Here is a 70,714-nt window from a genome sequence, read left to right as displayed (position 1 = left end):
AACTCTCGCGATGTTTTCCTTAACCGTTGAAGCAACTGGTATTTTAATTACTTAAAACGCACATAACTTAGAAAAGTAAGAGGTGCGTGATGGGATTCCTCGGCTCCCCGAAAGTGGAGTTGAGCTTTTACCAATGCACTATCAACGTTTCCACTAAAAATTGTCGCTTAAAATTATTTACATTCACTGAATTAAAACTAAATACCATATTCATATATATACACCCGCATGTTGAATTTATTAGAAATAAATATGGCGCGTAAAGTAAAATGTGACTCAGAAATGAAGATGGCGCGAAACAGAAAAAGATGGCGCTTGACAGAAAAAGATGGCGCTTAGCGGCAAAATGAGACGCGTAACCGAAAAAAGTGACGTAAATTTTTTCCAACGCCGATAACGAAGTTTCACTTAAAAAACTTTAAATTTATATGAAAGAATTCTCATTCTAGATGAATATAAATTTATATTCTTTATTAGCGTTCTTTATTGATATGAGTGCGGAACCCTAACTTATTATATTCAACACGTTCTTGACCTGCTTTTATTTTTATCAAACAGTTCTCATGATATTTTATTTATTTTAATAGGTACTTTTCATATCAACAATTCATGTGACAGTATGAGAGTGACCAAAGATTTTAAGCTTCATTAAGGTTCATACGAATAAAGAGACTAACGCGAGTAAACCCACGCGGCCCACTACAGGAAACGGGTCAAAAATGTGGATCTGTGGACTTCGCATGCCTTTTACCCAGTCAGTACTGTAAGCCGGGTCCCGGGCTCGCCTATAAGTATTTGTAGAAAAAACGCAAAGTCAAAGTCAAAAATATATATATCAAGTAAGCCCATAGGCCCACTTTTGATGCGTACATAAGAATTACACGGTAGTGAGATGATGGCGATAACCACATTCGTAAACTTAAAACTAAAGCTACGAGGGTTCCAAAGGGGGTGCTTTTTTGTTATCACCATCTCACAATGACATTTAAAATTATTAGAAGAGCAATCTGGTTAAAGCAATAATTTACACCCAAGCTTTTTTATCGATTACGTAGTCCTTTATACGTAGACTTTTCTATAAGCTTACGTTTAATACAAACTTTAAACTTTTTAAGAAACATCTCCAAGATTTCAATTGGAATTTTATTGTAGAATTGTATGCAATTTCCTTTAAACGAATTATGAATTTTATGGAACCTAGTATATTGCACTGTAAGTTTATTCTTACTTCTAATGTTTAAATTATAGGAGTAACATTTTTTCTTGAATTTAGAAATGTTTTTATGAACGTACATTAAATTTTCAAATATGTACTGACTATACACTGTCATTATTTTAAAATCTTTAAATTTATCTCTCAATGTGAGGTCGTCTTTGTCAACTTATAATCATAGACAAATAAATTAAAATCATTCATTTATTATATTTAATCACAAACTATTCTATTCATACCAACTTTCAAATGTCGAGTGCCAGAACAAAAAGAAATATGGGCAGTTGAATCTGTGGCACCGCCATTCACAGCGAAAAGTGACTTAAATATAAAAAAAGACGCTTTAGTCTTAACCACCAAGCTAACACCGCTTCATCTATATATATATAAAAGAAAGTTGTGTTAGTTACACCATTTATAACTCAAGAACATTTAATTTTTTGGATTTCTCTTAGACCAGAATAGGATAATAAGTATTAAAATATAACATTCATCAAAAAAAAAGATCCGCCGAACGAAGTTCGCCGGGACAGCGAAGCGGGAATATATTTATAACAAAGTTGCTTAAAAGCGGTCAGCTCCGCTTTCATCTCACACAAGATACAATTGTTGAATCGCAATTCGGATGGGCAACGTTCGGGAAATTTCGCAACATCTTTTTCTCATAAACATTTAAAGACTAAAACCTTCAAACCGTGCCTGTTGCCAGTGACGACTGAAGGCCCCGAGACGCTAACTATGGGCCACTAAGAAGGTCGGAACAAACAGTAGGCGATGTAGAGAGCTATGCTCGGAGTATCTCTACATGATCAACTCAATAATAAGGATATCCATAGATAAACGTAACAGAAAACGGATTAAAGTCTTCAATTCGCCGATACCGATATGCCTAAATACGAAGGTATTTAATGAGTGTGTCCTGCCCGTAAAGACTTATGGAGCGAAGTCGTGGACACTGACAGTTGACCTGATCCACAAATTCAAAGTCGTGCTATCGAGCGAGCTAGTCGCCCTGCGGTTCAAAATTTGTAGCATGGAAACTATGAGTATACAAACATGAGACACGAATTGCTGTTCCATTTTCTGTACCGTTCTTATCTTATAATTTATTTTCGTATAGGAAGTCCTTTTTAGGGCATTTGACATGATATAAATAGCTATACCTAATTGTAGTGACATGACTAAAGTATCGTACGTTTATCTCTGAATCCAGATTTATTTCCCATTTTTTTTTATAAACATTTAGAAATGATACAACGTGCATCGGGTCCTTGAAATTTTGATTGAACATTTCAATCAAAGTATTATCAAGTCGGTTTAAAACTATCTGGAGTTTAAGAAATTCAACAAACATACATTTTGATCTTTCTACCCCTACGTTTTGATTTGACGACCTCCCTGGCACAATGGATTAATAAGTAGAGGTCCCAGCTTCGATACCTTGCAGCGGCAAATGGGAATTTTGTCTTATCTGGTGTGGTGGGAGGCATCGGCCGTGTTGGGCAAAGACGTGCCGCCAAGCGATCTAGCGTTACGGTACGATGTCGCGTAGGAACGATTAGGGGTATAGCTTTAATACGACTGCCATACAGGTGCATCCTAGGCTGCGTCATCACTTACTATCAGGTAGATTTGCAATCGAGTGCTAACTTGTTGAGGAAAAAAAAAAATATAGACAAATTTTATTGTGGATACCTACATCATTTTATGTATCCGCAGATTATATTATGTACGATTTCCTTTTTCATAACGTGGCATAGATAACACGCAACATTGTAATTCTAGATTCGTTAGGTATAAACACCATACAGAAAGTTTTGCCACGACCTTTTAACTCTTTTAACTAATACTCATGTTATATAAATAAAATAAAATGTACCACGACAATGCACACATAGCCCCAAAGTAAGCGTAGCTTGTGTTATGGGTGGATACTAAGATGACTGTTGAATATTTTTATAATTAATATACATAAATACTTATAATATACAGAAACTGAAACACTGAAAAACATTAATGTTAATCACACAATCATTTTCCAGTTGTGGGAATCGAACCTACGGCCTTGGACTCATAAACCAGGGTCGCTGCCCACTGCGCCACTCGGCCGTCGAATAATATAGAGGAAAAACATGTTTTTATTTGTTTGTACCCAATAGTCTCCGAAACTAATTGACCGGTTTTTTTAACAATCGATATTAAGTTAAATTATCACCAAGTAACATAGGTCATTTTTCTCAAAATTATTAGAGAACATTAAGAAAATTGTGGTTTTAACTTGGAGGTCCCGGATTCGATTTCCAGCATATTTATAATTTCTGAAATTTCTCTTGTCTGCTAAGCGATTTAGCGTTACGGTACGATGACGGGCAGAAACCGATTAGGGTTTAAATAGAACTGCCATATTCCTTAACACCATACTCACTACCATCAGGTGAGATTGCAGACCAAGGCTAACTTGTAGTGGAACAAAAAAATGCGCTTACTTTTTTGCAAAACTTTCCTAACACCACCACGTTATTAGTCATTATTGATGATAAGGCAAAAATGAATGACACTATTTATGGTTCAAATATTGGTTTCGGGGAAGTACCGTTTTATCATTACAATGCTGCCATTGTTAACAAAAGTATTTCGTTATAATATTAACATTTGAGAATATATAGACAGTTTAACCATACTAACAATCATTAACAAAATAAACTAAAACATAAATAATTAAATACAAATAAGCTGAAACACAAATTAAAACAATATCTTATTGAAAAATGTTATTATTCCGTAGATGAGTACTTTGCTGGTACTTAAGGCCTAAATTAAATTAATTGTAATTATATATAGCCTTAATGAAATTAATTGTAATTAATCTAATTCTGTATGTTATTAATTATTATTAGCTTTTTATTAGCTTCACCTGTATGTTTGTATGTTTGTAACCGACTTCTTTGGGCGCGATTTTGACCCACTTTGAACGATCAGATTTGATTCAAACTTTGTAGACATATCGAGGATCGATGACAATACACTAATCTGAGAAGATTATTCCAATTTTCAATATAAAAAATAAGATTTTGTAGTTTTTTCGAACTATTAATTATAATTACTACAGCGCCATCTACACCCAAAATGTCTAAAACCCTAGAACTAAATGTAAAAAACCTATGGCGTTTCCAACAGATGGCGTTCGCGTACCTAACAAATACCACAGAAAACATTAAGCTACTAGATGGTAGAGGGCGTTAGCTGTTACTTTTTAATGGGCTGTTTTAAATAAGTTATCACGGAATTGATAGTAGATTAGATCAAATAACAGTTTAAAATAAACCAAACTAAAAAGTAGAAAATCAATAATAGTTTAAAAAAAACTAAAATACACGCTTTTTATAGAAAACCGAACTAAAAAATAGAAATTAATACAGAACAATGTTGAGCCCATTTAAAGGCATGCAAATCTTAAATTAAAAAAAAAAAATAATAGTTTAAAAAAAACTAAAAAACACGCTTTTTATAGAAAACCGAACTAAAAAATAGAAAATAAATTTTAATAAATTTAAATTAAGAACAGTGTTAAAAATTTCAATAAATATAAATTAATAATAGTGTGAATAAAAAATATATTTTATTAAAAAAAAAGCGTGGGGTGCTTTTTAAGATATTATCAAAATAATAATCACTCTACTCATATCTGTCAATAAAATATTTATAACTATTGACACCACGCTTTTTTTACAATAAAATATATTTTTGATTCACACTATTATTAATTAATATTTATTGAAATTTTTAACACTATTCTTAATTTAAATTTATTAAAATTTATTTTCTATTTTTTAGTTCGGTTTTCTATAAAAAGCGTGTTTTTTAGTTTTTTTTAAACTATTATTTTTTTTTTTAATTTAAGATTTGCATGCCTTTAAATGGGCTCAACATTGTTCTGTATAATTTTTTGTAACATTTATAACTTGACATGTTTTTTGCAAATAAATGATTATTATTATTATTATTATTAAAAATTATATTTTATAAATAAATAATTTGTTTATTTGTTTATTTATTCTTTAAAATAATCCCTACTATAAATGTCAATGTAAGTTTGTTTGTTACGCTTTCACACAAAAACATCTTTACCGATCCTCATGAAACTCCTCATTTTTTTTAGATTTGCAACTAAATTTAATGCCACATCAAAAAACAAAATCAAACGCATACGAAGTCGCGGGCAACAGCTAGTTGTTTTATAAATATAACCTAAAATAAACTATTTAAAACTAAATAAAATCTAAAACGTCTTCGAAACCACCGCAGTGAGGCACAGTTTCTAAGATGCTGGCAGCATTGCCCCTTTGGATGACCAAACTAATTCGTTGGCCAAGGTAGCTCTTGGATCACCGGTAGACTCGATAACCCTTTTCGATAATTCTTTAATAGAGCTCGTGCCTCCGGACCCCACAGTCCCAAAGTCTCTACTCCAAATAGCTCTCATTAAAGAGGTTGCTTAAAATAAGCATCAAAGCATATAATTTTATTGTCACAGTCCACAGCTGGACTTAGGTAGTCCAAGTCACTGGCGATATTTAAAAAAAACCGTTAAGCGTTGTATTTGTCCAACTGAAGGCGATGTTTATTTTCCAAATACATAGATAAAAGTAAACAAATATTTACTTTTATCTAAGTATTTATTATATGGCAAATATTATATTATTAGTTTTTTTTTAATATTTTTATATGTTAGATGCATTTGTGTATTAGATTATGTATTAGTATTTAAATAAATAAATAAATAAAATAAATATACTACGACAATACACACATCGCCATCTAACCCCAAAGTAAGCATAGCTTGTGTTATGGGTACTAAGATTACTGATGATTATTTTTTTGAATAACACACATAAATACTTAGAATATACATATATAAACACCCAGGCACTGAAAAACATTCATGCTCATCACACAAACATTTTCCAGTAGTGGGAATCGAATCCACGGCCTTGGGCAAAGAAAGAAGGGTCGCTCGAAACTGCGCCAATCGGCCGTCAATTTGGTTATTCGTATGTATTTATTTTATATTTTATACCACATGCAGTTTGTTCTCCTCTTCTCTTGCAGAGATCGCTACGAAGCGATAAGGCCGCCTTTGGTATTCTGCTTCTATTTTTATGTTTCTGTAGTAGTAGCATAGAGGAGGCTGCTTTGCTACTGCTCCTTGAGTCGCCTCGTGCGACACCTTTCCAACGACCTTACAACTAACCATATGCAAAAAAACCAGGTTGCTCACTTAGGGCGCGAACGAAGGACAGACAAACAAACAAACAATTATGAATGATTGTTCGTTCACCGATTTTTATTCAATTTAGCATATAGACTGCCCGCGTCCTCCTGGGCACTTTTTATTGAGGAAACCAAAAACGGTTATCGCGAGATTTCTAACAACTAGTTAATGATAAGACCAAAAAGAATGACTTTATATGACAGACTGCGTTATTCTCGGCCTTTTTTATTCAGGAAACAAAAACGATTTGACAAATGATTTGTTACATATTAACAAAAATGAATGACAGTATTCATCATCATAGTTAGTGTTGCTTTCGGGGCAGTACCATTTTATTATTACAATGTTGCAATTGCGTATCCTACAAAAATACCACTAGCTTCAGTACGAGACGTTGCTCTTACGCAAACGAGTTGTTTTTGAGAACGAAAATATTTTAACATCGGAGTAAAATTGATCTTATTCGTAAAGAGTTAAAGCTCACATTTACCTACAGTTCTGTAGCTCGGGATTTGACAGAACGTTGGTACAACAAAAAAATACTATTGATTTATTTGCGACTCTAAAACAAATGAAATTAGGTCCATTTTACTATGATGATACAGAGTTTTTTTATGCGAAAACGACTACTCGACTTCGTGATTAGTCAGTGAGTCAGTGGGTTTCTCTTATGTATATTTAGATAATAATTGAGTTAGTAAGGTGATATCTTAGAGTTTACTTGTCCATCTGTCCATCCGTCTGTTTGTCCTTCTATTCATTTGTTTACCGGTCTGCACCCCTTTGTGTCCCTCTGTATGCCCTTAATCCCGTCCTAATGCCCATTTGGAATTTTGTCCATCCATCCGGCTGTCTGTCTGCTTGCCAATCCATCAGTCTGTCCATCTATTTTTATTTCCGTAATCCGTCTGTCTCTCTGTCCATAGGACCATCCATCTATCCTCCTATCAGAGCCCTATATCTTCGAAATTATAAAGTAACTCGTACAAAGTAATTCTCAAAAAAAAAATGTTTGATTTTTATTTTTGCAGTGCTTATTAGAAGCTAACTCAGTCCGCCACAAATCTGTGATTTATGGACGGACAAACAGTAGAGGAAACCCTGAAGACCAAGCTAAGCTCCGAATCATCGAATATAATCTGTATTAATACACATTGTGTTTGAAAGGTAACCTTATTTGTAAGAGGGGAGGTGGGGGAGAGGAATTTTATAAACACATTGCAATTCTTCGAAACGATCCGTTATAAGAGCTAGTATAAAATGCATAGATCAAAGAAAGGTATCAAGACTTTGCTATATAAACATGCGATATGATCCATCACATCAAAGAATATTCGGGATGATAAGATGTTCCGAATTAAATTTTAGCCCCTGAAAACGGGGTGTTATAAGTTTGACGATTGTGTGTGTGCGTGTCTGAGGCACCGTAGCTCCCAATCGGATGAACAGATTAAAAAAATATATATATAGTTTATCATCATCATCATCATATCAACCGATAGACGTCCACTGCTGGACAGAGGTCTTTTGCAGGGAGTTCCAAATTCCACGGTTTTGTCTTGAATCGCTTGAATCCAGCGGCTACCTGCGACGCGCCTAATGTCATCCGTCCACCTCGTCAGTGGTAGAACAACGCTGCGTTTACCAGTGCGGGGCTGCCATTCCAGCACCTTGGGACCCCAACGTCCATCCCTCCCCCGAACTATGTGCCCCGCCCATTGCCACTTCAGCTTCGAGACTCTTGAGCTATGTTGGTAACTCTGGTTCTTCTGCGATGAATAGTTAATTTAGGTAAATAAAAAAAAAGATTTTTTATTACAAAGAAGAAGAAGAAGAAACACTTTATTGCACGTATGACATACAGGAAAAGAAACAGTAAGGAGTGCAGTAAACAATGTAGACATGCAAAGGCGGCCTTATTGCTGAAAGCAATATCTTACAGGCAACCTTTGTAGATAGGACAGCAAAAGAACGGGATAGTGCCAAGAGTGTTGATACATAAATACCAAAATGTAAAGATACAAATACATATATAATTTAAATAAATATACGTAATACATAAATATAAAATATACATAATATATAAATATAAAATATACAGTTAATTGTGTCAGACTCTGGAATTCCCTACCTACCTTTTAAAAGTCGTTTGAAAAACTTTTTTTTTTGTATGTAGCGTTAGAGTATGTAGTTTATTATAATTATATATATGAACAATATATATTATATATAATAATTATATGTGTAGTATTAGAATTTGTACCATGTATTTTATCGATGTAGTAAACTTGTTAAAGTTTAGTTTGCAATATTTTTATGTAGGTAGAAATTTTTATTGCCGCACCAACCCGTTCCTTACATAAACTACTATCGCCAAAGGTTGTCTGGGAGAGATCGCATAGGACCGCCTTTGCACACCTAAACAAGTTTTTTTATTATTTTTTATTTGTAAATGTGTTTCTTTGTATTTTGTTTTTGTGTGTGCAATAAAGAATTTAATAATAATAATATATATATATATAAGTAGATTTTACAACACACAATTACACAATTTAAAAGAAAGAAAAGGTTAACCAGTAGGGAGTGTTCTTAGCTGGTGTCATATGGTGACGGCAGATTAGAAGATTACAGTTGTCACCTTCCCTCTTCTCGCGGGTGTTGTACGAGGCGACTAACGGGAACGGGAAGCAGCGACCTCTGTGCTTTTGTGCTGTGAATACAAATTCAAAAATATTTTTGTGGTATGTACCTAAAATGAAAGGGCTTGGCTAGTAGAATATGATAATTTACGCTATGATAAATTTCAAATCCAAAATTTGTCTGGTGGGAGTTTTTGACCGTGGCTAGTTACCACCGACGTGCCGCTCAACGATTTAGCGTTCCGGTGCGTTGTCGCGCAGAAACCGATTAGGGATACCCCTAATCGGGAAATCGGTACTACCATATTGCTTATCAGGTGAGCCTATCCTATCATTTACCACTATAGCTATGCCCCTTTGTCACATGAATTAGCAAATTGAAGTTTACAAACTTGATTACAGTATCAGAGAAAAACGTGCATAGAGATTTCATTTGTATTGCACAAGCACGTCTTCCAATCCATACTTGACCATCGCGGTGGACTACAGCCTAAACCCTTCTAATATGATATAGTGTATGCATGTTCTTTTGTATGTTATATATATATATGTATGTATATATTATAAGTATATGTATTTAACTTATTGAAAATAAAAAACAAATAATTAAACCCTGGATTACTCCTGGTCTTCTGAGATGCATACGTCATAGAGATAATTTATATAGAAAATCCAAAAAACAACACGATAATTTAATTCTCAAAGCTGTCTTCATTCGTTACCGCAATTATTGCAATAACCTTCTTAAAAAATTAAAACGCGAATATGAACAGGGTGAGTTTCAGAAGGTCAGAAATGATCCAGGAAAAACCTGGAACTTAATCAAAAAGGTGGCCAACCTCAAACAAAAAGAATCAAGAAGAAAATCAATTTGGATTCGGAAATGGCAAATCAACCGAGGATGCAGTTTTAAGGGTATCGGAAAATATTGTTAAGAACATTGATAATAAGTTAAAATCCATTGCCATTTTCTTAGATATTTCAAAAGCCTATGAAATATCTAAGAAAATGATCTGTCGCCAAATTGTTGACAAAGCTTGAGCAAATTGGTGTTAGAGGTTTCGCTCTTAATATATTTAAAAGCTATTTGACTGAACGTACTCAGTATGTTCAGATCGATAACTTTCAGAGTGATGAGACTTCCATTAATTATGGTGTTCCTCAGGGTAGTGTTCTCGGCCCTACCCTTTTCCTTATTTATATAAACGAGCTATGTATGCTTCCACTTCCAAATTGTAAAATAATTACTTATGCAGACCATACAGTACTTCACTCACGGTAAAAACTGGAAAGAACTCCAATATTTCTCCGAATCTTCATTAAAATCGATCCAGAGATGGCTTCAGCTGAATCTACTTAATTTAAATGTATCTAAACAAAATTCGTTTCATTTGCTTCTTCTTCACCATCCCAAGCACCGCCAACCTTCACCATTCGGGCCCACTCCTGTTTTAATGACAATTATTATATTTGCAAGTGTGAACCAATTGAACGCTGTATGAGCACCAAGTACTGTAACAGTAGGTGTAACAATTGATGGTTCTTTGACCTGAAGGCAACATATTGACTCTATTGTTCCTCGGCTCAGGAAACTTATCTTTGTGTTTCGGCGACTGAGGAATGTGGTTGATTTCAACTGCTTAAAAACAATTTACGACTCTCTTACAAAATCGATCCTTACATACTGCATTACCTGTTGGGGCGGTTCTTGGATATCTCTAATGCTGAGACTGGAAAGAGCTCAAAGGTCGGTACTTAAGGTTATGTGCATAAAACCTTTATATTTTCCTACCACTGAGCTGTATGTACTCAATCACTGGAGTGTTGACGGTCGGCAGCTATTTGTCCTATCTGCGATTCTTCGTAAACATGCCGAGATGCGCTATGACCCTAACTTAGCAAACACGAAGCGTAGATCATATATGGTATGTAGGATGGAGGCAACCCGCACCGCAGTCGCTAGACGCCATTACCCATTTTTGAGTTGCTTACTGCACAACAGACTAAACAAAGAAATTAATATCTACCCTTTACCAAGACACTCATGTAAGTAAAAATGTTTAAAGTGGCTTCAATCAATATCTTATGAAGAGACGGAAAAACTTTTAATTATTTTGAAAGAGGTTCAATTGAAAGATTCTCTCACACACACGCACGCACGCACACACGCACACACACATACACACACACACACACACACACACACACACACACACACAGACAGACACTTACATACTTACACACAAAAAACACACTCGAAATCAAGATTAACATGTTGCATGTATCCCTTTTTTTGTATCTCATTTTATTTTAATTAATATTTTTGAATGTATTTAGATTTTTTGATAAATATCAAGTGAACAGTGGTAAATTTTAAGTTTTGGAGGTGGGCGTGATCACTGTTACGCAGTTTCATACTTTTACAGTGATCATCGTTTCATTCATTAGTGGTTAAGATATGTTATTGTTCACAAATAAATAAATAAAATAAATAAATAAATTGTATCACTGGTTGCACTATCCCGTTTTCCCTAACCTAATTCTCTACCATAAAGAGTTGTCTGGAGGAGATCGCTTAAAGCGATAAGACCGCCTTTGTGCATCTTATATATATATATTTTTATTGTTTTGTTATTTCTTGTTTTCGCTTTTAATTTGTGCAATAAAGACTCTATCCATCCATCTATCCCTTCTTATTCAGAAAGGAGCCCTGTAGTGATCCGGTGTTGGGCTGATAATGATGATTAAAAAATCAACGTAACAATGAAGGTGTAAAATTTCCAAAGGTATATTTGCCCATTATGTCGCTTCTGTTGGAAATCCCACTCTTTGGCAAAATACCGGTGTTAGCATTTCGTAGAGTCAGCAAATGATGCGGGCGTCAAATTCAATTATTATATCCACGCCTCTGGACTTTGAAATTAGGCGTCACGACACTGCACGTAGACGCGGGGTTCGCATACATAAACAAGTAAGTTACCAATTAAAATTTAATTTGATACCATAATTATCTTTTCCCTACAATGCATTCCCTATAAAGCAGGATGATGGCATAACATGAAATCATCGTCCTATACCAGTTTATATTTTTAGGGTAGGCTTCAAAGGAAAACATCGTGAGGAAACCAGCATACCAGAATTCTCCATAATGTTCTCAAAGATGAGTGAAGTCCACCAATCCACACGGGGCCATCGAGGTGGACTACGGCCTGAACCCCTTCTCATTTTGGGAGGAGACCCGTGCCCTGTAATGGGTTGATGTGGTGATGATGATGAGGCTTTTGTGCGTAAACGATCCGATAAAGCACGCCACTGCCTACTCTTTTGCCCTCTTTACGATCCGTGCAATGACTAGTTTCTATTTCTTTAGTAAAAATTCAAATTTCAAAATTCAAAATTCATTTATTTCAAGTAGGCCTAATATAAGCACTTTTGAAACGTCAAGTCTGTCTGTTTGTAGTGACTCTACCACCGGTTCGGAAGGCAGATTCTACCGAGAAGAAGCCGGCAAGAAACTCAGCAGTTGCTCTTTTCCAACATCAATAATTTACATTTTACCATTCATTTTTCTATCTTGTGAGAGCTGAAAGCGGAGCCGGATGCTTCCAAGCAACCTTGTCATAAATAATAGTATGACTACCTTGTAACCGTTCTAAAACATCAGGTATGCTGGTTTCCTCACGATGTTTTCCTTCATCATTGAAGCAAGTGATATTTGAATTACTTATAACGCACATAACTAAGAAAAGTTTGAGGTGCATGCTGGGATTCGAACTTCCCAATCAAAAAAAAAAAATATCATCACTTCTTCATTTTTACTACACTAACTAACAAATAAGTTCTTACCATATCTCCTTACCCCTACTTCCCTTGCACAGAGATTAATTTTGTCTTTTTATTTCACACGATGCAATCTAAAATGGTAGCCCGCTACCATCTTTGTAATATTAAACACTAGCTGTTGCCCGCGACTTCTTCTGCGTTTGATTTTGTTTTTTCATGTGGCATAAGATTTAGTTGCAGTTCTAAAAAAAAAAGTATTCAGTATCGCTAAGCCTTAAATGAGGGGTTTGCTGCTGTCCGCTGAGGAGTTCTGTTCTCTATCTCCAACCACAGTTTGGGCAAAATTAATTAAATTCTAACCTCTATAGTACAAAAATAATAATTTAAATCGGTTATAATTTGTCGTAGTTATGGTGTAAAATCGCAAGCACTTTCATCCCCTTTCACAAAGGAACCGAGCTTAATGTCGGGATAAAATGTATCCTTTATTACTTCTAACACTTCCAAGAATATGTGTACAAAGTTTCATGAGGATCAGTTACGTAGTTTTTGCGTGAAAGCTTAACAAAAAAACTTACATTGACATTTATAATATTAGTAGGGATAGGGATAGGAATAGGGATAGGGATAGAGATAGGGATAGGGATAGTTTCTAATAGGCAGCATTGGAACGCAAAATTGCTTGGCGGCATTTTCTTGTCGGTGGGGTGGTTATTATTAGCCACAGCCAAAGTCTCCCACGAGGCCCGACCAGAGATAGCGCAGAAATTATAAATTCCCAAATTTCAATATACAAAAATTTTAAATTCCAAAGGACGTAGGTACATGTGTATACACGCGGGCATATCTAGTTAGTATTTTTTTTTTCATTTTCAGAATTCCCGCTGAAATTCCTATGCCGACAAAATGAGGGAAGGTAAGTTAATTAGAATTTTAAATTACCTGTAAATTTATTGGTTGATTTAAAATAAAGAAATGTAAAAATAATTCAGAGAACACTACGATACCTCATAGTCACTGTTCAGGCATTTCACTGTTCAGAAATTATAGTGGAGTAAATTCACATAAATACATCTATAAATTCATACATGCACACATTTAGCCCGTGTCACATAAAATTGCTTTATAGACGATGCGCAATGATCTCTCGTGCGCGAGCAAGTTCATGAATCTACTCTTTAGAGTGCGTACGTTTTACAAAGAAATATACGAGGTATAGATGTTATCGAAGCAAGCTCCTTATCGCTCCCTTCTATGACAAAGGTTTCCCTAGTATAAATAGGTTGTCGATGATGATAACGATTAATAATCCTCGCAACCAATATTAGAACAGTGTGAAGGGTCGAAGCTCTTGATCCCTCTCTCCTAAGACATAGTAGATAGAGCGGAAGTAGTAGTAGCAGAGTTTTTGTGACAGAACTCGTCCGGGGAAATACTACCGCCACGTTTATTTCGACCACTAAGCATCGTTGTAATACTGTATTCCGATCTGATTGCGTGGTTGCCGGTGTGATTACAGCGACGTGGGAACACCTGTGCCTCAAGAGACAGGGTGACACTTTGCAGGGAGTATTATTTGAATGGCATTCGAAGTATTGCTCTGTTTATAGGCGTTGGTTTTGTTTTCATAATGAGGGTCATCTGTCGGACTACTTGATAGACCAAGTCAATTATTTCTAAAAAAAAGCGTTACAACTTTGGGACGCCACTAGGCTAACTGATTGTGATGATAATTCTTTTCTCCATTTCAGTCACAATTATATTGGTGCTTCTGTTCTCTTCGAGTTTAGTCGCCGCTTTTTGTCCTCTGGATAAAATCCACAGAGTCGGCCACTGTTCGTATAGAATCGTTTGTATTAATACTATAAGCGACATCAACTTGGACTCCGAATGCCAAGGCTCCAGCAACTACAACGTCCAGGTTAGTGTACCATCTATATAGTAATAAATCTTTGCAATCTAAACTGCGCCATAGAGAATAGAAATAGAAAAAAGTGCATTTTGTTTTTTCTGCTCTCATCGATATAAGTTTTATATCAATCCGTATTCCTAGCACATTTCTTTTCTTTTTATAATTCAATTTAACGTCATACCTCGGAGCCAGCTATGTTTCAAAAATAATGTAGTTAGCACGATCATCTCATCATGTACTTTTGTATGTACGCATCAAAAGTGAATTCTATGAGCCAGCTATGTTCCAAAACTAATGTAGTTAGCACGATCATCTCATCATGTACTTTTGTATGTACGCATCAAAAGTGAATTCTATGAGCCAGCTATGTTCCAAAACTAATGTAGTTAGCACGATCATCTCATCATGTACTTTTGTATGTACGCATCAAAAGTGAATTCTATGAGCCAGCTATGTTCCAAAACTAATGTAGTTAGCACGATCATCTCATCATGTACTTTTGTATGTACGCATCTAAAGTGAATTCTATGAGCCAGCTATGTTCCAAAACTAATGTAGTTAGCACGATCATCTCATCATGTACTTTTGTATGTACGCATCAAAAGTGAATTCTATGAGCCAGCTATGTTCCAAAACTAATGTAGTTAGCACGATCATCTCATCATGTACTTTTGTATGTACGCATCAAAAGTGAATTCTATGAGCCAGCTATGTTCCAAAACTAATGTAGTTAGCACGATCATCTCATCATGTACTTTTGTATGTACGCATCTAAAGTGAATTCTATGAGCCAGCTATGTTCCAAAACTAATGTAGTTAGCACGATCATCTCATCATGTACTTTTGTATGTACGCATCAAAAGTGAATTCTATGAGCCAGCTATGTTCCAAAACGAATGTAGTTTGCACGATCATCTCATCATGTACTTTTGTATGTACGCATCAAAAGTGAATTCTATGAGCCTCCTTAAATTAAGAAACGTTTGACTTGACTTCATTAATAGGTGTTTTCATCCTAGCACTTTTTAATTTGAGTTTTCTGATTTTTTTGTTATCTCGTATTGTCTAGTGCCTACCGTTTACCGATCTGCTTTATCCTATTATAGTGCTAGCACTATTTATAATTTTTATTTGGTTGTTTTGACTGATAAAAATCGTTTCATTAGTTAAGACCTTCTCTCTTATCAGAGAGAAAAACTTTATATCAGATAGGTGTCGAAACCTCTCTTTAAGCATTTGGCGGTCCAAAAACATACACGTTTTCCACTAAAATGCACAGTAAAGATCTTAAATGTCCTTCCTTGAATCCGGCTTTAGTTTACTCCATCGCCTAATATTTACTAGTACCTTAGAAGAGAATAGGTATTCTGCACTTTCGGCTGCATGAATACTTATCAGGTGTGATTGCAGTCAACCACAAGTTAAGTGACTTAAGACTTTTGGTGACATTTGTTTTTTTATTTGTAGGTCGACGTCATTCTTCAGAATGCCTCTGATACTTTCCATGTCGGAGCAGATCCAGAGCTGTTCACAATGATCACGACGCTATCGATCCACGGGAACTGGCCAAGAACTGAACTATCTTTTTTGGATAACATGTATCGACTCAGGAACCTCCATATTATTAACAACAACATCCAACAAATATTTAACAGTCCATTTCAAAATCTCGTCTCTGTTGAAAATATAGATTTGTCTTACAACAGGATATCTAATATTGAAGACCTTTTCCAATTTGAAACTCGACCATTCAAAATGCATTCAATATCGTTGGCACACAATTCTATCGTAGAAATACCCGGTTATGCATTTGAAGAGTTGTCTAGCCTTGTGGAGCTCGATCTTTCCTACAACTATATACGTGAGTTAAGGGAGGAACCTTTTAGCAACTTAACCAATTTACAGGTCTTGAGACTAAACAACAATAAAATAAAGGATCTTAACGGTGCGTTACATAACTTGCTAAATTTAAGGCATTTGTATTTGAGATCGAATGAAATACAAAAATTCGATATGGGGACGATTAATACGATAAATCATTTGGAAACCTTTGACTTATCTAAAAATCTAATTGAAACGATAGATCCGACGTTGTTTCCAAGACACTGGAAACATCTGAGCAATAATTCAATTTGTAGGATCATGCTCTCAGACAACCATATTGCACACATACCAAATGCATCGATTGAAGTTTTTGAAAGATTTAGAAGAAATTCTAATAAACCGATATACGTGTTTACTAAACTTGATTTGTCTAATAACTCCATAACTAATATTGAATACAATGCATTTAGTCTTATGCAAATCATATCGATTGATTTGTCTAATAACCGATTGACCGATTTTATTGTAAACGCAGATGATCTGATTTACGTGAGATATCTAAATCTAAGCAGCAACTATTTGAACAGGCTATATTATGAAAGTTTTTCTTCGATGCACAATCTACAAAACTTTGATTTATCGCATAACTACATGGAATATTTTCCCGATCAATCATTATCGAACACTCATAGTTTGAAATACGTGAACATTACATATAACGATATCCTTGAATTGCACAGCTTGCGAATAACATTTCATCCTGAAGGCGGCTACTTAGACCTTTCGAACAATGGTCTATCATCTCTCATTATCCCTGAAAATGAAGCCATTGGCTTAAAAGAGCTTGCCCTCAATTCTAATAATATCTCAGATGCCTATCTGATAAGGTTAACTGATCAACACAATCTGACGAGACTAGACATGAGCAATAATTTCATTGTAGAGTTAGACGAGTCATCCTTGCAGTTACCTGAAAAGTTGGACTACTTGGACATAAGTTTCAATGACATTTACAGAATTGCACCCTCAGCATTCATCCGCTTAAATAATTTGCAAACTTTGAGATTATCCCATAATCAACTAAAAGTAATTGACCATGGTGTTTTCCGTGGGTTATCGATATTGATGAACCTTGACCTGTCGTTCAATGAAATTGGTCAGTTAGACTCGAAAGTGTTTATGGATTTAAAGATGTTGAGTTTGCTCTCTCTGCGTAATAATGGTCTGAACATACTAGATAATGATGGTTGGCTTTCTCGTAAGCAGGATTTGACTTTGTATTTGGATGATAATAATTTGTCATGCACGTGGCTAGCTAAGGCTTTGACAGATTTCAACAGGGGGTACTCAAGAATGCATCCTTCGGTTTTGAAGCCTGTTTTAACTGGAAACTCTATACAGGGTATCCCATGTAAGCAGGAAGTACAGAATTTAGAATATCCAAGTGCAAAATACATGACTGATGAGCGGCTTTTGATAATAAATCAGAATATTTTGGAAGCTGTGCAGGAACAGACGTCGTTGTTGCGGAAGTTTATGTGGCATTCAATCCTACAAGATGCAGAAAGGAAAACTGCATTGAATGTCGTGTAGTTCGCATAAAGTGGAAACATGTGATTAGTTATTAGATATCTAATAATATTTGTAGTTTTTTCTAATTTTTGTATTTTGATACTGTATTATTTTTTATTATCAATTTAATTGTATAATTAATAATAAACAACGCTATTTTATATTCTTAACTATAACAATTTGTTTTATTTAACAATTCCTATCTTGTGGCCTAGTTTTAGCGAACGAGCTTAATATACTACTTTTACTTTTGATGACTGAATGAACATTAAATACTAATTGATGACTGTCTTTATAGGTTTTTTTTGGAAACACAAAGCTCAACTTTCATATCTCGAAAGATAGAATAATCTACCATTTATAGTTTTTTCTCGGTAGAATCTGCCTTCCAAACCAGTGGTAAAGTCACTACAAACAGACAGACTGCACTTTTTAAAAGTTTTCAAAGAAGGCCTACTTGAAATAAATAAAATTTAAATTTTAAAATTTCTCGAATTTTTGTTTTTAAATGCACCCCGGAAATTTGTTATAAAAAGGTTCCTATCTATATATATCTATCCATAGAACATTTCATCAAAATCAGTGCAGACACTTTCACATTTATAATATTAGTACGGATGGTTCCAAAAGTTCTGTGAATTTTGTTAGGTAATGAAAATTTCAATTTTCCTCAACGTTAAACCACTTTAACAAAATTAAACAATGGGCACGATGCTGGGCACTCATGCACTCACTCGCGTCGTCTCCCATCAGTTGGTTGCATGGGGAATAGTAATTTTACCATATATCCAAAACGTTAGGAATCTCGCCGCTTTGGGTGGTATCTAGTCAAGGCTGCCTTCAAGACCAGACCAAACAAAATTCAAAAAATTTATATTCCCAAATTTTCCCGGACGAAAAAAGACCATACACGCTCGATACTGCGCCAGAGATATCGAACCGCGTGTTCCATCCCACAGTTAAGATTTATCTCGCACGAACAGTTAACCCTCCTTTTTACTCAAGCGTTGAGGTAGTTACACAGTATTTTTTCACGCTCTATCATTTAAAAGGTGCTGTCAGTTGATGCGTTTATTCTAACGTTACGCCAAGTTTATAAATAAGCGGCCAAGCGTAAGACTCATGGCCCTACGCAAGATTTAAAGGGTTAGGTTTTAGAAGTAATGCCTAAGACATTTGAATGAATTAATTAATATACTTCTACTGTACACCACAGAAAGTAAGAATACATAGATAGAGAGAGAGGTTACAATTTGGCGGCCATATAGCTTAGCTATCTCTTTCAGGCAACCATAATATACAATGATGTGTAGATGCACTTTATATTTAGGGTTTTACAACGAACTTTAAGCTTAAATTGCTTTCAACTGCTAAAGAAGGAGAATCCGAGCACCGTGAAGATGTCATTTAAAATTTCTTTACACTTTATACTCCACACCAAACTGATATTAATTTTGTGAGGCATAAAGATTATTATTTTTTTAATGTTAAAATAAAACTTATAAATAAGCCAATTACTGTAAAGGGAATGCCCGTGTGGAGGTTGGCAGCACTTCTACGATAAACAGCCAGGCTAATTCTTTGCGCAAAAAATGGGCCAGCCCTTCTGTCGCCAGATAAGGCAATCAACCGCGGTCCGACAAAATTCGATCTGTATAAAGATTGAAGAAATTGTAAATTACACCGTACAGATTCGAAAGCTCATCGCGGATTATAGCAAGTTAAGTCTAACATTCATTATAGATCGCGGAATTCCGCAAAGTAACGTTCTATCCAACAACTATGGTTTTTCAAAGTCTTCGTATTCCGGGTAGTTATCGGCGTAGTCAACACTGAACAAGGCCGCACACTCGTCTTCTCCTGTGGTCGAGTCGCGACTGACATACACTGGTCCGATGCCAACTAGCTCCAGCAAAGCCAGATCAGACTTCACGGAGACCATGAACGCCAATCTTAATTTGTCCCTAAAACACAAACATTGGTGTCAATTTGCGCAGAGGACATTGACCCTGCTTTCTGAGTCAAAAGCCCAGGGTTCCATTTTTCATTTCCAGGGTGAAATCGTAACAAACAAACTTACATTGACATTTATAATTGACATATTAATAGGGATAGGGATAATCCCAAAACATAAAAAGCACTAGTCTTGACCTGCCGAAGTTGTGATACTTTATGTTTAACCAGCCGAAGTAAGCGAATGACACTGATGAAAGCTCTACAGCTTTTAATGAGTTGTGACAGAGCTCGTCTAGCGAACTACTACAACTTATTCGTGTCCGAATGGCGTGATTGCCCGTGTAATTACAGGCATATGCGGCTTAAAACCCACGCCTCAGTGGACACAGGGCGGCACTTTGTAGGCAGTGGCGTGCAATTCATACAAGCACAAAAGCACTGCTTACCCTTGTCATTTATGCAATTTTCTTGATGTATGCATAACCTGGTAAGAAGTGCACGCCACTGTTTGTAGGATGTGTTCCTTGCATGCCTTGCTCTATTTATAAGCGTTGGTTTCCTCTTACCATCAGGCGGGCCATTTGCTTCGGCCGTCAATATTTACCTTAAAAAATCCATTTTACATACATACCTAAGCATTATACCGGAGAGTAAGGTTACGATTATCATCATACGGGCTAGCCCCTCCTTTTGCGATAAAGAAGACTTGTACTAAGCCATTATCATCATGTCAATACCGTACCGTACCCTCAATGTGATAGCCGAGAAGACGGATTTATTTTGTTGCACTCTGAGTGAACTCACAAATATAGCGATTTGGATTTTATCATATGCTTACTACTATACTACTATATGATAGTTATATATATTATTAAAATTTACATAACATGCTGCATTGTCGTATTAGGATAACTTTTTCCTGTAATGGCAAAAATATAAGATGGGGAATAAATAAATAAATAAATAAACGTCCACTGCTGGACGTAGGTTTTCGGGACATTTTGTAGGGAGTTCCAAATACCACGGTCTTGTGCTGCTTGGATCCAGCGTCCGTCCACCTCCTGGGGAGACTACCAAAGCTGCTTTACCGGACCAAGGTCGCCATTCCAGCACCTTGAGACTCCAACTAGCACCGGTTTTCTGAGCTATGTAGCCAGCCCATGCCACTTTAGCGTCCCAACTCTTTGAGCTCTGTCGGGAACTTTGTTTGTTCTACGTATCTCCTCATTCATAGCTGAGTGATTCTTTTGAAACCTATATTAACCGACCAGGTTTCAGAGCCGTAAGTCATCACGGGCAACAAACATTTTTGGGAGACTTTGGTCTGCAGGAACTGAGGTATTTTAGGTAGGCTTTAAACCGGTGACCAATTTTCATTTTCAGTCGAGTTGACATAACTTGAAACTTGGTCATTGGTTTCCTTATTTAAACTTAACAAGCTTACTCATAAGAATAAGTTAAGAACATACAATTTGTAGGATTTGCTTCCCTGCATGACATCAAACTGTTTGACGCTGTATGCGATATGATAAGAGGCGTTGATTGGGCTGGTTGTTTTAAAAATACCCATCTAAAAAAATACATTTATTACGATTATAGCCTATTGGTTAGGGTTTTAGCATCATTTTAGGGGGGACCGAGTTCAATCCAGGACGTGTTGGGAACCCTCGCTAGTTTTAGCTTTAAATTTAGGAATGTAGTTATCGTCATCATCTCACTACTATGTTCACATTTTATATGTAATGAACGCATCAGGAGTGCCACCTACGTCTCACTACGTACAAATAGGCATTTGAGTAAAGAAATATTTGACTTTGACTTTAATCCCAGGCAAGCACTTCTCAGTTTCCGGAGTTCTAGATTCTAAGCATTTAACTCACTTATCACTTGCTTTAACGTTTAAGGAATACATTGTATGGAGGATCTGAAGAACGTGAAGAGTTCTCCATAACTTTCTCAAAGCGTGTGAAGTCTACCAATAGGAGTTTGTCGAGCGCGGTGAACTACATTGAAGATTTTGACTCTGGGAGGTGACCCCTTTTTTTGGCGCGGTGGAAAAGCTTTTTTGTTACCTCCAGCCCTAGGGCAGGACGGAGGTTATGTGGGAGATGAGATCCCTGCCTTACCTAGTGGAATAATTCGTTCTAAGATGACCTAACCTTGTCGGGTATAGCAGTTGTACTAAGCCCATATGTTTATGTTGTGAATATTAATCAATTAAATTATCATTTGCTTCAACGATGAAGGAAAACATCGTGAGGAAACCTGCATACCTGAAAGTTGTTCATAATGTTCTCCAAGGTGTGTGGAGTCCACCAATCTGCACTGGGCCAACGTGGTGGAGTACGGTCTAAGCCCTTCTTATTGTGGGAGCAGACCCGTGCCCCGGTATTGGGCCGGTAATGGGTTGATATGGCGGTGAACCAGTTTCTACGCGGTATCGTACCGGGGTAAATCTTTATCTTTGGGGTGTTAAATAAAAACGGCCGAAGCCACCCACCATACAGTTCTCTACCTTAAGACCTCGCTTTGTTCTGTCAACAAACATGAAGTGTGTGAAGTTTAACCGAAAACTCATGCTTCAGCGTTAAACCTCCACCTTAGGTCTAAACAAAATAATAAATAAATATACTACAACAATACACAACAGTTTCAAAAGTATAGCAAACACTAAAAAATAAGAATAAACATAAAGTACACTTGTATGTTACTCAAATATATGTATATATGTCTAGTAACCAAAAAAAAAATATTTTAATGGTCTTACCTACACTTGGGGCAAATTTGAATTCTATAACTTTTTTTAATGCAACCGACAGAATTTGAACCTGCCACTCACTGGCAACCTTGACCTTAGCGCTTTTCCAATCATCTACGGCTCCATACCAAATAAATAAATACAAATAGATATATACATTTATTAACAATTTGATATAGATTACCAACTGGGTGTCCGTTCTAATAAGAAGTCACTTTCTATCTATTGATATAAAGTCTATTAAAATTGCTGAGTTAATATTTGTATTCTAACATCCGCAAGGCACTCAGAATGAATGCTATGCATAAACTTACCACACTATCCAATTAACTAAACATAGACCGCCGATTGGCACAGTGGGCAGCGACCCTGCTTTCTGAGTCCAAGGCCGTGGGTTCGATTCCCACAAGTGGAAAATTTTTGTGTGATGAACATGAATGTTTTTCATGTTCATCTGGTGGTGGAGTCTGGGTGTTTGTATGTATATATTACAAGTATTTATGTAAGTTATTCATAAAATTATTCATCAGGCACCTTAGTACCCATAACACAAGCTACGCTTATTTTGGGGCTAGATGGCGATGTTTGTATTGTCGTAGTATCTCGATTTATTTATTATTTATTTACCAAGGGATCAGAAACTCCGTGCGGACGGCATCCAGTACTAAATCTAATTCTTCTAAATCTTTTAAATGTTATGTTACTCACATGTATAATTTCCCTCCTGTGATTATATATGGCTTTGATAGCTTTATAACGTTTTTCCATTTCAAACATGACGAGGACGTGTGGTGGTAGAAACTCGGGTTCCGGAGTAACCTTCTCCAAAACAATCTAAAATAATTACTTTGGAAGGTAAGTTTGAAATAGTAATATACGATAGATTTATATGGAAACTATGATAGCCTAGTGGTTCGGAATTTGGCTTCACTTTTGCAAGACCGATTTCGAATTCCAGTACGTACCTCTTCATTTTCTAAGCTATTAAAATATAACTGGTTTCAACGGTGACCAAAAATATCGTAAGCAAACTAGCGAATTGTCGATAATGTTCGCAAAGACGTCTGAAGTACACCGATCAGCACTGGGCCAGCATGGTGGACTACGACCTAATTATTGTTGGAAGGCTCACGTGGAAAAAGTCAACTGCTGAATTGCAACAAGATTCCTAAGGTATAATTTTACCTACCAATCTGCCAGTTTTAACCAGAAATGTTAAATCAATGAAAGTATCCTATTTTTATGATAAGTCGTTCAGTTACTTTAGGAAATAAAATGGCTAGGCCGTTGGTTTTCGCCACATCATTGGGAGGAGCATAGAACCCTGGTATCAGGAGGTTGGCGGGTGGAAAGTACTCGTTTTCGTCTTCTGACTCACTGTCTATTTCCTCTTCTAAGTCAGACAATGCCTATAAATGAATGCAGCGTTAGCTAATGTTATTTTTTAACTTAAATATGTACGCGGTAACAACCACATTAGCTATTTTGCCATTATTGCATGTAGTCCTAAAACCGCGTAATATTGCTAGCTCACAAACATTTCCCATTTTCCCCAGATTATAGTAAAAGTTTACAACATTAGAGCGAATATAATTATAATCAAATATAGTATACCTGATAGTAATATTTCCTCGAAGTTTGCGTAAAAACTACTGTTTTTACTTACACTATTAATTAAAATATAAAATACCATAAATTATAGAAACTACGCAGATTAAGTGACCTCTGGTACTACGATGTCCACTCCATCGTCATCAAGTTCTTGTTTCAAGTTTTCCAAGGCCGATAAATTCTGGAAAAGTTAATCACCTATAACCCGGCCGCTTAGATATGCCTAACGACCTTTTTTATCTTTTTTTTTGACGTTTGGTAAGTGGAAAACCAGTTCAACACAGAACTTCGCAAGACAATAAGCATGTCTGTGGTCAGTCCCCGGGAGGGCTCTTTCACAAAAAGCGCTACTGCGACAAAACTTTAATACGGAAATTTAGATAAGGGTGATTTTTTACGTATGTAGCCAAATACATATATGCGGTCAAAATAAATATTAGAAGAATATTGTTGTGCTATCGAGAATTTTTATCACATTTTTGTGGAATGTGTCCGAAGCAAATTAGAAAGACTCTTGTTCAGGATTAACTTTAATCTTGATTTGCGGGAACGGGGTCTATGTAACACTGTTTGCGCTGTTTGTCTGTTAGCGCATCCATTATCTACGGAGGCCTATTAATTACATATATCATAAAGTCTTCTACTTTATGATATAGGTAATTAATATCCTTTAAGTAGCTCCGGTGAGGGTGGCATGTTTAAAATTGAACAAACCCTCTATAAAAATTAAGAAAAAAAAATGTTAGACTATTTAATTGGTAAGAATTTTATTTCTGCAATGCTGGACCGTGTTTTAAATACACATATTCCGTTCCAGTTTCCATAATTAGCCTAAAGCTCTACACAAAGTAAACCAAAAATATAATTGTAACTGGGTGAGTAATGGGCGCAACTATAAATAAATAAATAAATATACTACGACAATACACACATCGCCACCTAGCCCCAAAGTAAGCGTAGCTTGTGTTATGGGTACTAAGATGACTGATTAATATTTTTTATGAATTATATATACATAAATACTTAGAAAATACATATAAACACCCAGACACTGAAAAACACTTAATGCTCATCACACAAACATTTTCCAGTTGTGGGAATCGAACCCACGGCCTTGGACTCAGAAAGCAGGGTCGCTGCTGACTGCGCCAGTCGGCCGTCACTATGGAATTACTTTTGCAATATTATTCGCGTTGATTGGTTTTGAAAAAATGTATCTACATCGTCATCATCATCAGACTAAAACATGAAAAATACACCACCTAATATCAATAATAATAGTTCCAAGCTAAAAAATCATATTAACCAAAACCTTGTTCCTACATTCGTAGATACAATAATTTTGTAATATGTACAAAGTTATTGTTTTATTTCCTAATAAACTTTTATATAAATTTATTTTCTAGGAACGTAGATGTAATCTTATTATATACAAATATGTTAGCAATTAGTCACTTTAACTCACGACAAACAGGGTTGATGTTTGTCGTGTGGTGACGGCATATCAAAATACAATTATCACCATCCCTCCTCTTCCCAAGGGTGTCGTACGAGGTGACTAAGGGAATATAATGGAGCACAGGCAAGAGGTCTTCTATGCCTTCTATACTACCATCCACTGCGATCACCAACCCGTCTGCCCAGCGTGGTGATTATAAGCAAATCCTAACATTGGGAGAGTCCTTTAGTCCAGCAGTAGACTGGTTAAGGCTATTGATGCTGTCCTGTACTTGACAGTGGGAAAGCCTTTAAAAAAAATCTAGCTGTTGCCCGCGACTTCTTCTGCGTCTGATTATTTTTTTGATGTGGCATTAAATTTAGTTGTAGTTCTAAAAAAAATTAAAGTATTCAGTATCGCTAAGCCCTAAATGTGGGGTTTGCTGCTGTCCGCTGAGGAGTTCTGTCCTCTATCTCCAACCACATTCATCAGATCTACATAAAGATTGGGGAAAATTAAACACATATTACAACCTCTATAGTACAAAAAATTTTTTAAATCGGTTATAATTTGTCGGAGTTATGGTGTAAAATAGTCAAACATTTTCATCCCCTCTCCCAAAGGAACCGAGCTTAATGTCGGAATAAAAAGTATACTATATTACTTCTTACACTTCCAAGAATATGTGTACAAAGTTTCATGAGGATCGATTAAGTAGTTTTTGTGTGAAAGCGTAACAAACAAACTTACATTGACATTTATAATATTAAGTAAAGTAATAAAGTAATAATTATAGCACTTAAAAATTACACTCGTTACATTAAACTTACACCACTCTTAAGCAGCTGAATCTTTTGTAGTTCCTTTGCGGCTCTTTTAGCTTGTATAGCTTCATCAATAGCTTGTCTCGCTAACCTTTGCATCTCGGACAACCTTCTTGTTCTTTTTTCTACAACTTCTTCCTACAATATTATTATTTCTTGAAAAAGTCTTGGAATTAATGATTATGGGAAAAAGACTCCCAACCCTCTCCACTCCTAACTATATCCAGCTTTATCGACTCTCATAGAGCCGATAAAGCCGGATATAGTTGGGCTATTTGATTACGTGTCGGGCCTAAATAAACGGTGTCCGGCTTGTCCGGCTTTTGTTAGGCTTATTATAGTTTTCGTACGAGCGAGCGCTGAGCGTGGACGAACAGGTGACTGGTCATAATCAAAAAAATGTTTAATTTTACAAAATATTTTTTTGTCGTACCTATAAATAGTGAGACACAAAATCCTCAATAATGTAAGGTCCGGCCTTTTCTTTTCAAAATTTGAATTTTTTGATATTTACCAGGTGAGAGGGATATTTAATGCAATCTGTACAAAGTCCTCTGGTTTATGAAAGAGGAAGTTAGTGCAAAATAGTAGGACGCTACTAGATTGGGACTTATGAAATAACGAACACCTTTTTCCTCAGACGAGCATCTCTACGATTCTTTAAAATTTCCTCTCTTGTACAGCTATACGACTTATATGTATCAAAAGCAGTCTTCAGGGCATTTACATCTTCTAAAGATTTGGTTTCGTCTATTGGTGCCACTTCTTCATATAGAATTCTGCGCACTAGTGCTTGAAACAAATTTCACACATATTAATAAAGTAGTAAATAAACAGACAGCCCAGTGGGAAGGACTTCGACTTCAATATCGGGGGACCGAGTTCGAATCCCAGCACGTACCTCTAACTTTCCTAAGTTATGTGCGTTTTAAGCAATTAAAATATCACTTGCTTCAACGGTGAAGGAAAACATCGTGAGGCAACCTGCATGCCTGAGTGTTCTACATAATATTATCAAAGGTGTGTGGAGTCCACCAATCCGCACTGGGCCAGCGTGGTAGACTACCGCCTTAACCTCTTTCCATGGTGAGAGTTTTGTTTAACCGCTTACGGCTACTCACTTACTCCGCTTCGGCTTAGATAACTTATGAAACAAAAAAAATATATGATATATATACAACAATATAATATATAGTCAATACATATAATACAAAGAAATACAAAATATAAAAGAAAGGAGAATAAAATATAATTAAAAAAATCCCATGCAATTTATTCACTCACGGCAGAAGTGTAACTTCTGGAAAGTAGCCTACGAGAGATTGAGGTGGATGTAGAGTATCAGAACTATTAGGCCCAATGTAAGGTTTATTATTTAGTTTCCATGGTAACTAGAATAGTTAAAAAATGTATAATGTTTTCTATCTCACTCTGTCCTATACATTTATGTGTTTGTTCCTTTATCTAGATATTATTCGGTTTCCTTGGTTAAGTTACCAATGGGAAACAAAATGTGTAATGCATTCTATCTAATTCCCTCGCCAGCTGAATATTAAACATGTATGTGTTTTGCACGACATATGATGCGAAGCATCAGAGAGTGCTTTACGATCGAAAAATTTTATTCGCCTCATTTCGGCGGCTATTTTTATTATTATAGCCTTGTTAGTTCACGGAATCAAGATATTTTGCATACTATTGTCGAGATAATTTAATGGAGATTAATTCCATACTTTTAAAAAAATGATTTACTGCAATAGAATTGGAAAAAAACACCAAAATAGGTCAAAAAATTTTCCTTTCCGTCATGTGTGAAACCCGAAAACACTATAACTTGTGAAAAAATCCATTATTTGAGTTAAATTTTTTTTTTTTTTATTTCTAATCGACGTTTGGTGGTCACTGAATGCGAATGATTAATTAATTCAGTGTAGTTTATTTGCAATTAATAAAAAACGAAAACTGCAAGACTGTATATCTATATTTATCCATGTAAGATGGTGATATATCTATATCTATAGATATTATGTACATTTTATTCCACCAGGGGCGCCTGTGCATCACTTTCCTAGTACAGCTGTTTTAAATTTTTTTTTTATTTCAATATTTGATAATTAAATGAGCATTATGAGTCGTGCACTTTTGGATGTTCCAAATTTTTTATTTTTCTCTATGGACTTATTTTTTCGTTTCATCGAGTTTGAAATCACAACGATTCCAAAGAAGTTTCACTTCAAAAAATAATATAGTTAAAAATAGGTTCTACTTAATATGAACTAGCATACTACTAACAAACGAAATGTTTATCCGTATCGAGCAATCGGAAACATATGGCTAACGCTGGTGCAGAGAGTAGCATATGCAAGGAAGCCTCGTTCAGCGCTGCGTCACCAGCATACAGCACATCATAAGCCATTTCCTTTGTTAGTTGAATCTCTTCGCGACCCACCATGATGATATCTACAATAACCTTCACTTTTAAAACTCTTTAAACCTTGACTCAGGTTATTTTAATTTATTTATACTCTTTATTAGCACACAAAAAAATACAGAGGAAGAATTTAAAAAAAAAAGTATATGAATTTTAATGCAAAAGACAGCCTTATCTCTTCCCGGCAACCTTAAGATAAGTAAAACAAAAGGATAACAGACTGCAGGTTGTGCATATTAAAAAAAATACGTACTAATAACTACATAATAATACTTGAACTAGATTACACAAATAAAATAATACATAATATAATAAATATTTAAAAAAATAATAATAAACTAAAATATACATAAATACATTAATAAACAGTAAATATTATTACAAGTCCTTTATAATGCAAACGATAGTGATTTAGACTGCCTTATGTCGATTTAATATTAAGATTGCGTGAGCATTATTGTGGTGTAAAATATCTAAACTATAATTAACAACGACGACGTGAAACTTTACACTCCTCGCATCTTGTATACTTTTCACCTTATCACATCACTGGAATTATACAACGTGTAACGGAATTACGAAATACTATTCAAGGGTGCATAAGCATATTTCATAAGGAATCACCCTGTAAAAATATTAAATCACAGAAGCAAATTTATTTATCCATACAAACTAATTTAAAACGTTCAAAGTGTTTACTTGTGACAACCCTATTGAAGATAAAAGACCGAGACGTCCTGTGTACACAGTACCTAATAAAGTGACTGGAGTCACTTGATTTTACTTTTACATGTGATGTAAGGGCTGTATCTGATTTATTTCAGTAAATGGCAACGGTTTCAGTTCAGAGTCAGAGACAGTAAATAATATACCTCTAGGTAGTAGCTCTAGTATTATTTCGGTTTTCATTTACATGTTGTATATAACTAGCTGTTGCCCGCGACATCTTCCGCGTTCACTCTAATATTTCACAAATCCCGCGGGAATGTCAGTTTTCCCGGGATTTGTTTTTTGGTTAATAATGAGTTTAATCATGAACAACAATAACTTTTAGTTACCATCTATATTATTCTCAGCGCACGCCAAAAAATGAATTTCATAGGCAAATTTTTGCTATTTTAGGTTGGATTATTGCAATTTTCTTAAGTATGTACATCTTTCGATTGTACCAGTGTTCTGATTGATAAATGGAAACAGATGCGGTTATTGTGACACGCGGACCACTTTGTTCTGTATTGTATCAATCGATGAATTAGTACATTTGATGTGCTTTATAGCTAATTTGACGCTGGTATTCTATTGCAGATACTCTTATGTCAGACCGTAGTCAATTAAGGAATTACTTATAACACCCAGAATTAGATATAACACCCAGAACTTAAATTCTACAACCCCATCTTCACTTAATCCCTATCCCTATCCCTACTAATATTATAAATGTGAATGTAAGTTTGTTTGTTACGTTTTCACGCAAAAACTACTTAACCGATCCTCATGAAACCTTGTACACATATTCTTGGAAGTGTTAGAAGTAATATAGAATACTTTTTATCCTGACATAAAGCTCGGTTCCTCTGGGAGAGGGGATGAGTGTTTGACGATTTTACACCATAGCTCCGACAAATAATAACCGATTAATATTTATTTAAAAAATTTAAATAATTATTTTTGTACTATATGTGTTTAATTTTGCCCAAACTGTGGTTGGAGATAGAGGACAGAACTCCTCAGCGGACAGCAGCAAACCCCTCATTTAAGGTTTAGCGATACTGAATACACTAAATACAACTAAATTTAATGCCACATGAAAAAACAAAATCAAATGCAGACGAAGTCGCGGGCAACAGCTATTAAATCATAAATCACTTAACTGTTAACGTCCCATCTTTCATATAGTTCAGGATGTGCGTGGATCATATGTGGCCAGTACAAAACGAAGTTTAGATGCTGCAAGTATGGTATCATCACTTCAGCCCTGTGACGCTTGCGAGCCGCTTGTCTTTCCGTTCTACGAGCCTGTGATCTGGCATCTTCTTCTTGTTTCTCAAACATAAGTCCTTCGTGCCATTCCTATGATTTCAAACCACAAAATTCTGCATAAAATCAAAGTCATATGTTGACTGATTGTAGATTAAGCCAAAAAAACAATTGAATCAAGACAATGTTAGCTTCATCGATTGTTCAACCTGTAGCCAGGTTACCTATGATTTGAGAAATAGACCCTCTGCTCTGAGTAGATAGTAATTTATTTGGAACTTACTAATTCTTCTGGAGATGCCTCATCTAAATCATATGTCACTCTATCAACTGGATTACCATCTTGAAATTGTTTAAAATAATCTATTTCTAACTTCGCAGCCTGCGCAAATCTCATGTTGTCAACTCCACGGAAGATTCGAGTTATTTTTCGATTCTGTAAATAAATCCTTAAATTTTTGTTTTCAGGTTGGTATTACAATTCTTCTGGGTTCACCAAACCAAGGTCATCAGCCTAAGATTTACCCACTGCTGGACACAGGCTACGCTTACATAATCTGCAAGAAAGTCATCTTATTAAGATTTAAAAACTTTTTTAGTGTTAAAACGTTTAAAGAAAAGTTTTCATCAAGAAATCCTACTTTTCATCAGCCCTGACCTATATAGGTACACTTATGTCTTGCTCTTTCGGATGGCTGAAGATACTTCACTTTCCCATGAAGGTTATATGCGATTTAATACGTGAAGAGTATTAACCTACCATAATAAATAGAAAAACGGGTTCGCTTTGACTGTGGAAACGATTCAATAACCGAATTGCATCAATTAACACCTGAAATGAAAATATTATATTCACTAATTCATACCGATGAAACAAGACTTGGTGTATTGTGGATAATTCGGGAACTGTTATCTTGTGCCCTGTAAATTTACTTCCCAGGAGCCTTAAAAAGATTTATATGTCGCAGTATAAAAGGAAAACACTGATTTTTTATGAAAACCTAAGGAACCCATAATATGTAACTTAAACAGCCGAGCTACGCATACCTAGGTATTAATTATCTTATAAAACATATGTTCTTCCACTTTTGAATATTTTTGCTCTAACTTAACCTAACTAAAGATTTTGGTAAGTAACAAACCTAGGAAAGGAATGCGAAATCTTTCTAATTCCATTATTCGCTCCTTTACAATCGTCCTAGATTTTCGCAAATTTAATCTGTCATTTCTTCTAATTCAAATTCCTTACAGAAATAGAATTCCAGAAGCCGGATTTTAAGCCGAAATGAGAACTTAAATCGATGAAATTGAACCTGATTCCCTTGCATACATTAAGTAAATGTGTTTTAATGTTGCAGCCTATATTGCCTATAAACCTATGCATTTGCAACAGCCTAAGTTTTGCATTCCGGACATTGTTAGAAAAGTATAGGTATACTTCAACCCACACAGTAGGTACCTATTTTGCAGAACCCTAAAACGATGTCACTAATATAGGAAATTAAGCAGATAATAGTTAAGTTAAAGTAACCCTTAATAGCACAATGTTCCCATCGCTCCAGTCAAGTTTTATTTTCACAAAAAGGTGGTCAAGAACTGTGCAGGGCCCTGCGAAGGAGTTGTACACATCAGCACCTGCAAAAGCAATGACATGTAGCCTGTCCTTTTTTAATATCTATTGTACCTACATGCCCACCGGCATGTAGGTACAATAGATGTCGGTGACAAAATATTATATGTCGGTAAAATAATACTCATAGTGTTTGCTACTCTGTAAATTCAACATTGCATTACAGCTAAATTTATTGTGAATTCAATAGTACTAGTGATAAAAGACAATAATAAGTTATTATTAATAAAACATTATTAAAACCTACTTTATTCGTAGCATGGCTGACTTGCGCAGTATGCGCATGTCTCTACACACAAACATAGAACACCAACATAGAACGCGATTGGTTTTAAGAATACCAGGGTCTCAGAACAATGTGTCTTTTCATGTTATGAGACTAGAATCCCCGCTTTTTTTTTTAATATTTTTTTTTTACCTTTGTAATGGTTTTCCAGTAGCTAGAATAGCTAGTTCGCGCTTTGAAAGAGAAAAACGGGCTGACGAAAATCGGGCTGCAGCTACTTCAAAGACTCGGCAGGTAGGCCTACTGAAGCGTACCTTGGTGTCCGCAATTCAAAAGATTCAGATCAATTATACTAATACTCAATCATCGTCATACCAACCCATTAACGGCCCACTACAGCGCACGGATCTCCTCCTACAATGAGAATGGGTTAATGCCGTAGTCCACCACGCTTGCCCTTTAAGGATTAGTAGACTATATGAATAATACTCAATAGTTATTTGAATTTACGTTGTTTAATTGATGAATGTAAATTGTATTTAATTCAAATTGATGTAGGTCTAAACGGCTGAAGATGTTTATGGTTTTTCTTCTTCTCTACTCTTTAGTATAAATTACCAAGATATATTTATATCTAAATACAATTTTACATACTTAAAGTAGTTTAGTTAAGTTTTGTAAGCTAGATTATAAGAAATAGAGTAAGTAACTACATGTTAATATAAATATGGTACTTAGAATATAGTATTCCTGCCCTGATTTCTCGCTAAGTCAACACAACATGCCTTTTTCTTCTACACAATTCTACTTTCAAGCCTTATCCACCGAATTAAGAACGTACAGAACCGTCATTCAGGCATTATTGCATGCAGTGCATTGTGTCCGAAAACAGTGAGTGCGCAGTAACAATTGTTAGCTCCCAAACTTTTTCCATTTTTCCCATTTTATGGTAAACGTTCTAAACGTTTACCATAAAATGGGAACATTAAAGGTAAATAGTAATATCAACTCCTAAGTTGTATTAAGTGACTAGCCGCCTGTTCGACAAACACTACTAAAGAGGAGTGGTTTTGATGCAATTTGACCATGTGGAAAAATTATTTATTTTGTACAAACTACAAATTAGTTTTACTACTCAGTTTGGCCAACTTGAGGTACCGCTTCGATTCGACATTAGTCTTGTGCACGGTTTGTGTCAACTTTTTCACTTCTACCACACAATCCACACATATCTTCTTTTGGCCGTTTCTACAAAATACTTACTTACTCATTTATTGTATGTTATAGTATTTAAATATGTAAGTGTTGTTATTATATATATATTAGTTTATTTTTATTTATTAATTATATTATTTAATTTTTATCTTTTTGTGTACACTAGTTTATGTATTAGCATGTAGTTATTCGCATGTATGTATTTTAATATTTGTACCACCAGCAGTCTATTCTCCTCTTCTTTTTTTTTTTTTCTAATTCTAAGGTTGCCTGGCAGAGATCGCTATTAAGCGATAAGGCCACCTTTTGTATTACTACTTCTTTCGATATGTTTCTGTTTTTGTTATATTTTAAATATGTTAATGTTGTGGTATACAAATAAAGAGTTTAATAAATGAATACTTTGAAAATAAACCTTACAGATCAGCCGATTTTGATTTTGATTCAGGACGTACTCTAATTGCTGTTCTGTTTCAATATTTACGAAGACCTCTATTTTCTTAGCCATTTTATTGGTTTTCAAAGATACCTACTTAAAATGTTTTAATTTAAAATCACTATGGCCTAGCCGAAAACCGCTCGATCAGTCAAATGACAAATTTGCGATTCTGGCGTTCCTTCATATCTCAGGCAAAATATCTGAGCCTATTTCGACGAGTCTTTCTTTTATAATTTTAAAAGCTGTATCGTATCTTTCTCTCTCTTATCAAAAGATGAAGAACTTAAATCTTCAGAGTGATGACGATGATGATATCGCCATCACCATCTCAACCACATGACGTTCATGGCAAAGGGCTTTTGTAGAAATTTGGATAGAAGCAGGCGTTACTTTGCGGAAATCCATAATATATTATGAAAATTTAGCTTAAATTGCTATACTCCGCGAACAGCAGCAGAATCTGTATGGTGTTATTTATAATTAGGTTCTTCAATCTGTATATTTCACACCAAACAGGTCCGAAATCTTTATACAATAACTTTGCAATGAATAATTGTTAAGTCAACATCTCCTGAGGATGCTCCGGTTTCGGAGCGAAACGTGCGTAGAGGGTACATTGCCGAGGATCTGTTTGGTGTGGAGTATACTAGACTATTTTCTAGCTGCAGAGGCATTACTATGCCCTTGATAAGTAGGTACCTATAGGTAGGAGCAAAAACCATGAAAAGGTTTAGAATCTATTGAATCCATTTGCAAAAACACTGTCAATCTTCCATAAATGGCGAATTCAGAGAAAATACAAACTCGACTGCTGTGCTGTTAATTGCAATATAGTAAGCCTTTGTAACATTCATGGATTGTATAGTGAAATATGTATATGTATTCTTTGATTTTATAATGAAAAAATACTATTTCAAGTTTCTCTAACAATTCAAATTATAATTTAATAATTTAAATGTTGGTGAAAGAACTGCTTAATATAGGCTAGATAGTCGCTTATAACATAAATAAGAAACTAATTAACTAATAAATAGAACAATAGTTGATATAAATTTTTATTTTTACTTATGGCAACATATTCGGTTACTGTCATAAGTCCGCCATGTTGAAATACTTAGTGATTCGGAAATTATCGTTTGCGATGGAGTCATATTTTTGCGTAACAAATTCCGATTGTAGCTCCGTTAAAAACTCATTGAAATTATGTCATTTGTGTACCTTTTTCCAATACGGTCGTGTTCAATGCAGAAAAGTCTCTATCGTTTGACAAAATTTGCCTGAGAATTGTTATTGTTAGGAAAAGTTGTCGATTTGGGAGACATCTTGTGTTGAAAAACCTGCAAGTTGGCGGTCTTGTCTGATTTTGTCTTTCGTGTGAAAAGTAAGCAAAATTAGTTCGGTGCTATAGAAGTCCGCAATCATGGACGTGTCGTGGGGTGCGTATTGCTTTTATGTGATTGATAAAGTGAATTAGTATTGTGACTAGATTACGTGTGTATATTTTCCCAGATGCGGATAACTTCGAACCAAAACTTGCAACCACGTTGACGACGACTCTCAGATGGGAGGGCGAGGACGAGGAAACTGACGTCAAGGTAACCGAAACAGCTGCCAAATTATTGAAATTGCTTTAGAACATAAAAGTTGTAACGACATATTGATTTAAAGTGTAATTGAATGACATAACCTCAATCGGCCTACGTGTTGACGTCAGCTTCTCTTACAGGACAGCTGGGAGGACGAGGAGGAGGAAAAGAAAGATGAGGAGAAAAAAGAGTCCGCCCCGGCACCTCCACCAACAAAACCGAAAAAGAAAATACATGAAAAAATTGCTGAAAAAGAGGTTGGTAAAATAAATGTTATACATGTCAATGTCATAATATCTACTATCACATGTTGAAACTACTTTTGCCCTGCTGGTTCATGTGCATTGAATTTTTAATAGTACCTACCAATTTCAGCAATAGCTATTTAAAAAAATTGGATTAGACAATTTCCTCAGATCAACATACAATCATATCAACTTCTTAACATCAGTGTATATATGATATACATACAGTATATTATGCATCAATAAAATTTTTATGTTGTATATGTTGAAACTTATGTAGTGCAATCTTATGTAAAGCTTCTTGTGTAATATTTTTTATCATATTTACATATTGAATTTCAACATACTAAAGAAACTCACATGTTGTAATTTTTCTTCAATATTTTAATCTAAAACATTAATAGTAAATTAATGCAATGATAAATTGCTAGCAAATAGATTGTGATATGGAATTCAATAATGGCCAGTTTTCTCCCTTGATCTTCAACTGGTGAATAAATTTTACTGTTTGACAGGTTTTTCATCACTAAAGATTGCAAATAAGCATTAGATTCATATTATTTCAGCAATGTTTCAGTCCCTGGATCCTTACTAATTATACTTATATTATAACCTGTCCAGTTTAAAAAGATTTATTTAAATCAGTAATTTGATAGATGGTATTAATCATTCATCACTATCAATATGTCTTGTGTTGTTTTTCCCATCGTGCACATCAAAACCACTCTGTAGAGTCCGTACGGGTTCATTTTTATAACCGATCAATCTCACCATAATATACTGTGCTATTTTCAGGAGTCATTGGCAGTAATGGTCGCTATCTTAAAAGTGACCCGGTTGCCATAAACAAAAGTTGAAGTTGAAGTTGAAGTATCCCAATCCCAAATGAACTGCTTAATAAGTATAGATTAATACTCAAATGTTATCTCACGTTATAGCGTCTAGAGCAAGTGAAAGCAGAACAATTGATTGAAAAGGAAGAGGAGCTGACACCTGAACAGAAAATCGCGGAGAAACTGCGCCGACAGAAACTGCAGGAGGAGTCAGACCTGCGGCTTGCCTTGGAAACATTTGGTAAGTTGCAATTACATTCTAATCAGAACAAATTGGAAGATTTGTTGTTTTTGGTGTATTTAACTTTTGAATAAATAAAGCTTTAGTTCTGATTGGACCAGCTTTTATAGAGGCCTTTTGGATATGTAAAAAGAGGAAGGCTACCGTGAAGATGAGAAAATGATATCCAACAAACATTGGGAGCTCTTTGCATTATTGTTGCAACAGAGTCCAATGGACTCAGTTGGAGTTGGAGAATACTCTTTGCCAAAAGGCACACAAAGACAAGAGTCATTTTATGACTTGTTTTCTGCAACTGTATTTTATTTTTACATAATATGCTTGCTAGACGGGCTGTTAGATAGTTCATGGGAATCTTTTGCTCTCACGGCTAAAAGCTAAGTAGCTCTGAATACTCTAGGAGCTACTACTCTAGGTAGAAGCTTCATTGATAGCTTTTAGGTTGGAGACACTGATAATCCTCTGATTGTGGATAAGTCTTTAAACTTTCATCCACATTGTCATTTAATCATAACACACCATACAGGCCGACGGGGTCATAAGTAATGCCAATTTTAAATAAAACCTGTCTCCTAAAAATAATACTTAAGGCTGATTGAATAATTTGCCCACAACAACTTGTTTTTACCTAAGGATCCGCTTTGTTACATACCCCAAGGACTAGGAAGGGATAATTTCTAATTCATAACTTCAAAGATCTGATGCTTGTATTGAAATAAATTCTGTTATTATTTTTAACTTAAAATGAAGTTGAGCACAAAAGATACTGGAGGGTCGAAGTACATCCGCTGAAGCGGGCCTCACTACAAGATAGATAGAACTTAAAATGAATACCTACAACATGAATAAACGTGTGCCCCAGTCGCTAAATTTACGAATATTGTATGGGGGCAGTAGGTGGCAACCTCTGAGCAACTGTGCAGCCAAATTCACTAACTTATACAACAAGTTGACAACTTTGTCTTGATACAAAACGCATAATGTGCAAAGGCTACCTCTGCGAGAAACTGCAAAAAGTAAGTGAATCTTTGCTAGTCTATATTCAAAATTGGTATCTTGTTTAAATTCACAGGCATAGATGGTGGTGGCTCCGGTAAACTGGACAGCTTCAACCCCACAACAAAGGAGGAGTTTACAGAGTTTGCAGACCTGCTCTGCAATAAGATCAACTTTTACAAGGCCAGGGAGGAGTTCCCCGCCTTTGTTGATGATCTGGTCAAAAATATTATTTTACAAAGTGAGTTATTGAATTAAACTTATACAGTGAAACTAAAAGAAAGGTCTCAGATGTTTTTTGTATTTAAAAAGTTTTAAGGACACAAGATTGAATTATTATGTACCTAAATTTTGTAAAGCATAGAAAATGTAATTTGGTATATTGGTCCTCAACATAAATTACTGTTCCTTTTCATAGTGCCATCAGCTGACATAAAGAGGATAAAGTTGACAGTGGACAACCTTTACATTGAGAAGCAGAAGGTGGAAAAGAATGAGAAGTCAAAGAAACCCAATAAGGGCAAAGGGAAGGCCAAATTAAAAGTTGAAGGCGATAATGTAAGTAGCTTATTACACCCATCAGGTGCTAATTTCTATAAATTTATTATAACAAGCCAACTACAAGAAAAATAAAGATAAAAATATCTTTATTTTTCTTTGGTCTGCTTCAAATTAACAACGATAATCTTAAAATGGATGATAAAGTGAAATAAATATTTATTATAGTTGTAATAATTTGAATCTCGCAACATGAAGTTTCAGTTATAGAGCTTTTTGTGACAAACCTCGTCTTGGGAAGTATACCGCTATGTTCATTTCTGCCGCTAATCAGCATTGATGTGTTCCTGTCTGAAGTAACCAGGAATTAAAGGCACATGAGGCATAACAGTGGCACTTTTATGGATGGGTTTCTCGCACGCCCTTCAAAATATTCCTATGTTCACAGCTGGTGGTTTTCCATCATGTGGTCTATCAACTTGGTCCATCAAGGAAAAAGAAGTAAACCTCATTCTTTTGAAAGCAAAATTAATTATTTATCCTATCCTAATGATATCAGTTCTCTGTGATATTGGAAAAGATAAACTTTAGTTTCTCGCAAGCTTTGCAGTAGATTCTACCTTCAAACAGGTGGTAGAATCACTACAAACAGAAAGACCGGACGTTTTAAAAAGATTCAGGCATTATATATATTCAAGGCATACTTGAAATTTATTTTAAATTAGATTATTTCAATACGCCTCATAGTTTCAGATAAAGCAAACCAACTCAAAAGCCTTCTTATAAGTATCATATTATACAGTTATTGTATATAGTTATAGTACTATTGTGTCTAACTTTCCACTTTCTTAATTCCAGGCACATCTTAACCAATACGATGCGTATGGTAATTATGATGCAGACTTTGACGACTTTATGTAAACGCACACCATGACCCAATACAACGATACCTGGCCTCTGATTCATCAAGATTACGTCGCTTTTAATGCAAAGTCCTTTATATATATAATCTACATATTGGAAACAGATCACAGCCTAGCTAAAACAGTAAGTTGCTGTTGTTCTTAAGTAGAGTTAAATCTCATAATTGCGGATTGTGGCCTAGAATCATAAAATTTATGTCTCCGAACTTATACCACGGTACTTGTCTATGTTATTGAAAAGCAGCTGGCGGTTTGCTTACAATGATTACTAAACAACAGTTCTGTACATTAGATACATAAGACGTAAGCAATAATTATACTACAAATGCATCTTGCGTGTCTCTTGGTTCTAAATCTTTAAAATATATCACCAGTAAAAAATTTTGAAGACTGCTAAATCGTAGGCTGGTAAAGTATATTTTGCCTGCCATTTTCCAAATATAAAAGTGGACTATTACAACAGATTATGCAATTTAAATGTGTTTGTCAGAAGACATTTTGTTCGATAAACAATTTTTTATATAAACTTCTGAGCGTAGCCCAGATAGTTGAAATTCATGTATGGAAATTTTACATTAAAAGTGACTAGCAGTAAAATATATTTTTTTATAATCACAATTGTATAAACTGCCTCGAATTTCTTCTATTTCGAAACGAAATTAAAATATGTTGTAAATATATCCATCTGGTATGGATTTTTATTTATTTATATTATTATGGGAGTTATAATATTGTAGTTTTATAGAAGAGTTTGTTATATGCAATCTATAAGATCTATATTATCCCACTCTGTATGCAATCCTTGATAATGGTATAAACGTCATTGAGAAACAATTAAACACCCAAGACTTGTCTTAACAGCATAATATGAATAAGGTAATTAATAATTAAATTTCAACCCACCCGTAATAACCCCACCGAAACCCCTAGTGGGTTTTGGTGCTTGGAATGAGATTTTATTTATTTGTTGAAAATGCAAAGCGTACTGATCTTCAAATCAAACTGAACTGTAAACTCGAAGCTTGAGTTTGGCATGCCTTTTGAATGTTGTAAACAAAAGTTGAAGTATAAAATTTGTATATTATGATTTTAAACTTATATTGTTACATTGTAATTTCGAGTAATAACTAAGTAAATTTAGCTTTTGTATGTAAATACCCTTTACTCTGTATCATTAATAAAAAAAAAATCTCGTTTTGATCGCAATAATACGTCGTCCATTGAGTTTTTCGGAGGTTGGTCTTTCATTTTACTGTGGCTCTGGGCAGTTCCCATTTTGTTTTATAAAAATTACTAAACAACACTACACAATTTTTATATTTATCTGTTCTGTAGATCTCTGTAAACTAAAATTACACCCGAACTCACTACTTGTCATGGAATTCGTGTTATTCGTATATTGATCATTCCAGTTGGTTCTTAGTTACTCTTTTCATAATGATATTGAATATGTGTCGATATCTTTGCTCTATAGGAACTTAGTTTGAGATAATGTAATTTAATAAGATGTTATATAGTGTTCTGTATCCCACAAAAAATAGGCATACACGTTGCGACCAGCCAGGTAGCTATCCACTGAAAAATCTAAAACAAATGAACGGGAAACGATAAGCCATGCACGACAATTAGACTGAAATCTATAAAGCGTATTTTGTCTTTCCTTAGTCTTTATTATTGCTAAAATAAGACAGACTTATGTCAGGCGTATAACTGTCTTGTTTTAACTGCTTCCTAAGTCTGAGCGAAGACAAAGTATTCCCCTTTAGCTCTGCCTAAGTTCTTATAATACTCCACTAAATTAGAACCAACACCTTAAGCTATGCTGTAGATATGATTTTGAGGGCCCAGAGCTAAACAATTTCATTGGACTATCTATATGAATATAGATATCATATTGTGTTTAATCACATTATTGTCAGACCCATTGATTTCAGAGGACAGGTATCATGCTGCTGTGGTTAGGCTATAATATCATTATCCAATTTTAATAATATTTACAGATCAATATTCAAGTGTTGTATATTTTTATTTTTTTACTCCTAAAGTAACAAAACATTTTTTCAAATTTAAAGCAAGCTTCTTGGCAGCTTAATTCCGTAATTTAAAGTACCTAGTATTATTTTTTAATAAAAGTTTATTTGACATACATTGACGTACTAAGGAGTAGAGCTATGAAACTTGATGTCACAAATATTAAAAATAATACTGCTTTAAGCGTTGATAGTAAACCCCTGGTTCGTGTCGTGAAATGATTTTGTCTATCAAAATGGCATTATATCTTAATAACAGCAGCAGCAAGGTCTACACACAATTTATTATTTGTGTCTTAAATTGTTTTATTATATTGTTTTGCATTATCAGTACTGTTTCTTAATGATGACAGTTTGAAGTGTAAATCTAGTCTTATGATTTGTGTCAATTATTCAACTTTAAGCAACTTAGCCTGGATGTTTTCTTGTTCATATGATATATGTCGTAGCATAATTGTAAAATGATCCTTAATTTTCCAATTATCCTACGACGCCTTGGATAGATTTTGCATTTCTTTCTAAAATCAAACGTTGGGGCACTTAAGTTTTATTGAGTAATTATTACCTTTTTAATTACGTATCATAATTGAGGCCACCAGAACCAGAGTGACCCAAACACAAGCTACTATTATGTGGATATGTGCCAAAATAGTTAAGGTGAAATTTTAAGTAGATGTAATTAAAAAAAAAATCATAGACACTGTATTCAAAATTTGTAAAATATGATATTAGTTATTGATAAAATTTAGATGAACTGTAAAAATAATCAGTATTTTTGTTATTTGTAATTTTTTTTGCAGATAGGCCACTATGGCACTTAGCATTGACAATATATTTATAAACAGTGTATAAATAATAGGCCAATATGTATGAACCTTATCACCTTTTTTATTAATTTAAATGCAAATTGTCATTTTTCAACTTAAATACTACAAATTAAACTCAGAACTAGCTCCTTTATTACTGTGTAATTTTTATTAAACTTTAGATTTATCTTAAACTCATATATTATTAATTTATTATAGTTTTTATTTCAACTTAAGACTATCTTAGGCATAACATGACAAAGTATTAAATTAGCCAGTCAGTTAATCAGTCGAAGAATCACTAATTGCACCATCTAGTTCATTCCCCGCATTGGAGGAGACTTTGAGTTGTTCATAGAAAGGGTGATAGATAGGTGGAACATATTCCAAAAGGCATAGAAGGTCTTTTTTTTTCTCATGGCTGATTTTTCTTCCCTCTGGAAATAAAATCTCGAGTTCAAAGTTTGACGTATCTTTGGATGACCTCTTGCTGAAATTAACCTCTGCGAAAAGAACTTCTGGCTCGTTGGAATATTTGAAGAACATCGAGAATGGATGGCTTTTATTGTACAAAAGCCACTGTATTTTAAGCCATTCAACTTTACTTCGATCAACGCCGATCTTCCTGTTTGTGATATTAGTTTCCAAGGCTTTGGTGGATATAAAGTCATCTCCTTTCATTTCCACAATTTTGAAAGGTTTCTTTTTTCTTGCTGCTAATATCACATTGTTCCAATGTTCGGGAACGTATATGTCTGGGAAATACTTCTTTTGTTTTTCCACCAAGCCAAAAGCCCGGTCGCAAGATGAAAAAGAATGTCCGCTGACCGTAAATTTGTGGTCTATATTTTCCACTGTAAATTGAGGACTAGAAACAATATGCATACATAACGCTGCAACTTTTATGTTGCGGTTTTGCCCGCCACACTGGTCAGAGTACATGATTAGCCTCTTTGTGTGTACATGTTCTCTGATAAATTTTAGGAGGCATGAACCTATTTCTTGTGGTCCCCTGGATGCTGTCGATTCATCCCAGACATACATAAACATTTCGTCTGTACCAGCATTATGAATGCCTAAACAGTAGGTCCACAACTGACGCTTGTAGTAGCAAATACCAGTTGAAATTACTGGTGTTGGGAGAGTCTTCATTAAGTCAAAGATTATAACGGTAGTATCGTTATCCTGCTTCGCATTTTGCATGTCAAGTTTTAAATTTTTCATCGCAGATTCTGCTTTTCGCAAATGAAGTTCTTTGGCGATAGTAAGCTCATTTTTTTTAGAAAGCTCGTTGTTATCGCAAGCGTCAATTTTTACTTTGAAATTGTCACATCGCTTACATGAGTCAGTTACTGGAGCATGAAATGTGAGGTTGAAATTTTCATTAAATATTTTTTCGAATATGTATTTTGAAACTGGTCCTGCAACCTTACTTTTGTATTCAGAGTACATTATTGACAAATTTAAGTGAGGAGGCAAGTACTGTCTCGATTCACTTTTGTGTCTTGTGTAGTGAGAATCATATTTCGGAAAAGTATTGATGAAATCCTTTACTTCGTTTACTTTTGTTTCTGGAGTTTTATTCGACGGAATGTGCCGGCCTCTTTTATCAATGGGAGCGGGATCGCCAAGAGGCTTATTTTTCAGAACCCTTGTAAGGCGTCCGTCCGATACTTTAAAAACTTGCTTAAAAAATGACTTACACACACGAATATGTTTTCCATTCGCCTCTGGTAAGTGATACAATCGAGAAAATTCCTTGGGCTTCGATGTGACGTTTCCAGCTACCCGATCCGATGTGGTATCTCTAACTCTCACATAAGACCTTGCTTTTATCACGACATGTATGAGTGAATATAGGTATGCACTTTGCAAATCAAAATTTGCTAGGGCATAAAACTTTGAAAAAAGTTGTTTTTGTCTGTCATGTACAATTTTGTCATGGCATTTTTGATTACAGGTGCATTGAAGACCTGTATCTATTTGTTTAGCAGGAATGAGAACGCCTTTTGTATTTACGTATGCCTCACCTCTAGCTCGTTTATTTTTTCTCACATTCTTTTTCCATAAACTTTCTTTGCGCATACGCTTCCTTGTATCTTTGTTTGTTGAAAAAGATGGCTGACCCTCTTCATTGTTTTCAGTAGACGAGTCCCCAAGAATGTCTTGTAAACTCCTCGATGAGCTCCTGCTACGTTGTTCTGGGACATACTCAGAACCCGAATCCTCATAGGGCTCCACCGGACTCAATCCAAATATATCTGCAAAAATAAAATTATTAACTAATTATTATAGCGTAAATTAATAGCTAAAATATATAAAAATCAGAAAAGTAAGTAACAACCTACATACATGACGAAAACTTAACATTAAAACTTCTCATAAGCACCCTCAATTTTTTTCAAAAGATCTATCCAAGAACGCCTCCTTCAATAGTCTAATACGCGAAAAAAAAATCCCACATTGTTTTATTACGGAACTCTAAAAACGTAAGCTTACCACGTAAGTCACCTTCAATGTTGTCAGTAGCTTCATTCTCAGTTGCACTCATTGTAGCTTCTGCTGGGTCTGGCCCAAACAAAAATAGTCAATGAAAATACAGTAACAAATTAAATAATAACCTAACGAAAACTCAACATTTAAAACTAAGAATTACCTAGTATGTCATCCTCAATGTTTTCAGCAGCTTCATTCTCAGTTTCAATCATTGTAGCTCCTGCTAGATCTGTTCGAAACAAAAATAGTAAAAATTAAGTTAATTTGTAGGTTACAATTTATTGACATCGAAAAAACAAGAAAATATCTGACTAATAACAGGTATTCTTACCTCTTAAGCTTATTGCTGTACCGCCAACACCTTTCCGCACGTTCACGTAGATTAATAACTAATCTATACACACTTATTGCGTAAAAACACCAGTTTTGTACCCACAACACCAAAAATGTTTACACGTAAGTACCAAAGACCAGAGTGGCCCATGTCACATGAGCCGTAATGGCGGCAGATACTATAGTGACTCAAGTGATCTGGGCCACTATGCTCTATTAATATTCATTTAAGAATCAAAATGCCAGAACAATTTTTTTAACGCCATCTATGATTGTTTACTGAAATTACCTTTGAGCCACTCTGGCTATGAACTTAAGGGTTTGAAAAGGAGCATTGCCGTGGTCAACTAATATATCACAAATTGTGGTTTGGGCCGCTCTGGTTCTGGTGGCCTCAATTCATAAGCAAATAACTGGCGTTATAACATTGCGTTTAAAACGTTGTTACTATGTTGAAACATAAATCAAATACTGCTGAATGCAAAATTAATTGAATACAAACCCTTTTAAAATATAGCTTACTTCACGATTACATATATTCGTAATACGTATAAAGTTTTAAATATTTTAAATTACCTGTACATATTTCGAAGTGCACCTAGCTCAAGAATAAATTGTATAGAAAGTTGCATTTTATTTTTTTGACGGAAATGGTTATTACTTATGTTTGAAATAGGGATAACCCCTTTAACATAGTATTTAATCAAATATTGCTTGATTAATTTTAATGAATAAGAAGTCTTAGAATATGTGCTGCTATATTTGTCCATTCCTTACTATGTGTATATACAAAAACGCACTTTATGTGGACTGTGTATATGTTAATTAAGATAAACTATATAGATTAGCAGTCGGGTTTTTTACCTTAACGATCACGTCGATCCCATTTTGTGACATTTGCACCGATATTAGATACCGATACACTGTAACGTCAGAGTAAAATCAATCTTATGGTCCCCGTTTTACATCTTTTGCCTACACATCCGCAGCCAGCGCACTAGTGGCACGTTTGTGCAACTAAAATGTGTAGTAAAGAATTTGGGACTTTAAAACAAATGATATTGGATCCATTTTTCTGTAACGCAAGTGTTTTTGAGCGTGTAAATTATTGTAACGGATATTCGATTGCTTAAAGTTGAGTTGTTAAGGAAGGAATGTTTTGCTTCCTTCTTAATTTATTGGGACAGTTGTTGTTTTCAAGGGTGATTTTTCAATCGCCAAATAATCTCCAGCTACGTTATAAATTATCTGCCGATTGATAGATCAGTCCTTAGGCTCAACTCACACTGGCGCAGAGTCGAAGCGACGCGACGCGTCATGTTTTGCACGGTGACGCGCGCCTTCGCGAGGCGACGCGCGTCTTCGCGAGGCGACGCGCGATTGTGCGCGACGGCGCGTAGTGACGGAACCAGTTCAGAGACTTTCGAACATTCGTGAATGGTGCTCGCTCGACAGTATTATAATGGTTGATATCGATCTTATCATGATTGCTCTAATATCAGAAGCTGAAGAGGAAGAAAGTGAATTTACATCAGCAGCTGAGGATAGAAAAATAAAACGAAAATTTTGGGTTCACGAGTTATGGAAGAAAAGACATATACTTGGCGAATTCAGAACACTCTGTAGTAATGATTTAAGTCTGGACCCAAGATATTTTTATGATTATTATAAAATGGGTTTAGATAAGTTTGAAAATTTGGTAAATATTTTGAGGCCTCACATCCAAAAGCAAGAAACAAATTTAAGAATACCTATTTCCGTTGAAGAGCGGATATCAATATGCTTGAGGTAAGTACATTTTTAAGCTAGCTTAGATTTCCATTCTATTCTATTCTAAAGCATTAAAATAAAAATAAAAAATGTAAATTGATTAGGAAGAGTCAAAAGCATTTATTTTAATTTACATAGATTTATTTATCTTTAATTTTACGCGCATTATTAAGTACACAAGGACAGTTCTTCGAAAACTGATACCATGCATATCTACCTATCACATAATTTTAAGCTAAAATCTACATCACATTATTTCCGGAAAGTACAGGCGTAGGTATGACAAAAAATAAGTATTTATAATTTTTTGGAGAACCGTCCCTTATACCGTAAATCATGGCATTAAATCAGTCATACATAACGTCATTAACTGTAGTCATTATCACCATCCCTTTGTTGCCGCGTCGTCGTCCCAATCGGCAATGGTATGTATGGTGAAGGTGGCAGGTCGAGATCTTCCATACGATCTTCCACACGATATCTCGAAGAAGTGCTATTTTCGAACTGATTAGGGATTATGCTGTTGCTACTGGATGACGTTTTTGACTGCATTGAGTATGTGTTAGAAGGAGTATAAATGGTTGGTAGCTGTGTTGTATAATACCCGGTATTTGGCTGCATTTTATAAGTGTTGGAATTAGAAATACAGTTAGTGGAATTAGATTGTAGCTGAAGACTTTCTGATTCGGTTCGTAGTTCTGTTGTATAGCCGATGGATGAAGAAGTATTTGCTTGCGTTGAGTTGATATTAGTTGTTTCAGGTTGAAAGGTGCACATTTCATTCGAAGCAACTTTTATTTCCGCGTCAGTTACTAAAAGCAATATCTGTCGTTTCAGTAGCACTTGCATTTGTATTGGCATCCGTTTAACCGTTTTGGACATAGAGAGAAAAAAAGTGTCCGTTGGATCTTCTTCTGTTTTCTTATTTTCCAAATATTGTGCGAATAACATTTGTGATAGTGGTTGTGACTTCTTTCGAGTAGTATCGGAATGACTGGATAATTGTGATTCGGGTCGAGATGGCGACGCAACGGACAAGTTTGTGTCGGTATCAGTGTTTACGTCATTTTCTTCGGAGCTCTCTAAGTTAGACGTCTGTGGTTTGTTCTGCAAGTATGGTTTTAAAAACTCCAATTCTTTTTCAAATCTTATTGGCTTATCATTTGATCTAGCAGAACCACTCTTAAACTGTCTTAGCCTAATTGCTTTCTTGTAACAATCTCGAATTCTTTTCCACCGCTTTTGACACTCTGCCTCTGAAAAAGGAACACAAAATAATTTTTAGGAACACAAAACAATTATCGTAACACAAAACAATTGTAACTCTTATTTTAATTCAATAAAATGTATTATTATATGTGTATTTTTTAATTGTTACAGATTTATGACTACAGCAATTAGCTTTCAAGCCTTAGCTCAAAGTTATCGAGTTGGATACAGCACTGTTTTAACAATTGTACATGAAGTTTCCGCAGCAATATGGAAACATTTACAGCCAATTGTCATGCCGAAGCCAACACAAGAATTATGGACTAAAATAGAGGAGGAGTTCAGAACCATATGGAATTTTCCTAATTGTATAGGGGCAATTGACGGTAAACACGTCAATATAAGAGCTCCCTGGAATAGCGGCAGTTTGTACTTCAATTACAAAAAATATTTTAGTACTGTCTTGTTAGCTGTTGTTGACGCAAAGTACAAATTCATTATTGTTGACATCGGAGCATATGGACGTAACAGCGATAGTGGCATATTAAACAATTCTAAATTTGGACAACGATTACAAAATAATACGATTGGTATACCGCCTAATAAAAGGTTGCCAGGTATGATAGAGGAAATGCCACTTGTTTTTGTAGGAGACGAAGCATTTCCCTTGTCCGAACACATCATGAGACCATATCCTGGAAATCAGGTGTCTGACAATCATGATAAGAAAATTTTTAATTATCGCTTAAGCCGAGCAAGGCGCTTAGTAGAAAGTGCTTTCGGAATTCTGACACAAAAATTTGAGGTTTTTCAAAAAAAAATAAAAATGCAACCAATGCATCTTGATTCTATGATTCTTGCATGCACATGTTTGCATAATTACGTAAGAGAAAATTACGAACTCGAAAACTTGGAATTGCCAAGTGATAGTATATTACAAGATATACGGTCAGTCGATTACCATACTATGACAAATGCCATGGTGATCAGAGAGACATTCAAATCTTATTTTATATCCGAGCATGGGGCAGTACCATGGCAAACTGAAATGATCAGACGATGTTAAAGAAGTGATCATAATGTTACGTAAATATAACTGTGTGTGTTTTGTACAGACAACAGCACGTCAAGTGTAACACTTGCACTACGAAAGCCGCCATTAGCACGAACGGAATAAATACGAGCTCAAGGTCAAACTGTTACGTTTGACGTGCTGTCGTCTGTACCTAAATGTAATAATAATTATATAGTACTTACCAGAAATTTGCATTTCACCGCTTACTTTTTGCCAGGCATTTTTCCTACAATTTTTATCACTGTAGGTTTTCGCCTTGACGTTAAACAGACAATCATACTTCTGTACTAAATAAATTAATTTTTCATCTTCGTCCATTGTCGTCGTAGTTCAGCACTGTCGTCCGTCCGTTGTGGTCGGCGTCTGACGCGTCACTGCGCCTGAGTACGCGCGGCGACTCGCGAATCCGCTCGACTCCAGCCGAGCGTCGGAGCGCGAATGCGCGCGTCAACGCGCGTCGACGCGCGCTTCCATATTTACATAGCACAAATTTGTACTTAAATAGTAGAACAATAAAGGTGAATATGCTTTAGGCGGAGAAATATGACGCGTCGCGTCGCTTCGACTCTGCGCCAGTGTGAGTTGAGCCTTAGTCTTTGAAATAAATTGTGTATAGACCGTACAACATACCATACAAACTACAAGCCATGCATCGTATAATATACACCGATTTTGTAATATACTGTCGTTTTATCCACGGTTACAGTCCGATGTTATGTTATATATAGATAATAAATTTTTTATTGTGATAACACCTCATGAGTTTTTATTTTCATTCCCTCCCTCATTGAAACATCTGTAAAATATGTGACTATTTTCACATTACCGAATTACAATAGATGGCGCCACCAGAATCTTATCCGCCTATCGAAGTTTACAAACATGATGGCATAATATTACAATAATAATATAAACATAATATGATGAGTTTACTAAGATTTTACAAAAGTGAAGATGCATTCTGTCAGAGCCCCATAGCATCTGTATTAAGACAAATATTTTATAAATGTTGGAAATGTAAAAAAAACGATTACGACAAATAGGGTATATTTCTTCAAAATCCTAACATAATCTATACATGTACTTAAAAATTTTGTATTAAAATCTACTTATATTATGTATGTTATATATTTATATATATTATGTATATTTTATATTTATATATTACGTTAATTTACTTAAATTATCTATGTATTTGTATACAATATACACTTTGTATTTATGTATATATTAAAACACTCTTGGCACTATCCCGTTCTCTTGCTGTAAGTCCCTTCTACAAAGGTTGCCTTTAAGAGATTGCTTACAGCAATAAGGCCGCCTTTGCATGTCTACATTGTTAACTGTATACTCCTTAATGTTTCTTTTCCTGTGTATTTACGTGCAATTAAGTGTTTCTTCTTGTACTAATATTATAGAGACGAAAGATTTGTTTGTTCGTTTATTTAATCAATATTTTTAATTAATAACCTTTAAAACTACTGAACCATATTAAAAAGCCTTGCAACATTCGAAAGCTATTTTATAAAAAAGAAACCTAAAATATCGACCCATTACTAACCACCTCAAGGACACGGGCTCCTCCCACAATCAGAAGGGAGTCCACCACGCGGGCCCAGTGCGGATTGGTGCACTCCACACGCCTTTGAGAACATTATGGAGAACTCTGATGCATGCAGGTTTCCTTACGCTGTTTTCCTCCACCGTTGCAGCAAATAATATTTAATTGCTAAAACGCACATCTTAAAGTTAGAGGTGCGTGCTGGAATTCGAACTCGGGCCCCCAAAAGCGAAGTTGAAGTCCTAACCATAGGGCTGTGACCGTTAAACTTATGCCTATTTCTGATATTGGTACTACTTTCGTGCTGCAGAAGAAGGTTGATCGTGTGATTTATAAAATGGATCCGAGAGAGTCATTGAGAGATAAATTTAAAGATGTATAAAATAATGACAGTCTATATAGCCAATACATATTTCAAAATTTAATGTATGTTTACAAAAATATAACAAAATTTTAAAAAATTGTGACTGCAATAATTTGAACGGTAGAAGCAAAAATAAACTTGCAGTGCAGGACACTAGACTACACAAAATAAGCAATTCATTTAAAGGAAATTGTATATAATTATACAATAAATTACCGGTTGATATCGTGGGGATGTCTCTAAAAAAGTTCAAAGTTTGTATTGAGCGAATGCTTATGGAAAAGTCCTATTATAGTATAAAGGATTACGTAAACGATAAAAAAGCTAGGGTTCGAACTATTGCTCTAACCAGGATGCTTCATAAATATTTTCAAATGACAATGTGAGATGGTGATAGCGAAAAGATCACGGCTAAGTTGGTTGTGGGCTTCTTAGAGCAGGGCGCGTTTGCGACCCTCGTAGCTTTAGTTCAAGTTTACTAATGTAGTTATCACCATCACTACTCACTACTATATACACATTTTCGTATGTAATCAACGCATCAAAAGTGCCATCTATGTGCCTATGGGAATAAAGAAATATTTGACTTTAAATAGCCCATATTATCTCAATCTGTAGTCGAACATGCGAAGCAGAAGACATACAATCGAACTTATTTCAAAATCGCAGACGCGCTTCAATTTCGTTTATCTCCATAGATTGTATTGTGCAAGCAAATATACCTACATTTTCGCCTCTGTAATCCATTGTGTTTTTTACAGTACAGTACAGTTCACATAATATTTCCTGTGAATAGTCCATTTCTCATAACGTCATCGGTCATTATTAGGCAAGTCGCTTAGGCAAGTGTTAACGGTCGTGCGAAGAAAATAATACGTTGTTCCGAAACAATTACTAAGTTCTTCTAAAGGAGGTTAGTTTTAGAGACGTTTGACTAATTAAAAAAAAAACTTCTCTATGATCTTCGGAAGTATCCAAAAAATATCTTTCTTAAGCAAAAATTAAAGGTTTTGTTGATACAATTGCAAATTATATTTTAAAAAATGATTTCCCGCGAAAACGTTCGGTGGGTGTCATGGCCGCTCTCGTTACATAATTGGCAAATTAGAGCTTTAGAAAGTCCTTGTTCCGTAACTAAAGATTATTGATTTTGGCATTGATAACAAAACACTAAGCAACTGATAGTTTGAAATCACAAAATACTTGATATACGCAGAGATATTTGAACTTCAAGCTTATATATTATGTTTATATATACGTGACTTTTCACCTGGCATAGCGGATCGCTAGATTTTACAGTTTAGATAATTACAAATAAATACCAATCACACTTCGAATAATTATAAAAATAAGTTTTTCATAATATCATAATAATCTTAAATTATTAGATAAATACAATATTTTAGCGATTGTCTATTTCGGTCATTATGACTATTGTCAGGCTGCAACATAGCGACCAAAGAGTATACAAATAGGTACTATGTTATTAAAACCTAGCGACAATTTCTTGTAAAGGACCAGAATTTTTAAGCAAAATAGACAGATGAAAAAAAAGCTAGAAAACAAAAATGGCTCTTTTTATCGCGCTTTGAACTAGACGACATTTTTGGGTTTATTTTTGGATTTAAGGGATTATCATAGTAATTTTCCAGAGAAGTCATTGTTTTTCTTCAAACTAAAGTTATGTTTGGCAGAATAGAATTATCATCGGATTCTTTTTCGAATGTCATTTGTATATTATCGCTCATGTTTGAAAAAAGGTCGATTAAAACATAGGTAGGTTACCTAATATGAAACAGCCGTAGGATATTATAGTGGATATTCCAAATACTACACAAAATCCATTACAAAGACCCAACGCGATTGTTCATCATCCGCAGCCTATTAAATCCTACTGCTGGGCGCAGGTCTCGCCTCATGAGAGAGACGGTTTAAGAGCATAGACCCACCACGCTTCACCAATGCAGGTTGGTGGGCTTTAACGATTATTACCTGAACCATTGTCTTAATTGGTGCCAAACAAATCAAGCATGTCATAGGTTTTAGATTTAGTGTTTTTAGGTATTCCTAACATTAGGTTATTTGTGTGTTTCTTACTACCAAACTCACAAATTACTGTGATCTCATGGTCAAAATAAATAGTTTTTTATTTAATGTTTTTATCATTACCTTAAGTGATATTCAAATTCAAAATTTCTTTATTCATGTACAGGCACTTATGAAGCGTTCATACATATATGTTTACATAATTGTAAGGGCATGGTGATAACTTCGTTCGCCAACTTAAACCTAAAGCTACGAGGGTTCCAAACGCGTCCTGCTCTAAGAAGAGCCCACAACAAACTTAGCCGGCTAGTTTTTTTTTTGTTATCACCATCTTACAGTAAATTTATATTAAGCTATGAAGCTATAGCAATTCACACCCAAGTTTTTTTTTGGTTTAAGTAATCCTTAATATTGTAATAGGATTTTTCTGTAGGCTTACGTTTTATATAAACTTTGAACTTATTGAGAGACATCTCAAAGATTTCATTTGGTAATTTGTTATAAAATAATATACAATTGCCCTTGAATGAATTTGCAATTTTCTGTGGCCTAGTAAACTGCACAACGAGTTTATTTTTGCTTCTAATATTAATATTGTCATTTCTTTTTAAAATTTGTTTTATTTTAATGGACAAAAATTAAATTTTCAAACTGTGTTTTAAATATGTACTGACTATGCACCGTCATTATTTTAACTTCTTTAAATTTATTCCATGTTTAAGGTATTGTGTATTTTCATAAATTGAAAATATTTGGCTCGATGCGGGATTCGAACACAGGATCTCGTAATCCGTAGTTTAACATGCTAACGGCAAGACCATCGTGGCAGTTCGTAACTCGATCGTTATGGAAAAGAAATTCGACATAAATAACGACCTTTCGCTTTGTGAGTAGGCGAGTATTTGCATACACTAGGTGAAAAGCATTGTGTGGCGACAAACACGGTATTTACAAGCGGCTTGGCTATGCGTGCTTAGCTTACGATGCGTTGAGTTCGTTAGATAAGGCTCGGGTTCGATTAAACGAAGCTAGTGGATAGCTAAAGATAGCTAAGCTAATTAAGGTCTAACTTGTAGTGTATCAAAAAAACAGAACCTACCATATTCCCAGTGTCGATGTCGCATGAGGTTATGACACGGTAGCCGCGGGACGGGAAGGCCGACCTTCCCGTCCCTGGAGCTACTGAGAAGACTCGGGCTTAGGATGCGGATTTCATACAACTGCTGAAAACAGTCAAATGTTAGTTCTATCAGCATCATCACTTCAACCACTGCTACACATATAGGTCTTTTGTAAGGCGTCCTGAACTCCTAGATTCTGGGCCGCTAGTTTCCAGCGGCTCTTTTGTTTTCGACTACCTGATTGGAGGTCGGCCAAAGCTGCGTTTACCGATGCGGGAATCCGATTCTTTGTGTTCATTTATGGAGATGAATGGATAACTTACTAACCTATGTTTTTTACTTGTAACAATAAAATTAATGGGCTATTTACCATTATTCACTATAAGTAAAATTGATAAACTTCTTAGAACACGGTTGTTAGTTTTTTATAGTATTCATTAAAGGGACAAGCAAATGGCTCATCTGATGATAAGTGGAAAACCACCGCCTTTTTACCGAGCAACACTTCACAGAGCATGCAAGGAGCACATCCTGCAACATGCCGCCCTGTGTCCATCAATTCGAGGCGTAAGTGTTAAGCCGCATATGCCTGTAATTACACGGACAATCACGCCATGCAGACCGGAACACAGCATTGCTGCAACAATGCTGCTTTGGCCTCAAGGCGTCAAGGGAAAGGCGCTAGAATCTGCTATTCTGTGAAAGTTTTTATAGGATTATTTTAACTAGAAGCTAATATTAATGACAATTCTGTTGCAAACCTCTAAATAAACAGATCAAAGTAATCACCTTCGGTGTGTTCTTTGTTGAAAAGAACAACACTATTTTTTAACTGGACAGTTTGGATACGTTAAGAGAGGCTAAATAATATCTTTGCCACAGCTCAACATTGCTGTCCGACCGTACCATATCCCTCTAACCGGTATCAGTCGCGACCTAAGGATCTGTCGTGAAAGGGTTTACCGTTTATGTAACTGACCGGCTGACCAGCCTCGCTCCAATCCTTACCCTAATATTATTAGACATCTTTACGTCATAATAATGTCCTACAAAACCAGTTAATAGACAGAACTTTTTATACACAGAACATTCCTGACGCACACACGGAGGAGTTATGTGGGACTTGCATCCGCTAAAAACTCTTTGAGTCCCTCGACAAACTAATTTGCCAGAGTATGGGATACACTTCAGCGCACCCTAGCCATACTTTTGACCCCCCAATGTATGGCAGAGCGGTGATAGCCTCTCACCTCTTTTGTAAGTTCTGTGCGTTTTAAAACGCACACGTCTTTGCTTAAAACGCACATAACTGAATATGAATTGCTTCAACGCTGAAGTTAAACATCGTGGGAATCTGCTTCTTCTCGGTAGAATCCGCCTTCCGCACCGGTGGTAGAGTCACTACACACAGACAGACTTGACGTTTCAAAAGTGCTTATATTAGGCCTACTTGAAATGAATGAATTTTGAATTTTGAATACCTGCAGAGTACCTGAGAGTTCTCCACAATGTTCGCAAAGGTGTGTGAAGTCCGCACTGGGCCAGCGTGGTGGACTACGACCTTAACCCCATCTCATTGTAGTGGGTAGGGGGTTGATATGATTATTATGATAATGAATGTGTGGCGGCAGTCTGATTGTTGCCGAACCCTCCAGAGAGCCGAGCGCAGAACATGACACTTCTTAGGCCTGCAATTTGTAATGTGACGAGCTTTCCTTTAAATTCGCCATATAGGTCAGAAACTAGTTATACCTAGATAAAAATAATGCTGCGGTATAACCTTTCACATTATTGGACCTACCACTTATAAAACCACCACCGAATGGGAGGTCCCGTGCCCGATGCCCGGCTGGAGCAGTTCGGGAATTTATAATTTATGAATTGATTTTAATCTCAGTTCTGGTCTGGTGGGGGAGGCCTTGGCTGTAACTAGATGCCACCCTATAGTCTACAGACAAACCATGCGTAGGTTCGTCGAAATCGATTAGGGGTAGGCTTTGATAACTGCCATACCACTAGGGTTAGCTACTATCATACAGTGCATCATAACTTACAAAAATTAAAAAAAAAATCTATCTCAAGTTCGCCTAAATATAAGCACTTTTAAAAGGTCAAGTCTGTCTGCTTGTAGTGACTACCATCGGTTAAAAAGTACAATTTATTGCAGCCACAATTTTTCTTAAACTAATATAATTTTGTGAACATACATTAAATTTTCAAATAATACGGACAATCAGACTGACGGACGGACAGCGGAGTCTCTAGTAAAAGTGTCCCGTATTACCCTTTGCGTATGGAAATCTAGAAATACCTCTAGGTACAGTGGCAATGGGTAGGAAGCGTTGATTTATTACAAGGACTCTTGGGACTTTCACTGCGTCTCTATTCCAAGCGCATCGCACAGTAGGTCAGCGATGTTATGCTTTGCCTATTACCTACCTGACGGACTAAAAACTGTTGCTAATTTGCTACAATTATATCATTAAATTCAGACAGAACCCTATTACAAAATAATTAAGTATCTACTTATCTACCTAACAATATATTTCAACAGTTAGTTTTATCCGAGGTTTCGCCTATTAGCTACTTCTCAAACGTTTATCAGTCATTACTTATCTATCCTCTTAATATTGTAAACTCGAAAGTTTATGAGAATAATCCCTATCCCTACTTAATATTATAAATGCCAATGTAAGTTTGTTTGTTACGCTTTCACGCAAAAACTACTTAACCGATCCTCATGAAACTTTGTACACATATTCTTGGAAGTGTTAGAAGAAATACAGGATCTTTTTTTCCCGACATTAAGCTCGGTTCCTTTGGAAGAGGAGATGAAAGTGTTTGACGATTTTACACCATAACTCCGAAAAATTATAACCGATTCAAATAATTATTTTTGTACTATAGAGGTTATAATAATATGCGTTTAATTTTGCCCAAACTTTGTGTAGATCTGATGAATGTGGTTGGAGATAGAGGACAGAACTCATCAGCGGACAGCAGCAAAACCCTCATTTAAGGCTTAGCGATACTGAATACTTAAAAAAATAATAATTTGTGCGTGTACTAGTTAGTGTAGGTACACACGTAAAAAGTAAAACTTCTTAAAGACCTTATTTTTCGAAAAATGATCTACTGCAACTTTACAGAAACTGGTTAAATAAAATAAAATTAGATAAAGTTTAACAAAAGGCTTTTATTATCATGGACATGAATACAAATAATACAATTATGTCTTTTTACTTTATTACTACTAAGATTATTACAGCTTTAATTTAATTGTAATATTATTATTATGGCTTATGGTAACTGAAATATGAAATATAAATATAAATAAATAAATATACTACGACAATACACACGTCGCCATCTAGCCCTAAAGTAAGCTTGTGTTATGCGTACTAAGATGGCTGAAGAATATTTTTATGAATAGGTAATATAAATAAAATACTTATAATATACATTATTACATATAAACACCCATACACTGAAAAACACTTATGTTTATCACACAAACATTTTCCCGTTGTGGGAATCGAACCCAAGGCCTTGGACTCAGAAAGCAGGGTCGCTGCCCACTGCGCCAGTCGGCCGTCAAATATTGTTTACATTCCATAAAAACTCCAGCAATTTTAGTGCCGGATCTTGTTGTTAATGTTTGAAGACTTTTTATAAATAATATATAAAATTCAAATAATCTTTCAAAAATTCAACTAGCTTCAAAGATTTTTCTGATGCAGATCGGTTTTTTATAATTATTGCAACCGAGTAAAGAGGTACGAAGAGGGAGGAGGAAGAAAAAAATTAATAATATCGTCCAACTTCTGATTTGGAGATATATAAAGTGCAACAATCAAAATATTCATCCTATTTTCCATTTGGCATTGAGCCATACATAAGTCAGGAGAAAGAACTGAAAAATCTATCGATGAAGTTACAATGTTAACAACATCATTAGTATTATGATATAATATGCTTACGTCTTCAGCCGTTTTTCATTTGAAGTTCGAATAAACTCGAATCAACCGTGGTTGGGACAAGAAAAAGACGGCGCGTAACGAAAAAATGTGACGCGTAACTGAAAAATGTTACACTCAATTTTTTTCCAACCCCGATAAAGAAGTTTTACTTCAACAAAATCAAACGCAGACGCGGGCAAAAGCTAGTATAAATATATCTTAATCTGGTTACAGTACTCTCACAGGTTACGTTACATTTCAAATTTATAGGTACATTAGATTGGCATTCTCTTTTGAAAATATAATAATTATATAAGTAATCTATGACATTGTAATGGAATTGTAAATGAATAGTAAATAAATAAATATATGGATATTTGTTACTATTTCCGCTTGAACTAAGTAGAGTTGTTGGTCGCTATGAGTTTATTTAATGCGCCCACGCGAAATATCAAAGTATATTGGTGTTGAAATAAATTTGAACTACAAAGTAGGTAAAAATAATTATAACTCAAGCATCTTCGCCTCTTAAAAAGAAGAACCGGAGTGTCACTCGAGTTATTAGTGTGGGTGTGTTGTAAACATAATACGCCGCGGTTACCTAAGCGGGCCGCGCATCCTTTCACCGCATAGCAATTTTTAGGTGCCCACACCTTGCCAGCGCGAAGCTACAGCTATAGCTTATGCAAGCCTGGTAGCCAATGGGGTATTTTGTATTGTTTTGCTATTACTTTTATTGGATAACTTAACAGCTAGTAATACTATCATGTTATTTAAGATTCCGAAAGGAAAGGTGCTGGAACGACCCCACACTGGCAAGCGCAGGATTGGTTGAATCCAAACGAAGTAGACAACCGACATCATAAGAGTCGCTGGGTGCCGCTGGAAACAAGCGACCAAGGAACGTGGATAGTGGATATTGGATAGACGACATCATAATCATTTTAAGTAATTGGCGTCCGTGGGTCTTTTATAGGGATTTCCGCTAGCTAAAGGTCCTGGGTAGATATTTGGGAATTGATAAAAAACAATAAATCACAAATTTACTACGACAATACACACATCGCCATCTAGTCCCAAAGTAGACGTAGCTTGTGTTATGGGTACTAAGATGACTAATTAATATCTTTATCTATATATATAAAAGAGAAAGTGTGTGGGTATGTTCCGTATAGGCTCCGAAACGGCTGGACCGATTTCAATGAAACTTTCAGGGAATCTCCGGATTGACCTGGCAAGTAATCCTGTAAAGTTTGGTGACGATCGGAGCACTCCTATTTTTGAACTGTCAAATTATCATATTCTATTGTTGGGTGTATGTACATGGGTGTAGATAATGATCTTCACCCGCTCGAGAAGAGAATAGAAGAGAATGAATACGGAGAGAAATAAATGATTTAATATATTATGAGACTTAAATAAAAAATTTTATGATGTAAGTTTATTGTTTAAATAGAATAAAGCAAAATCTATATTATATAATACTAATAAAATACAGATAAACACCCAGATACTGGAAAACATCATGTTCTACACACAATTTTTTTCCAGTTGTGGGAATCGAAACCACGGCCTTGGGCACAGAAAGCAGGTCGCTGCCCACTGCGTCAATGGGCCGTCAAATATAATTTATGATTTCACAATACAGTGTATAATAGGTATAGCTTCACAGTGGACGATCAGCCTCGAAATGACATTAGCGGGCGATAGGTAGTATTATTACTACCGTAATATCTGTCATTATACCTGAAGCGGAGTTCATTATACGAGAAGGTAGTCTATTTTTAACCCCTACCGAAATAGAGGGGTTTTGTTACAATAAAAAATCTTTATTTGCTAACTATGACCCAATTAGAATATCTACAATATTATAGAACATAAAAATTACATTAGATTTTAAATTAAATATCTTTATTGCATGAAAATAAACAAAAAGTTAAGGACAAAATAGACATAATTAAAAAACAAAAGGCGACCGAGGCGAGGTTGATAACTTGATGATAATGATTAAGATACATTTAGGTTAAACTTTGGTGAGCTCGCGAATACCAGCGGTGTTTGGGGGCAGAAATACATACACAATCTCCCGGCGGGCTCTGTCACAAAAAGCTACTTCTACTAAAAGGATAGGTCAATCTAGAAAGAGCTTCAATGCTGGTTCGGTGACAGGCGGCTTAACGTGCTCTCTGAGGCTCATATTCTGACTCCGAGCTGGTAGAAACTGTAAAAGTCTTGATAATAAAAATTAATACGATAATGTAAATTGACCCGACCCGGTTATTGAATCCGGTAGCTCGCTCGTTTGGTGCAGGATAATGGTTTTTGGCGCTTTCGGTACAATCACGAACTATACAAACTTTTTAAAGGACCAAATGTCTTCAAGACTATTAAACTGTTAAGAATGCAATGGGCAGGGCATGTGCAACGCATGAAAGGCACGCGAGCCCCAAAGAGGTTGATGGAGGGCACGGCGTAGAGGCCGAGGACGACCTAGGGGTCGGTGGAGTGATGGAGTTGGGGATATGAGGGTTCTGGGAGTTCGGAGCTGGAAAGAAGAAACTTCTGACCGCCTGAAACATGATAGAGAAATATGCTTGACCAAGCCAAGGCCCACCCAGGGCTGTAGAGCTTTGATGATGATGACCTTGCTATCCAGCTAGTCAAACAGGCTGCTTAACAAACCATCGAAGTTACAGAAGAATTATTTAATGATATTTTTTTCTTATTGCGCCACTTTACGAAAACAATGAAAAAGTTATTAAATAGGATATTGTACATTGTTACTTAAATTATTGCGTAAGTTTAAGTTATGATAGAAACAGATTAAAACCTCATATCGCCTTACCGATTTGCTACGGCAACTTGGCAAGATTTAAATCTATATCTATCTTAGATCTTTATAATCTGTGCAGGCACATGAGACTTAACACCTACGCCGCAGGTTGATTGACACAGGGCACATTGTAGGATCTGTTCCTTCCAACGTGTTACTCTATTCATAGACAATAGTTCTCCATTTGCCAGTTGATTTTTTAAATTCAATTATGATTAAATAAAAAAGATCAAAGTATCTACTAATAATCAAGCAAAATAGTTTTTTTTTTTGTTTGTTAACGCGGTTATGTCTTGAACTACCAGTTGGCTCGCATACTTCATATTTTTTGTATTAGACATCCCAATTCTCATGAAGGCCTATAGGCTTCTTAATACCACATTACGACCCCTTAGGAGACGGGCGATGCGATGTAGTTAGGTGTCGTATAGTGATAGTAGGTATAGGACAAAGCTGAGAATTTAGTTTAACCATATTATAAACAAGAGATAGGTGCCTAGAGTAATACGAATTATATCTCGTGGTAAATGCCAACAGTCAGTTGGAATTGAACCGCGGGTGTCGGAATGCTGTTGAGTCGATAATCAATAGTATTACAATGCTGAGTATTCCAAACTTTGCTTATGGTTTACCTCGTATTATTAAAGTAGTAAAGATGTCTTAATGATTGATGAAATTACAAGATAAAGTGGGGGTAAAAAGGTATAAAATACGACACATTTGGCGAAATTTTCACTTAACAAGTTATTTATTGTAAAGTCTCTCTCGGATATGTTCTACGGATGCTCCGGTATCGGAGCGAAACATGCGGAGAGTGTACATTGCCGAAGATATGTTTCATATTAAGTATAAAGATTGAAGATATTATAAATTACACTATAAGTTTAATTTTCATAGTTTATAGGGAATCCCGTAACGTCTGTATCTATCCAATAGCAAAAATATAAGTGAAGAGAAGTCAGAAATATCATCAGAAAAATATTATTCTTGATAATTTTTCTGACTTAATATCCGTATCATCGTATTACTGACCGTCCGTTTAAACGTTTTAACCTTTGTATCTCAATATCGGCGAATTCAGTGTATTTCGTATCACATCTTTAAAATTTTCAGTTCTCAGTCAGCTCTCCTTTGATAATTACATAAAACCGACTCGCTATAGAACATTTGGAAGCAGTGACAACCCAATGGGTAGGACTTAGACTTCTCTTTTCGGGAGCCGAGCAAATATATATATATACTTGCTTCAAAGGCCAAGGAAAACATCGTGAGGAAACCGGCATGCCTGAGAGTTCTCCATAATGTTCTCGAAGGTGTGTGGAGTCCACCAATCCGCACTGGGCCAGCGTTGTGGACTACGGCCTTAACCTCTTCTCAATGCGCGAGGAGACCCGTGCCCTGTGATGGGCCGGTAATGGGTGGATATGATGATTATTTACCAAACGCGATACGGTGTGTTCCATCACACCGTATCGCGATTGGTAAAAGAGCGGCGCAACGGGACCGCGTATCATCATCACTATCACTATATCATCACCTGTCCACACATACGATCTTCTTCTGTTCTTAGCCTGCCTGTCTCCGTACTAGGTTGACCTGAACCGTCCGTTGTACGTGTGGCCGCTATTGCGACTCCCCGCTGGATCACTCCAGCCAGCCGAGCTCACTCCAGAAGCTTAGCAGGCCACCCAGGTCGCCGAGTGCTTCAGGAAGTGTTGCAGAGAACCCAATATGTACTGCGCGTTGTTCTACCACTCCAGTATTTCGTGTATCGGTGTTTCATCAGTCGCCACATATACGATCATGATACGCAGACGATACGGTGATCAGATCGGCCAAATGATACATATATGTGGATTATTAAATGTGTATCCACCATAACCCGTCCCTCCATTATATTGTCAAAAATATTAGAAGTCATTTAGACGATTTGCAGAGATTAATGGCTTTTATTTTTAAAGAACTATTACCGTAGCAGATGGTCTCGTTTCTCACAAACTTATATGACCTCGGGCGGAAGCTTTTGCTGCTTTAATGATCTGTTACGGAGTTATGGTGTTAAAATGATTAATTAATAATAGAGTTACTATCTATTAAGTAACTTCATAAATTGTTTTTTTTACGAACTCTTTAAAGTAAGTGGTAATTGATGTGCGTTTATAAACGGAAGATTTAATTCCCGGAAGGGGTCAGAATTAATAATTTCCAAAACTGAATGCTAATTACGCAAATTGTCTATCTTGACTGTTCATATTCTTTGGTTTATAGTATTCGAATGTTTGTTCACCACAAAATTATTAGCTCCCTAACTCGTCGTTTGATGAACTGAGGTGCTCTTTCTAGGTCACTAGTGCCACTTCAGCACATGGGAATCCCATGCTAGGTGTCCCACCTACCTTCAGCTATGTTGGCGACTGTCTTTACTGTTGAGAGCTCTTAGTATTGTAATATTGCAGAGTATATAAGCAAGGATGCAATAGAAATAATATTTCAGAGACCTGTTGCTGATGTGATGAAACAGCGAAAGTGAATGGTGGAATTCGTGAGTATCGTCCGAAGTTGTGTTACTTAATAGTAGCCCATCTCATAGGAGGATGCGAATCTATCGTTAAAATCCAGATAGCCAGTTCGGGTGACGTTATAAATTGGCAGGTAATCTATATACAGTGCAACCTTAATAAAACGACTTCCTCAATTTAACTGATTCTTCGTGATTCCCTAATATTATCCGTAAGAGTAATATAAAATACCTAAGAATACATTGCGGACAACATTTTATAAAAAAAATTCAAGTATAAGTACAAATTTATTGAATCCAATTGATTTAATATGTTAAATACTATTTGTCCACTATCAAAAACAATATCTTAGATCAACCTAACAAATGCAATACACCTTATTATAACCAAAACTTGATATAGCGTCAGCTTTAATGGACGAAAATCAGCTCTTGATGATCTTATTTATGAGAGCTTGAGATGACCGAATTCGATTTCAGAACGTTGAAAACTGAAACGTGACCTAAAATGATACATGGCCGTTCTGTGTAATATTCTGTTACTACAAAGTTTTCTTTTCAATTGTCAGTGATCTCAACTAAATCACTAATCCCTACACCAATGTATATAGAGTCCACAATTTACGTATGAAAAACTAAGAAACCCGTTCTAACTATACTAAATTTCGTTGGAGGTAATTTAAAATGATAGTTATAACAGAATAATCACAGAAATATTATCAAGAATAACGTTTTTTCGCCGCTAAGAACTTCATAATCTCTTTTTGAAAGTGTCAGAATTCTAAAGCATGTGGCACAAAGCTGACCTTTACCAATACTGTGTCCTGTAGTAGACCTTTTCATTTACCTTTATCTGTACCCGCTAGATTTTGCCACAAACGTCGAACGATTGTCTCACGCTTTTATTATTTAAGCGTTTGAGTCCAGCGATTAAGTGGTGGATAGAAGCGATAGTAACCTAGAGCTTAGGACTTCGGTCTCCCTTTCGGAGCGACCAAGTTCCCGGAACGTACCTATAACTTTACGGAGCTATGTGCGTTTCGAGAAATTAAATATCATTTGCTTTAACTGTTAAGAGAAACATCACGTTCTCAAACATGCATGGTTTCCTCAACGTGAGGAAACCATGCATGTTTGTGTTGTGAGAGTTCACCATATTGTACGCAAAGCCGTGTAAAGTCCACCGATTAGGACTGGCCCAGTGTAGTGGACTGTGGTTAAAACCCTTCTCATTCTGAGAAGAGACCTGTGTCCTGTAGTGGAGCAGTAATGTGTTGATGGTGATCATATCTACCAATAAGTTATCGGAGCTTGCATACATATCATACCTACACACATAAAATATCATACGTTGAATACTCATATGGCATTATGTTTTATATCTCTCACAAAACAGAAAAATTCTAAAGATTGTTAAACTTTAAAATGATGTTGGAAAAGAGCAATCTGCTGAGTTTCTTGCTGGCTCTTCTTAGTGGAATCTGCCTTCCGAACTGGTGGTAGAGTCACTACTTGACGTTTCATAAGTGCCTATTAATTAGGCCTACTTGAAATAAATGAATATTGAATTTTGAATTTTGGATTATATTTAAATTGAACTTTATGTACTTTTCGATTAAATAAATAAATTAATAAACAAGGTGTGATGAGATTTCGTGTGTTTATTTAACTAAATTGTATCGACTTAGTAGAAACGATCACAAACTACTGACAACTGCATATCGTCTGCGAGTGATACATAAGTCATTTGTAGGGATTAGTATACTATGTTTTTATAATATCTATGGTTTTTTTGACCTATGACCTGTCTGTGCAGTTCAGAGATCTGCACTGGGCTAGCGTAGTTGACTACGGCCTCAACCCTTCTCGTGTGTGGGAGAATCTTGCCCTGCATTGTACCGATAATGGGTTGATATAATGATGAAGATGAATGTCTCATACATTGATAGGTTCAATATTACCCTAGGAATCAAACAATGTGTTAAAAACATTTATTGCAGGTTAACATCATCATCATATCAACTCAATACCAGTTCTCTACAAGGCTCGGGTCTCCTCCCACAATGAGAAAGCCGTAGTCCACCATGCTGGCCCAGTGCGGATTGGGGGACTCCACACGCCATTGAGAAGGTTATGGAGGACTCTCAGGCATTAGCTTCACTTGAGCAAGTGATATTTTGCTCGAAACGCACATAATTTGGAAAAGTTAGAGGTGGCTGGGATTCGAACTGGGCCCCTGAAAATTAACTCGAAGTCCTACGCACTGGGCTATCACCGCTTCGAGGTCCGATGAATCGGAGGTTACCACCATACGACATATGATTGATTTCCAAGCGATATTGTCGATATGATTAACGACAATATCGCTTGGAAGCACACAACTGCGCTCTTATCTCTTGCAAGAAAACTACTGAGTTTCTTCCCAGCTTTTTCTCGGTAGTATCTGCCTTTATTTTTTGATTTTTTTAACCACTCAATCATTAATTGGTTTCCATTGAAGTTATTACGTACATTATACCATAATGATGCAAACAAAATATCAAAACCAGGAGCGGCATGTGTCTGCGAATGCTTTGCGCGCTTTCTTTACTTTCGTTCCGGTCGTATTCCATTATATTCTACGACAAAAAACCTGTCATACAGCATTTCTTTAAACCGATCAATATCGGACTTTAAATAGACTACGACAATTTTGTATGGGCAACCGTCAATTCATTTATTACAATGCAACCATAAATATAATTATGAAGTAAGTTATTAGTACGTAGTTTTAAGTATTATCTTTTTAGAAAAGTTTTAAATTGAATATAGATTGGTTGTTTTCTTGAGTAACTATCCCATGTTAATTTTATTGGCAAAATTCTAGCTTATCACACTGAGTGAGCGCTGTGGTTATATAAGTGGAAGCCCGGATTCGATTTCCGGCAGGAGCGATGCGGGTATTAATAATTTCTGAAATTACTTTGAATTTTTTTATTGACGGCCGATTGGCGCAGTGGGCAGCGACTCTTCTTTCTGAGTCCAAGGCCGTGGGTTCCAATTCCACAACTGGAAAATGTTTGTCATGAACATGAACGTTTTTCAGTGTCTGGGTGTTTATATGTATATTATAAGTATTTTTCTATGTTATTCATATATTTATTCATCAGTCACCTTAGTACCCGTAACACAAGCTACGCCTACTTTGGCGATCTGTGTATTGTCGTAGTATATTTATTTATTTATTTATTTTACTTTGGCCTGGTCTGGTGGGAGCCTACGGCCGTGGCTAGTTACTGCCCTATTCCTAACAAGGTATTCAGCTACTATATATAAGACTGTATCATCACAATTTCCATCATGTAATCTTTTTAAAATTATTCTGTATTCAAGCAGAGTTTCCTTCTACAAATTCTTGTTACCAAAAGACCGTTTGACAATCCCATCCTCTTAATTTTATACGGCTCAGATACCGTTGACAAAGATGATAAGAAAACAGACCAATCGTATTTTAGGTTATTAGTTTCCGGGATGCTTTTATACAAACTAAAAAGCGAATAATCTATTTGGTATAGCATTAAATATTTACATTAGGATTATAATGAATAAGTTAATTACACAAAGCAAATAAAGGAAGAAAAAAGGGAAGTCGTTGTAAATTCCAACGATAAGCTCCTTAGAGTCGTCGCTCAGGCATCCCCCGACAGCGTAATTATTAAACATTGGCGAAAAGTGCACCAGATTCCTAACACGAAATAATATAAAATAGTTGGATTTTAATTTAAATTGAAATTTAATTTACTTTTTAATTGACATTTAATTGATTGTAATTTTTAATTCTAGATTTTATTTAATTATTGTTTTTTTTCTTTATTTATTTATTTTTATAATCTGTCTTATATTTATTTTGTGTTAAATTTTGTATATGGGTCCCCGACCTGAAATAAAATGATTTTATTTTATTTTTTTATTTATTTCAATAATTACTATTTAAGTATTTAATATCAACCAAACTTGTAATGACGTCACAACTTTAAATAAGGAAGCATTAAAGTAAAATGTGATAACATCCCTAAGAAGTTTGTTTGTTACGTTTTCACGCAAAAACTACTTAACCGATCCTCATGAAACTTTGTACACATTTTCTTCGAAGTGTTAGAAGTAATATAGGATAATTTTTATACCGACATTAAGCTTGGTTCCTTTGGAAGAGGGGATGAGTGTTTGATGATTTGACACCATAATTCAGACAAATTATAACCGATTTAAATAATATTTTTTGTACTATAGAGGTTACAATATGTGTTTCATTTTTCACAAACTATGGTTAGAGATAGAGGACAGAACTCCTCAGCGGACAGCAGCAGACCCCTCATTTAAGGCTTAGCGATACTGCATACTTTAATTTTTTCGGTTCGGTTAAATAGTTTTTGCGTGAAAGCGTCACAAACAAACTTACATTCACATTTATAATATTAGTAGAGATTATTGATGGACCAAGCTGATGGTCCGCCTGCTGGTCTGTGGAAAACCATTATCCAACCAACCAACCAACCTAATTACAACAGCAAAAGCAAAACTTCGCAGGGCACGCAAAGAACACGAACTGCCATGTAAGTGCCGACAATTGTGTGTCATTGCACCGGCGACCAAGCCCTTCAGACCGGAACACAGCATTAAAACAAAGCTTCTTTGCAGCAGACATAGACATGGAATTTTCCCCGGACGAGCTATGTCACCACAAGCTCTATTCATCTGTCTGTCACCATTACAACAAAGGGTTGGTACTATGGACTTAGTTTCGTCAGGCGCATATCAGTTCGATCAACTAAATGAGATAAACTTAAACTAAGTGAACTGAAACTTGAAATATCACTTTATCCGTATAAGATCGTCAAGGCTCAAGTCTCCTCTCGGATTACACAACGTCTCGTTACCTCAGCTCCATCAAACGGTGAATGTGTGGACCGTATACTCTGAGAGATAGGTACTACAATATTTAATTAAACTCTTCGTACACACAAAAAGTGTGGCAATAAACAGTCAAATTCTATGACCTACATAATATACTGAATAATAATTAACGTAATAAGGAACATACAGAATCCTCATTCAGCCATTATTGAATGCATTGCATGGTGTCTAAACACAGAGAAGACCTTCAGAGCACGACTCGCTGGTGTGAAACCAGTGCGGCGTAATGTTGTTAGCTCGCAAGCTTTTTACATTTGCATCATTTTATGGTAAACGTTTAGATCATTAGAGGTAAAATAATTAATGTCAACTGCTAAACAAAGTGTCTAATCGCCTATTTGAGAAACACTACTAAAGTGGAGTGGTTTTTGATGTTTCAATATAATTCGTGTACACAGATTCTATAAGTTCTTAATCTGTGGATTAAGCTTAATATGCTATACTCTGCGAAAAGCAGAAGAATCTGTACGGATTAATCAATAATTTCTTCCATCTTTATACACTCTACGCACGTTTTGCTCCGACACCGGATACACCTCAGGTGACTTTATATTGAACAATCGCTTATTTTATATTGTGTTAGCAATTGTTAATTAGTCGAATTTCAGGATATACAATGAACATTGATTAGCTGTTCTCCGCGAAAAGCAGAAGAATCTGTAAAGTGTAATCAGTAATTTCTTCAATCTTCATACTCTCTACGCTCCTTTCGGTCCAACACCGGAGCATCCTTAGGAGATATTATCTTTACAATAAACAATTGCTAATTATATTTATTGCTTATTATATGGTCATTGTAAAGTCACCATTTCCTGAGGCTTATAAACTACTCCATTCAGATTGAGAGTGGCTTTAAGTACAGTAGTGGGCTGTTTTACGCTTTTAATCTCCTTCTTCTTGCCAATTTAATTTGCAAGTTTGCCAGGTTTTTCTATCCTAGATTGCCATGGGCGAGATGCATGGGCTTCAACACCCATCTCGACGTTTCGTAGGAGTATCTAGGACTTCACCGAGTAATCACTTCTTTTCATTACGATATCTAATGAAATGAAAAAAAATATAGCAGAAAAGTAGTCAGTATTAAAGTCACGAGCTCTTGGACTATTTCCAAGTGAATCTAATTGCTTTATTCCACATTTGGCCGCGACGTTCGACCGTTAACGTTTCATTACGATAATGAACCTGTTTTTGACTGTTTGCGGTTGAATTATTAATGTTACACATAACACATAAATATAACTGTATTGTTAACCTTCTAAAAGAAGGGAGGTCTGCGTCTATCATCATTATGATCATGTCAACTTTTGCTGGGAGTTTCAAATACCACTCCAGTCTTGTGCGGCTTGGATCCAGCGGCTCTCTGCGAGTCCCTTAATGTCATCCGTCCACCTCGTGGGTTCTGCGTGTACCAACGCTGCGTTCTGCGTCTATCAGTGGCGTGCACTGGGTTTCTTAACAGGGTATGCATACAGCAGGAAAGTAGCATAAAATGAAAAAAATCTTCCTCTTATTCGGGCTTTATTTCAATTTTAGGGTATGCAGTGCTTTTGTGCATGTATGTAGTGCACGCCACTGGCGTCTATATACTTAGATTGATT

General features: G+C 35.6%; 6 protein-coding genes across 7 annotated transcripts; 3 read left to right on the top strand and 3 right to left on the bottom strand.

Moving 5' to 3' along the window:
- Positions 1 to 12,005: 12,005 nt before the first annotated feature.
- Positions 12,006 to 18,363, top strand: LOC120633185 (insulin-like growth factor-binding protein complex acid labile subunit). The gene is made up of 4 exons (XM_039903316.1): positions 12,006 to 12,095; positions 13,784 to 13,823; positions 14,659 to 14,828; positions 16,287 to 18,363. Exons 2-4 carry the CDS (start codon positions 13,814 to 13,816, stop codon positions 18,234 to 18,236), a joined length of 2,130 nt encoding a protein of 709 aa, XP_039759250.1. The 5' UTR covers positions 12,006 to 12,095; positions 13,784 to 13,813; the 3' UTR covers positions 18,237 to 18,363.
- A 1,335-nt stretch (positions 18,364 to 19,698) lies between these two features.
- On the bottom strand, positions 19,699 to 34,789 carry LOC120633293. Its single transcript, XM_039903477.1, has 13 exons — positions 34,702 to 34,789; positions 32,742 to 32,845; positions 31,971 to 32,042; positions 31,494 to 31,646; positions 31,105 to 31,303; positions 29,095 to 29,262; positions 27,431 to 27,594; positions 26,809 to 26,940; positions 24,653 to 24,721; positions 24,192 to 24,338; positions 23,638 to 23,763; positions 21,641 to 21,741; positions 19,699 to 20,179 (listed from the first exon to the last, which is right to left on the bottom strand). The coding sequence occupies exons 1-13, from the start codon at positions 34,787 to 34,789 to the stop codon at positions 19,996 to 19,998; spliced, it is 1,707 nt and encodes a 568-aa protein (XP_039759411.1). The 3' UTR covers positions 19,699 to 19,995.
- A 1,060-nt stretch (positions 34,790 to 35,849) lies between these two features.
- On the top strand, positions 35,850 to 41,345 carry LOC120633123 (eukaryotic translation initiation factor 3 subunit J). The gene is made up of 7 exons (XM_039903236.1): positions 35,850 to 36,156; positions 36,230 to 36,315; positions 36,447 to 36,563; positions 37,490 to 37,625; positions 38,698 to 38,862; positions 39,040 to 39,179; positions 39,978 to 41,345. Exons 1-7 carry the CDS (start codon positions 36,141 to 36,143, stop codon positions 40,038 to 40,040), a joined length of 723 nt encoding a protein of 240 aa, XP_039759170.1. The 5' UTR covers positions 35,850 to 36,140; the 3' UTR covers positions 40,041 to 41,345.
- Positions 41,346 to 42,666: 1,321 nt separating this feature from the next.
- Positions 42,667 to 46,096, bottom strand: LOC120633120. 2 transcript variants are annotated; one of them, XM_039903232.1, is made up of 3 exons: positions 45,535 to 46,096; positions 45,378 to 45,446; positions 42,667 to 45,139 (listed from the first exon to the last, which is right to left on the bottom strand). In XM_039903232.1, exons 1-3 carry the CDS (start codon positions 45,584 to 45,586, stop codon positions 43,161 to 43,163), a joined length of 2,100 nt encoding a protein of 699 aa, XP_039759166.1. In that variant the 5' UTR covers positions 45,587 to 46,096; the 3' UTR covers positions 42,667 to 43,160. The 2 variants fall into 2 exon arrangements, with proteins under 2 accessions (XP_039759166.1, XP_039759167.1); XM_039903233.1 differs by lacking the exon at positions 45,378 to 45,446.
- A 1,039-nt stretch (positions 46,097 to 47,135) lies between these two features.
- Positions 47,136 to 49,944, top strand: LOC120633121 (protein ALP1-like). Its single transcript, XM_039903234.1, has 2 exons — positions 47,136 to 47,495; positions 48,858 to 49,944. Exons 1-2 carry the CDS (start codon positions 47,170 to 47,172, stop codon positions 49,750 to 49,752), a joined length of 1,221 nt encoding a protein of 406 aa, XP_039759168.1. The 5' UTR covers positions 47,136 to 47,169; the 3' UTR covers positions 49,753 to 49,944.
- LOC120633122 lies at positions 47,492 to 50,098 on the bottom strand. The gene is made up of 2 exons (XM_039903235.1): positions 49,944 to 50,098; positions 47,492 to 48,733 (listed from the first exon to the last, which is right to left on the bottom strand). The coding sequence occupies exons 1-2, from the start codon at positions 50,077 to 50,079 to the stop codon at positions 47,844 to 47,846; spliced, it is 1,026 nt and encodes a 341-aa protein (XP_039759169.1). The 5' UTR covers positions 50,080 to 50,098; the 3' UTR covers positions 47,492 to 47,843.
- Between the last annotated feature and the right edge of the window lie 20,616 nt (positions 50,099 to 70,714).

The sequence above is a fragment of the Pararge aegeria genome, chromosome 21 (genome assembly GCF_905163445.1).
Source record: "Pararge aegeria chromosome 21, ilParAegt1.1, whole genome shotgun sequence".
Taxonomy (NCBI): domain Eukaryota; kingdom Metazoa; phylum Arthropoda; class Insecta; order Lepidoptera; family Nymphalidae; genus Pararge; species Pararge aegeria.
This window is presented reverse-complemented; position numbering and strand designations above follow the sequence as displayed.

Coding starts and splice junctions, on each gene's coding strand:
- LOC120633121 (XM_039903234.1), top strand. CDS start 47,170: ATGGTTGATATCGATCTTATCATGATTGCTCTAATATCAGAAGCTGAA. Junction 47,496..48,857: donor CGGATATCAATATGCTTGAG/GTAAGTACATTT, acceptor TAATTGTTACAG/ATTTATGACTACAGCAATTA.
- LOC120633185 (XM_039903316.1), top strand. Junction 14,829..16,286: donor CCAGCAACTACAACGTCCAG/GTTAGTGTACCA, acceptor TTTTATTTGTAG/GTCGACGTCATTCTTCAGAA.
- LOC120633293 (XM_039903477.1), bottom strand. CDS start 34,789: ATGGCTAAGAAAATAGAGGTCTTCGTAAATATTGAAACAGAACAGCAA. Junction 32,846..34,701: donor AAATCAAAATCGGCTGATCT/GTAAGGTTTATT, acceptor TTGCTTTTGCAG/GTGCTGATGTGTACAACTCC. Junction 29,263..31,104: donor TGAAAGATGGGACGTTAACA/GTTAAGTGATTT, acceptor AGGTTATTGTAG/ATATCATCATGGTGGGTCGC.
- LOC120633120 (XM_039903232.1), bottom strand. CDS start 45,586: ATGATTGAAACTGAGAATGAAGCTGCTGAAAACATTGAGGATGACATA. Junction 45,447..45,534: donor CATTGAGGATGACATACTAG/GTAATTCTTAGT, acceptor TGTTTGGGCCAG/ACCCAGCAGAAGCTACAATG. Junction 45,140..45,377: donor CATTGAAGGTGACTTACGTG/GTAAGCTTACGT, acceptor TTATTTTTGCAG/ATATATTTGGATTGAGTCCG.
- LOC120633123 (XM_039903236.1), top strand. Junction 37,626..38,697: donor GCTTGCCTTGGAAACATTTG/GTAAGTTGCAAT, acceptor TTAAATTCACAG/GCATAGATGGTGGTGGCTCC. Junction 39,180..39,977: donor TAAAAGTTGAAGGCGATAAT/GTAAGTAGCTTA, acceptor TCTTAATTCCAG/GCACATCTTAACCAATACGA.
- LOC120633122 (XM_039903235.1), bottom strand. CDS start 50,079: ATGGACGAAGATGAAAAATTAATTTATTTAGTACAGAAGTATGATTGT. Junction 48,734..49,943: donor CGGTGAAATGCAAATTTCTG/GTAAGTACTATA, acceptor TTCCTTTTTCAG/AGGCAGAGTGTCAAAAGCGG.